Here is a 66,693-nt window from a genome sequence, read left to right on the forward strand (position 1 = left end):
TTTCTAATTCATTTCATAACAACTTTCATGGTTAAATCTAACTTTTGTCAAAGCCCTAGGTTTTGCTCTAACCCTTTGATTTTACCTAAATTCTAGTATTTAATCTACCCAAGACACAAGTATTAAACTAAGAATAGGTGGGATAAACTTACCTCAAGATGCTAGGTGAAAGTCTTCTCTTAAAAGCTCCCAAAATTGCCAATGGAGGAGTGAAAAATGGCAAAAAGGGACTTAGAACCCGTATTAAATGAAGCTCACTGCTTCAGCGGTTTCCGCATCTACGGTATGCGGTCCTGCTTCTGCGAGGAAGAAACCGCATCTGCGGACTTGGCCAAGCGGGTTGGGACCGCTTCTGCGGTCTTGACACCGCTTCTGCGGAGCCGCTTCTGCGATTTCTGGCCAGGCCTGCCTTGGCCACATTTGCGAGAGGCGGACCGCTTCTGCGGTCTCGCACCTGCGGCCGACCAACCGCAGGTGCGGTTATGATAGAAGCAGATGCTACAGTACTTCTCAAAAATTCCAACTTCACTCGAGCCTCATCCGATGGATGCTCGGGGCTCCCGAGCCCCGCCCGAACATACCGACAAGTTTGAAATCATGAAACGGACCTACTCAAACCTTCAAAATGCCCGAAACAATAAATCTAAGAATCACCCCCTAAAACCAATTGAATCAAACTTATGAACTTCAGTTCTTAATTTTCCTCTAACGAGCCGAAACGCTCTTAAACTACTCGGATTGATACCATATTTTGCGGGCAAGTCCTAAATGTTATTTTGGACCTGTATCGGACTCCCGATACCTATGTAATCAATCATTAATTAGTTTCTTTAAATCCTTAGAATTTCAGTTTAATAATTTCTAATAAAAATTCATTACTCGAGCTAGGTACCTCGGAATTCGATTCCGGGCATACGCCCAGGTCCCATATTTTCCCACGGATCCTCAGGGACCGTCAAAATATAAATCTGGGTCCGTTTGATAAAATATTGACCAAGGTCAAACTTAGACTTTTAAGAAAATCTTAAGGAATCAAATGAGCTTATTTCAACCCAAACTCTTCCAAATCCCAAACCAACCATCCCCGCAGGTCGTAAAGTAGTTGAAGCAAGAGCGGGAAGTTTTATTTAGGGGGACGGGGTTCAAAAAGGCAAAATGACCAGTCGGGTCGTTACATTCTCCACCTCTTAAACAAACGTTCATCCTTGAACGGACTTAGAAAAGTACCTGAGCTACCGAATAAATGTGGATATCTGCTCCGCATGTCCTCCTCGAACTCCCATGTCGCCTCCTCGACTGGTTGGCCTCTCCACTGGACCCTCACCGCAGAAATCCTCTTGGACCTCAACTGGATATCCTGTCTATCAATAATAGCAATTGGTTCCTCCTCATAACCTAAACTCTCATCCAGCTGAATAGTACTGAAATCTGACACATGGGACAAGTCGGCATGATACTTCCGAAGCATCGATACATGAAAAACCGGATGAACTCTTGACAGGCTGGGGGATAAAGTAAGCTCGTAAGCAACCTCCCCAACTAGCCTCAACACCTCAAATGGGCCGATAAACCTCGGGCTCAGCTTGCCCTTATTCCCGAATCTCATAATGCCCTTCATTGGCGAGACTTTCAAGAGAACCTTCTCGCCAATTATGAAGGATACATCACGCGCCTTCTGATCCTCGTAACTATTCTGTCTGGACTGAGCTATGCGAAGCCTCTCCTGAATCAACTTTACCTTGTCCAAGGTATCCTGCACCAAATCCGTACCGTATAACTTAGCTTTTCCCGGCTCGAACTACCCGATAGGAGAAAGACACTGCCGACCGTATAAAGCCTAAAATGGGGCCATCTAAATGCTGGACTGATAACTATTGTTGTAAGCAAACTCGGCCAAAGGCAAGACTGATCCCACTATCCTCCAAAGTCAATCACACATGCTCTGAGCATGTCCTCCAAGATCTGAATTGTCCGCTCCGACTGCCCATCGGTCTGAGGATGGAATATTGTGCTAAGCTCTACACGGATCCCTAACTCACTCTAAACAGCTCTCTAGAAATGGGAAGTGAACTGAGGGCCTCTGTCTGATATGATGGAAATAGGCACACCGTGCAACCGGACAATCTCCCGAATGTAAATCTGAGCATACCTCTCTGTTGTATAAGTAGTTGCCACTGGAATAAAGTGGCCGACTTGGTCAACCTATCAACAATGACACACACTGAATCAAGCTTTCTCAAAGTCCGTGGCAACCCAACTACGAAATCCATGGTAATGCGCTCCCACTTCCACTCTAGTATAGGCATCTGCTGAAGAAGGCCACCCGGCCTCTGGTGTTTATACTTGACCTGCTGGCAATTCAAACACCTAGATACATACTCCACTATGTCTTTCTTCATCCTCCGCCACCAATAATGCTGCCTCAAGTCATGATACATCTTCGTACCTCCCGGATGAATGGAATATCGCAAACTGTGTGCCTCCTCTAGAATCCTCTCCCTCAGACCATCAACATTAGGAACACATAGACGACCCTGGAGCCACAAAACACCATCCTTGCCAATAGAAACCTCCTTGGCACCTCTCTAAAGCACCGTCTCTCTGAGAACCGCCGTATGTGGTTATCGAACTGTCGGGCCATTATCTACCGCAATAATGAAGACTGGGCAACCACACACGGCTGGGCTCCAAAATGTCCAACCTCACAAGTCTGTTAGCCAAGGACTGAATGTCCAAAGATATTGGTCTCTCCTCTACTGGAATGAATGCCAAGCTACCCATACTCTCTGCCTTCCTGCTTAAGGCATCCACAACCACATTTGCCTTGCCCGGATGATAAATAATGGTGATGTCATAATCTTTCATTAATTCAACCCACCTGCGCTGCCTCAAATTAAGATCCCTCTGCTTGAACAAATGCTGTAAGCTGCGATGATCAGTATAAACCTCACATGACACCCCATACAGATAATGCCTCCATATCTTAAGAGCATGAACAATCGCGGCCAATTCTAGATCGTGCACTAGATAGTTCTTCTCATGAACCTTTAGCTAACGTGAAACATATACAATAACTCGCCCTTCCTGTATCAATACACATCCCAAGTCAATGCATGAAATGTTGCAATATACCGTATACATCTTTGAGCCGGAAGGAAATACGAGAACTGGTGTCGTGGTCAAAGCTGTCTTGAGCTTCTGAAATCTCTCCTCACAATCATCGGACCAATGGAAAGGAGCACCTTTCTGGGTCAATCTAGTCAGAGGTTATGCAATAGATGAAAAACCTTGTACGAATCGCCTGTAATAACCTGCTAACCCCAGGAAACTCTTGATTTCGGTCACTGAGGTAGGACGTGGCCAATTCTGAACTGCCTCAATCTTCTTAGGATCTACCTTAATATCCTCTCCTGACATAACATGCCCCAAGAATTCCACTGACTCTAGCCAAAACTCACACTTAGAGAACTTAGCATATAGCTTTTGCTCTCGCAAGGTCTGAAGCATTACTCTCAGATGCTGCTCATGCTCCCCTAGGCTACGTGAGTATATCAAGATGTCATCAATGAAGATGATGAATGCTTTTGGAGCATTAGTCAAGCCAAAGGACATCACCAGAAACTCATAATGGCCTTATCTAGTATGGAATGTAGTCTTCGGAACATCCGAGTCCGAATCTTCAACTGATGGTAACCCGACCTCAATTCGATCTTAGAGAACACCCTAGAACCCTGCAACTGGTCAAACAAATAATCGATACGAGGCAATGGATACTTGTTCTTGATGGTGACTTTGTTTAACTGGTGGTAATCAATGTACATCCGCATAGTCCCATCCTTATTCTTCACAAATAACACCGGTGCACCCCAAGGTGATACACTGGGCCTAACAAACCCCTTCGCTAACAACTCCTCAAGCTACTCCTTCAACTCCTTCAACACTTTAGGAGCCATACGGTATGGTGGGATAGATATAGGTTGGGTGCCTGGAGCCAAATCAATATAGAAATCAATATCACGATCTGGTGGCATGCTAGGAAGATCAGAAGGAAACACATCACGAACTCTCGAACTACTGGAACTGAATAAATTGTCGGAGACTCTGTGGTGGTGTCTCAAACATAAACCAAATACGCCAAACACCCCTGCTCGACCATTTGCCGAGCCTTCAGGAAAGAGATAACCCGACTAGATGTATCGGTTATGGAACCATTCCACTCCAACCTCGGTAACCCTAGCATCATTAATGAAACAGTCTTGGCATGGCAATCTAGGATGGCGTGATATGAAGATAACCAATCCATGCCCAGGATGACCTCAAAGTAGATCATATTAAGCAATAGGAGATCCGCTCTAGTCTCGAAACCACAGAATGTGACCACATAGGATCGGTAGATCCAATCCACAACCACAGAATCGCCCACATAGGTGGACACATGAACAGGATTGCCCAAAGGCACAGGAGAAATAACTAGGAAATGAGCAAACAGAGATGATACATATGAATAAGTAGACCCTGGATCAATAATATCAAAGCATCTCTACCGCTGATGGAAATAATACACGTGATGACGGCATCTGAGGCAATGCATCTGGCCTAGCTGGAAGGGCATAGAATATGGATGGAGCGTCGGTTGGCTAGCCTCCACCTAACTAAGTAGTAGCTGGCTGACCTCTCCCTGCCTGGCCTCCACCTCTAGGACGGCCCCTACCAGTCTTCCCTCCACCTCTAGGTGGCGGGGCAACTGGTGCTGAAATTATAGGATGTTGACCCTACTGTACTGCCTTGCCACGAAGCTTGGGGCAGTATCTTCTCATATGACCAAGGTCTCCGCACTCGAAACAACCCCGTGGTGCGGTGACCTGCTGCCCTGTAGACCCACTGGAAGAAGACTAAATAGAAGAAGCCTGAATAGCCGGTAGTTGGTATGAACTCTCCGGTATAGCACTGGAATAAGAATCAGAAGAACCCTGAGGACCTGAATACCCACCGGAGGAACCCTGAATAGCTGGCGGGCGATACGAACTCTCTATCATAGCACTGAAATAGGGGCACGCTGGAGCACCTCGAGCAGGTGGTGGTGCTGAATATAGGGGCCTGCTGGGTTGTCCCCTCCCAAACTAACCTATGCCCCTACCTGGGGCACCTCTAAACTCTTCGGAGAATTTAGCCCTCTTATCCTGCTGCATCTGCTCTCTACCCTTAGACAATAACCCTCAATTCTCTGAGAAATCTCCACTACTAACTGATAAGGAGTCCCCATCTTGACCTCTTGGGCCATATTGGCCCTGATGTCGGAATGCAACCCTGCAACAAACCTCTGCACCCTCTTTGCATCAGTAGGAAGTATCATCAATGCATGTCGGGATAGCTCAGAAAATCTCGCCTCATAATCTGTCACGGATATCTGACCCTGCTCAAGCTGCTCAAATTGATACCGCAACTCTTCCCTCTCAAAAGGTGGAATATACCTGTCCAGAAACAACTGTGTGAACTGACTCCAAGTGATAGGAGGAGAACCCAGAACACATGACTTCCACCATCTGCGGGCCCTGCCCTCTACCTGAAAAGTAGTAAAGTCAACCTCATGCGACTCTAATATCCTCATGTTGTGCAGTCTGTCCCTGCACCAATCAATAAAGTCCTGAGCATCCTCATGGCGCTCACCCCCGAAGACAAGAGGGTAAAGTCTAGTCTATTTATCCAACATATTCTGCGGGTCACCATCCACGGCTGGTCTGGGCTCGGGTATCACTACAGCAACTGGCTGAGCCCCATCTGCGGGTAGTGCACCCGCAGTCTGATACACTGCAGCTGCATGACCATGAGCCTGAGCAGTAGGGGCCTGCGCTCCCCCTCCTGCTTGTGATGTAGCTGGATTTGCTGGAAATAAACTAGCTTGAGTCATGGTATCCATGAATCGTAGCATACGACCCATGACCTCCTGGAATCCCGGTGCTGTCATAAAGTCTGTCGGGGTAGGCTCAGCTGCGGGCACCCAGCCCTGCTCCTCGATGATAGGATATCTCGCAGGATCTGCTGGTGGTACTATTGGGATAACTTTGGGGAGCCCTCGTCCCCTACCTCGGGTCGATGCCCTCCCTCGGCCTCTTGCAACGGGGGGAGTAGCTCCTCCCGGGTCTAGAACATCAGTCGTGCGTGTCCTCACCATCTGTGAGAAAATAGAAGAGGAAAATTTAGTATACCAACCATTTCACGATAGAAATGAAAAAAGAGTAGTTTTCCTAATACCTTATAGCCTCTCGAATATAAATACAGACATTCCTGTACCGATCCGTAAGACTCTATTAGGTTTGCCCATGACTTGTGAGACCTACGTGAACCTAGTGCGCTGATACCATGTTGTCACGACCCATTTCCATAAATGATCGTGATGGCGCCCAACCCCATTGTCAGGCAAGCCAACGCGGAAATATAATTAAGTTCTCATTTTTACGTTTACTAAAATAAGTGAAGCAATTCATTAAGCTAAAGTTAAACCAGGAATGAACAGTAATGTGCCAAAAATAGTTATACAACCCCAAAATAATAGTCTACTAACGTGTGTGCCAAGACCTGGTGTCACAAGTAATGGGCAACTAGTAGAATGTACAAAAGAATAAAACTATCCTACTATCCGAGAAAGAAGAGACAGCGAAAGTAAAGGAAGACTCCATCATGCTGCTGAACGGCATAGGAAGGGAGCAGCTCACCATGGAAGTTTAGAACTATGAATCAGGGGTGCACACCAGACAGATAGCCAGATGTATCTGCCTCAGATCCTATACAATTAAGTACAGAAGCGTAGTATAAGTACATAAACAATATGTACCCAGTAAGTATCCCGTCTAATATCGAAGAAGTACAGACGAGAGGTCGACTTGACACTTACTAGAGTCAAATAATATAATATGGTGTTATGCTAAGTATGGGAGTCACAAATAATCAACAGTTTGTAGCAAGAAATAATAAGTCATGTTCTGAACAATTTTGCAGTTGACCTATTACATTTCAAGTATTTTAGCATGAAAAGTTATGGATAAGATTTCACAAAGACATCATGCGCACATTATGCCGAGGTCGATGGCCTGATCCAGCAGAAAATAAATTGTGCACTGCTAGAGGGTCGAATGGCGCGAACCATAGATGCATTTATTTCTACTAAGGCGATCATCCCGATCCGCAAATATCAACTAATATCAAGAAAACACATGAAGGCGCATATATTTTCAAACAATTTCATACAAGTGTCCACCAAGAGTATACATCCGCTTATATTCCTTTCCAAGTTTCTAGCATATCCTAAGTGATCACATTAGCAAGAAAAATATTGAGACAATCATAATATAGCATGATATGGGTCCTAGACTACCCGGACAATTAACATAATAGTAGCTACTCACGGACTCTCGTCACCTAGTTCATGCGCAACCCCCGCATTTAGTAGCAAATTACTCAATTATTACACCTATGGGGACAATTCCCTCTTACAAGATTAGAAAGGAGACTCACCTCGCTCCAAAGTGCACTTTCAATACCAAGAAAAAGCCCAAACCATCAATTCGGAGCCGAACGATCCCAAACTAGTTAACTGAGATAGGAACTAGTCAATATAAGCTCACAAGATCGAATTCTAGCTATTAAAGCAATTTTCCAACCCTTAACCCAAGTTTCCTAAAATCCGACCCAGGGCCCAGGTGCCCGGATTCCGAAATTTTTCGAAGGAAGTTGTTCTCCATAACCTAGGGATCAATAATATATGATTTCTAATTCATTTCATAATAAATTTCATGATTAAATCTAACCTTTGTCTTTTGCTCTAACCCTTTGATTTTACCTAAATTCTAGTGTTTAATCTACCCAAGACACAAGTATTAAACTAAGAATAGGTGGGATAAACTTACCTCAAGATGGTAGGTGGAAGTATTCTCTCAAAACCCCCAAAGTTGCCAATGGAGGAGTGAAAAATGGCAAAAAGGGACTTAGAACACGTATAAAATGAAGTTCACTGCTTCAGCGGTTTCCACATCTGCAGTCAAGGGACCGCATCTGCGGTCCCGCTTCTGCAAGGAAGAAACCGCATCTGTGGACTTGGCCAAGCGAGCTGGGACCGCTTCTGCGGAGCCGCTTCTGTGGTTTCTGGCCAGGCCTGCCTTGGCTGCATCTGCGAGAGGCGGACCGCTTCTGCGGTCTCGCACCTGCGGCCAGCCAACCGCAGGTGCAGTTATAACAGAAGCAGATACTTCAGCACTTCTCAAAAATTCCAACTTCACTCGATCCTCGTCCGATTAACGCTCGGGGCTTTCAGGCCCCGCCCGAACATACCGACAAGTCTGAATCATAAAATGGACCTACACGAACATTCGGAACGCCCGAAACAACGCTAAATCTAAGAGTCACCTCCTAAAACCAATTGAATCAAACTTATGAACTTTAGTTCTTAATTTTCCTCTAACAAGCCGAAATGCCCTTAAACTACTCTGATTGACACCAAATTATGCAGGCAAGTCCTAAATGTTATTTTGGACCTATACCGGGCTCCGAAACCAACCTACGAGCCCAATACCCATATGATCAATCATTATTTAATTTCTTTAAATCCTTAGAATTTCAGTTTAACAATTTCTAATAAAAATTCATTACTCGGGCTAGGGACCTCGGAATTCGATTCTGGGCATACGCCCAGGTCCCATATTTTCCCACGGACCCTCCGGGACCATCAAAACACGAATTCGGGTCCGTTTGCTAAAAATGTTGACCAAGGTCAAACTTAGCCTTTCAAGAAAATCTTAAGGAATCAGATGAGCATATTTCAACCACAACTCTTCCAAATCTCGAACCAACCATCCTCGCAGTTCGTAAATTAGTTAAAGCAAGCGCGGAAAGTTTTATTTAGGGGGACGGGGTTCAAAAAGGCAAAGCGACCAGTCGGGTCATTACATTTCCGAACCCTAACCAATCAACCCGATCACATATAGAACCATTATACAAAGCAATAAGAAGCAAAATTGGGGGAAACGGAGCGGTAACTCATGAGACGACTGGCTGGGTCGTCACATGAACCAACCATCTCCACAAGTCATAAATCAGTAAAAGCAAGTGCAGGAAGTCTTATTTAGGGAAATGGGGTTCTAGCAAGCAAAACGACCAGTCGGGTCGTTACATAATGCACCTACAAAAGGTTAAAAAGGCGAACGACATTTCGAGAGGGATTTCGTGCTTTTAATATAGTATAGATTGATCCCTTCAAACATAACAATAAGTACTCAATTAGATAGCAAAACATGCTACTTTAACAAAAAGAAACCAAATAGTTTTAGGATTTTCTATTTAAAAAAGAAAGAAAAATCAAATATTCCAATTTAAGGATCGAAGTTAATTTAAGAAAAATTATTGTACATCATTTAAATAAGAAAATGATTTATTAAGTCAAATCTTACTTAATTTGTAATTCCTAGATTTTAGGAGGGAAAAGATTTAATAGTCAATATTTTTAATTATTTCAAAGCTTTAAATATTATAAAAATTATCAAATGACTATTTTGTCTAGTGTGAAATTTAATTTTAAAGGATAAAAAAGACTAAGGACATTTCACTAAGGGTCTTTGTGCTTTTAATATAGTACTAGTTTCTCGACATGTGTGTTGCACGTGTATGCCAGATCGTGTAGCACGCTATTTTGTAGTAATATTAATATTTTTCAAATAAAAATTTGAGTAAATAATTATAAAAGAAAAGCAAAGTATATATTTTTTTTGTAAATGATTAATATGGATCGTCGTGTATTAACATATTTATTGAGGTTAAGAAAATAGGATATTATCTAAATCTACGAAGATGGATAATCAAAGTTTAATTAGATACATACGATTATTGTTTTACTTAATTTGATGTGGTACAAGTGTGAAATGAAGCGTTGCTCATGTAATATTTATAAACAATATTTCTGGAGTATATTCCTTTCATCTATTTTGATAATTTTCTCATGACCAGGGTGGTTATTGTTTGAAAAGAACTACTTTATTAAATAAAAAGAAACTTTTTATCCTAGCGATATAACTGGAGCAATTACATGTAAACTAAGAAGCAAGACTCGTAAAGAAAAGATAACAAATGGAGGAACTTAAATTTACAACACACTTATGATGAAAATTAGATGAGGTGGTCGAACTCCTACAACAGGTAAAATGATCAATATAATAATAATACCAGCAATTTTAGATTCTACCTTTGGATTAAGTGTTGCCTATAAGTATGAATGAATGATACAGTCAACAACCGTTCTTATTGCCAATTTAACAGATAAATGAGCAAAAAAAAAAAACCATCTGTTTTATTTACCTTAAGGACTATGTTCGTACCAGTCGAATGTTAAAAAAAAAAGCACAAAAGTCCAGGATTTTCAACTAAATCTTTGTAGCTTAATAAGCAAATTTTTGAAGCTTGTCCAAACATGCTTCTTAATTAATGCATTAAAATAATTTTACTTAGTAAAAAATATCGAAGTATTACCAATAGTGCGATCGCATAATTCATGAAACATGTTAGAAGAATGCAAAGCAAATTAACATTTGATAAAATATGTCACGATAAGAAGGACAATTTTCAAAAGAAAGTTTGTTCTAAAAATACACTAAACTTTAAAAGTGCGTGTAAAAAGAACATACCAAACTCTGTAAATAGACGATTAACTTAAACCAAAAAATAACTTCATTATAGAATAAAACATCCACATATATAAGATGTTGACAAGGAGGCAAGTCTCTTTAAATTTATGCCAAACATCTCACTTGAAATGATCTATTGCTCATGTACTCACATTAGACACTAAAAATTCTACTTAATTATAATAAAAATTTAATATTCACTGTCTATTGATCAGTTCTTGTTTGGCTTTATTTTTGAATCGTATATGTACAATTTTATTTTTCCCTTAATCATGTGTGATAATCCAAAATGTCATCTTTAAATTAAATAATCATCTCGGTATTTTAAGACCTTGAAAAGCGGTATCAATAATTCCTCGACTTGCGTGAACAGTCCGTATAATTTTTCGAAAGTTGTAGCCCTTGCATTCTAATTTTGATAACGTTAAACCGTTCATCATTTGGACATTTGTACAGAAAGTTATGATCAATTGAATAAGGGCTGGTAAAGTTGTTTCTAGTAGACTTTTAGTGACGACTTTTAGTGACGAAAATGGCTTTTAGTGACAGATGGGCAGAAACATTTAATCACAAAAATCAGTCACTTTGCCATTTCGTTTTGGAATGTTTGGAGCTCGGTTCTTGGGCGATTTTCACGTGAAAACATTGGGGTAAGTGTTCCTTATCATATATTGATTATATTTCATGATTCCATACTCATTTACATCATGAATCCATGAATTTATGGAAGAAAAATTAGATTTTTAGCAAATCTTCCAGAAACGAAAATTTAAGATTTGAGAATCAATCCGATGTCGGATTTTTGTAAAATTTATATGGTTGTATTCCGTGACTTTTGTCGTATTCCGAGACGTGGGCCCCACAGGCGATTTTTGGGTTAATTTCGGATTTTGTTGGAAAATTATTATTTTCATATGGAATTAATTCCTATAATATGTATTGAATGAATCGAGTTAATTGTGACTAGATTCGAGACGTTTGGAGGCCGATTTGAGCGGCAAAGGCATTGCAGAGTAGGATTTTGCTCGGATTGAGGTAAGTAACGGTTATAAATCTGGTCCTGAGGGTATGAAACCCCGGACATTGTGTCGTATGACTATTTTGGAGGTGACGCACATGCTAGGTGACGGGCGCGTGGGTGTACACCGTTGGGGATTGTGACTTGGTCTGTCCCGTAGCAACTATAAAGTTGTGTATTTGAGTGAAACTATATGATACTTATGTGTTTTGGAAAGAGTTTCTATAAATTGGGCTGAATACCAAGTTTGGGCCTTGTGCCAGAACTGTTTAGACCCTTAGGGGCCTTTTACTTATTATCCCCTCACTATTATGATTGAAAATCTATATTCAGTCATGCTATACTTACTGATTTCATAATTCAGTCTTTATTACTCTATTTTTGAAACATATGAAATGTTGTTTTGGCCTGAGCATCTTGTTTTACTGATAGCCCGAGTGGCTTGAGAGGTTTATGACTGAGTGAGGCCGAGGGCCTGATCTGTAAGGATATTTATGGGATCGGGCTGTACGCCGCAGCATGTTGTTACTGATTTATGACTAGGTGAGGCCGAGGGCTTGATCTGTGAGGATATTTATGGGATCGGATTGCACGCCACAGCATGTTGATACTATATTATTATAGCACGTGAGTTGTCCGTACATCACGTGAATTGTCCGTGCAGTTTATAGCGCTTGGGCTGAAGGAGCCCCTCCGGAGTATGTACACACCCCCAGTGAATGCAGGTACCTACTGAGTGCGAGTGCCGAGTGCTGAGCGACTGGGAGGAATGAGTGAATGTGAGGAATGAGTGATTGTGAGGTTGGAGTGATGGGAGGACAGGGTAACTGTTATTCTGAGAAAATACATTTACTTTATTACTGTTACATCGTAGATGTCATATCACTGTTTTGAAAATTATTGAAAGATATTATTTACTGCTTAGTCAAATTTGATATCTGGTTTATTGAGTACGTACTGATGTGACTTAAACTGTTAAATTGAAAGTATGACTACTCTTATTTGAAAGTTATTGAGATAACTTTATTGTATAGCTCGTCACTACTTCTCAGTTCCTTATTTATTTCTGTTACTTACTGAGTTGGTGTACTCACGTTACCCCCTGTACCTCGTGTACAGATCTAGACACTTCTGTTCACGGCGGTTGTTGATTGAGGAGTCAGACTCAGGAGACTATTGAGGTAGATGCATGGCGTTCGCTGACCTTGACTCTCTTTTCCTTTCATGTTGTATTGTTCTATATTTCCAGACAGTGTTTTATCAGTCGGATGTTGTTATCATTTAGATGCTCATGCACTCAGTGATACCGGGTTTTGGGGATGGATTGTTTAGTATTTTTGGAGTTATATTCTGTTCTAAAAGGTTTTATTTAATATTAACTGCTTCCGCCTTTATTTAAAAGTTCTACTTTGTTGAAATGTTGAGTTGAGGCTTGCCTTGTACCACAATAGGCACCATCACGACAGGATTTTGGGTCGTAACACCATGCCATCTTCATTAAAGTTAGTACTTCATTTGTGTGCTATCTATCAACATCTACATGTTGATGGTAGCAAAAAAGTAAACATTCATCTGAAATAAATTCTGAAAATATCTACAAGAACAGAAAATAAAGCATCGATTGTTATTAGTACCTCGTTGGTATATAAACGCGTAGATTGCAAATAAACACAAAATAGACACCCAATAATCCTTCACATATAGCAAATTAAATATACGATTAAAATTTCCTAAACCAATGTCCTATATAGCAGCCTTCCCTAACTATTTTCGTGGTAGATATACCTTGCACCAAATAAGTGAATTCCATCTTCGATGCGACTTTTGATTGCTTTCATTTTGTCTGCTATGATTATTAGTTAGGAGAAATACAATCTAATTGTTATTGAAGATATTTATTGATGAAGTTACAAAAAGACTATTTACTTCTCTGATTATTGTTAATAGCAATCAATAATAATCCATCTATCTATCTATATATAAAAGTGGGAATGGAAAAGGTGACTTGGCACCTCTCATTGGACAAGGATTGTATTTATCTTTCTTCTCCCTATATATATAAGTGGGAATGGAGAAGATGACTTGACACCTCTCGTTGGCCAAGAATTGTATTTATCTTTTTTTGCCTTTTTCACTACTTTTTATTTGTCTAATAATAAGATATATTGTTGCAATTATAAGAACTCATTTATTACAAAACATTAATAATTTAATTATAGCTCCATAATAAATAAGGGAAGAGAGAAAACATCAGTTTCAAAACTGAAAGAATTCGGTTTTTTGACTTCACCTTCTTTATTTCTCAACTGTTACAACTTTCCTCCATAATAAAAAAAAGAATGAAACAATAGTCTTCCTTTCATCCTCCTCCTATTTAATCTTTTCTTGTGATGAATGAAAATTCTGGTGGCGAAGCTTCTATTAAGGTATAATTATCTACTTTCCTAATCAATGTTTTTTTTATTGTACGTTGAGATGAGAATATGTTCGTTTCTCATTTGATATAACCCATCGGTGCCTTTAAAATAGAAAGAAATTGTTGGAGGAGAGTAAGTGACTGTGGAAGCTCCGACGGAAAAACCCATGGATGGTTTGAAGCTTCATGTTTGGTTGGTGTTAGATTTTCAGGTTTTTCTATTTAAGTTTCAATCATTTTTTTTTTAATTTTTCTATCACGGGACATATATTTATTTTTCTCGACTTTTGTCATAGTCGTCGAAGGTAATTATGAGAGCAACATGGTCCAAGGAACAAGAGGACTCGGTCTTTTCACAAGAACTGTGTGGATGCAACTCGATATTCTTCAAGAGACGATAGGATACAGTTGGTACCATTTGATTTTTTTCTATAATATTTGTATCAAGAGACAAGAAGTTCTTGGTATGAAGTTTGAACAGTTGTAATAGGTAAATTATCCATTGTCTTAGTTCATAGAAGAATCACGACAATATATTTATTACTAAAAATATGAATTTTCTTTTACAAAAATTAAGAAATTATAAATTAGTCTTGTCACAATTTACAATTTAAAATTGTAGCATCAGAAGTTTGGAGTGCTTGGTTAGACATCTTTTATTTGCCACTAATTATATGAAGAAAATATCTTGAAATATTGTAAAAAAGAAAGGGGAACAAGAATCCTAAAATATTTGGTTAACGTCTTTACTGCACACTAATTATATAAAAAGGGAAAAAGGTTATCTTTACAATGATCTTGTAGGATAAAAGAAAGAATAAAAAGGAACCTTCCGTGTTTATGATAAATTGTAGATAGGAATGATTTTCTACTTCTCATTTTTCGAACTCAATGCTTCAAAGTTCGGGCTTAGAGCTCTTTTTTTTTTTTTTTGTCCGAAGGATTACTTTCCCGGAAATTTTAGAACGGAGAAGAAAATTTTTTTTTTTTTTTTTTTGCAGAGAATCAGGAGAAGAAAGTAGATATTGTAGGCATTAAAGAGGAGAATAGTTTAATATTATTTTGAGTAACCTAGGAAAAAGGGAGAAAATGGACGGAAAGAGAAGAAAAAAGAAAGGCCAATAGAGGAAGTACCGATAGTAAAGAAGGAGAAAAGGGAAATATTAAGAAAAATTGAGAGGGAAAAAATTACTTTTCGAAAATGAGAGCTTATTTAGGGGATAAAAAATTTAGGGGGATCACAGAGTAGAATATGAATAGAAAGAAAAAGAAGAAAAGAAAAATTTGGAATAGCAAAAGAAAGAAAATCAAATATTCATGTACTATGTATTTAATATATACGGCCATATTTATAGCGAAATGTTGTCATAGAGAATATATGAGAAATCAGGTCCAAAGAAAACTATGACACCTATGTAAAATGATGTTATAAAGGGTGGTTATAGAGAGAATCATGTGTTAAAATAACATATTCACTATATTCCTCCAAAAATTTATTTTCCTTTTTATGAGAAAATAAATAAAGAAAAATGCAGTTCATTCAACTTTGTTTGTATGAGGGTGCATATACAATCAATATATAGAATAAAAAATTTGCCTGCATATGCATGAAAAAATTATTTCTATATTCATTGATATCTTTCACCTATTCTAAAGTGAACAAAATTCCTCAAAAAATATCTCTCTTTTTTTTCATTTCATGAGAAAATACAATTCATGAAAAATGCAGTACATACGTTCATGAGCATATATATGTCAATATATGAAACTAAATTTTTGCCTGCATATACATGACGTATTAATTTCTTCTATTTTGACAAAATTTATATATTATAAATCAATTCCAAATTCATTTATGTCTTTTATAACCGCTTGAAGCGCGAACAAATTTACTAGTTAATGCAGAAGACTAAATACAGTTTGTGGCCTTATCCAACAATCTTTCTGGTAAGATTGCACAATATTTTGTGCCAAGATAGTACTCTCTCTACAACTATTCCTCTCCTGCAAACACCACACCAAAGGCAAAACTATTTTGTACCTTAAGCAAATCAAACTTTGTCGCATAAATGATTCTCTTTTTGTCAATTATTAAAAATCAAAGAGAATAATTTTCTATTCTAACATGACCACCGCTAGATCCGAGAGAAGATAGTGAACAACGAAAATTGTATACGAAGGTTTACGATCACCTGGTTAGGACAAATAGACAAAGCAAAGTGGAACAAATTCAGAATTAACATTCAACTAAAATAAAATTCTCAAACCTGTTTGTAAAAAGACATAAAAGAGAAGGAAAACCAAAAATATTGAATCAACTGATAACCAGTATATATGATGTACGCTCTAACACCCACACATAATACCAGGGGAAACTTTTAGTATCGATAACATGTATATGAAAATTAAACCACTAACATAAGAGTTATCAACAAAAACTTTTAGAGAAGAACTAATTCAATGGATTTACTGTGATAGTAGTTCTATATATTTATATTATCAATATAAATAATAAGTATGAAGAGAGACTAACGAATACATGAAAAAGGAGTAAACCTTGCATAACCAGAAAGAGAACAACATAGCCGTGAAAAATAATTACCTGGCTGTTGATGAAAAAGGTTTGGCCGAGAGAAACGTTAAGGGTGCAAAAGATGTTCATTAACCGTTGCTTTTTTTTTTAAAGAAGTGTTGGCTTTTAGGGGTTTTTTAATAAGTAAGATTTAATTAAGTTTTTGAGAAGTTTTTTTTTTTTTTGATAATTTAACTTTTAAATTAGGGGTTCTTGTTATAATTAGATTTTTTAAATGGGTAAAACAGTAATTTCACTTTTAAATTAAGGGCTTCCCACTTTTAATATAGTATAGATATAGTGTCACGACCCGGATTTCCCATCCTCAGAAGTCGTGATGGCGCCTACTTGTAGAAGCTAGGCAAGCCATGAACTTAGAAATCATTAACTCCTTTATTTTAAAACTTCTTTACCAATTATAATAACAAGGAAATAAACCGTTAAATAACAGAGGAATATAAAATTTAGCGGAAGTCTTAAATAAATAGAAAACAAAAATGTCTCAAAGACCATCACGTGCTTCTAACTAGAACCTGGTGTCACAACATCCACGGACTACTAAGAGTACTAAATACAACCGTTTGAAAGAAATATAGCACTGTTTGTCTCGAATACATGAGATAACAGAATATGAAATAAGATAGAGGAGACGCTGGGCCTGCGGACGCCTGCAAGGCTACCTCGGTGTCTCGGTGGACTGAAGGCTGGCTCCCGAGCTACTGCTGCTGACCAAAGGCTACTCCGGTATCTGCATAGAGTGCAGAGTATAGTATCAGCACAACCGACCCCATGTGATGGTAAGTGTCTGGCCTAACCCCGGCGAGGTAGTGACGAGGCTAGGACTAGACTCCAGATAAACCTGTGCAATTATATAATATATGGTGAAAAAAGTAAACAGGTAATAAGCAATCAAAGCCGGGAAAGAGGAACATGCTTCGGGGGTAGCAGATAAAACAGAATATCAAAAAATATAAGGAAACTACAATTTAACTTCTAACACGGATAAAAGAAATAAGGCAACTTTCACTTTCAGTTTCATCTTGTTCCAGGCGTGCAACCCGATCCCATTTCTTATATCTTATGGTAGGCGTACCACCCGCTCCCATTTTATTATATCTCGTGGTAGGCATACCACCCGCTCCCATTTCATTATATCTCGTGGTAGGCGTACCACCCGCTCCCATTTCATTATATCTTGTGGTAGGCGTACCACCCGCTCCTATTTTATTATATCTTGTGGTAGGCATATCACCCACTCCCATTTCATTATATCTTGTGGTAGGCGTACCACCCGCTCCCATTTACAAGTCATCACAAAATTACAAGAAATCTCAGCAAGGGAACAAAATAATATAATAACTTCCTGGCAAGGGAATAACAATATCGAAACAGTCATCCCGGCAAGGGAGAATCAGCTATAACCAAATCCTAACTCATTTTGTACTCAGCTCAATTAATGACAATACTCAATCATAACTAAGATCTACGAGGATAAAATCAATCTTTACTCAATGTAGGAGATCATTAATTAAAGCACTTGAAGTGTCATCTAAGAGCACAACAACGTTCAAATTTAAGACTCACGGTCAAGCTCGACAGCAACGTATAGATACTCGTCACCATGTCTATACGTCGCACTCAACAAGAAGCAAGTAGCAAATAAGACTCAACTCCTAATCCCTCAAGCTGAGGTTAGACCGAACATTTACCTCGAACTTCCACGGCCAAATCAAGCCTCGAACACCGCTTTTCCTCTCAAATTCGGCTCCAACTCAATCGAATCTATACACAATTGACTCAATATCATCAATAAGTGCTAAACAATCCAATTCCAATGTTCAACTATAACTTTCCAATCATTCTTCCCAAAATCTCAAAAATCAACCCCGGGCCCGCTTGGTCAAAATACGAGGTTCGGACCAAAACCCGATCACCCATTCGCCCACTAGTCCGAATATATAATTTGTTTTCAAATTCGACCCCAAAACGAGGTCTAAATCAAGAAAAATCAAAAAGCCCTAGCTCTACCCAATTCCCTAATTTCTACCCTTAATTACATGGTTTAGGCCTAGAATTTCAATAGATAACAACAACAACAACAACAACAACAACCCAGTATAATCCCACAAGTGGGGTCTGGGGAGGGTAATATGTACGCAGACCTTACCCCTACCCCGAAGGGTAGAGAGGCTGTTTCCAGGAGACCCTCGGCTCAAAAAGCAACAGAAGCCGCTATATTAGTACCATATAAATGCCATATAAATGCATAATAAAATAACAGCAATACAATAGATATGAAATACAGAATACAAAATACGAAAAAGATGGCTGGTATAGTAAAACTAGCAGGTAAAGCCCTGCATCAATAGACGACCAATGACATTCTTAATCTAACTCCTAACTGGCTAGTCTTACTCTATTGTGCTGTAGAAATATTCACAACTCTCCCCTAACCTACAACCTTAATACTCGACCTCCATAATTCCCTGTCAAGGGCCATGTACTTAGTAATCCTAAGTCGCGCCATGTCCTGTCTGATAACCTCTCCCCAATACTTCTTAGGTCGTCCTCTACCTCTCCGCGTGCCCACTACCGCCAGTCGCTCACACCTCCTCACCGGTGCATCAGTGCTCCTCCTCTGAATGTGCCCGAACCATCTGAGTCTTGCTTCCCGCATCTTGTCCTCCATGGGGGCCACGCCCACCTTCTCTTGAATATCTTCATTCTTAATCTTATCCATTCTTGTATGCCCGCACATCCACCTCAACATCCTCATCTCTGCTACTTTCATCTTCTGGATGTGTGAGTTCTTTACCGGCCAACATTCAGTTCCATATAACATGGCAGGCCTAACCACTGCTCTGTTGATGTTGATGGAATTTCAATAGATGTTGATGGAAAATGAAGAAAACGAGTTAAACATTGCTTACCCAAGAAACTTTGATGAAGAAATGCTTCAAAAATCGCCTAGGAGCTTTGGAGAAGAAAGGGTTTATGAAAATGTTATGAAATCCCGTTTTTTATTCTGTTTTGGAACTTTAAAATAACTGGGCAAAATGACTCTACGCATTCGCGATGGGTCAGGCTTTTTTTGGCCTTCGCGTTCGCAGATAGGGGCTCGCGTTCGCGAAGCTGTAGCTCCTCGAGCCCTCGTGTTCACGTGCCATGAGCCGCGTTCGCGTTGAACAAATTTGGTGGCCCTTCCCCCTGTACCCTACGCGTTCGCGAAGGGTCTACCCCCCTCAGCTTCGCGTTCGCGAATAAGAAAATGAACTCCTGGGAATTTTGCCTTACGCGTTTGCGAGTGAGACCATGCGAACGCGAAGAACAAATTCCCTATGCACTCACTGCAGAAAACCTGCAACTTTTACAAGGCTAAAAACATTCTGAAACACCTCTAAAACACTCCCGAGCCCTCGGGGCTCCTAACCAAACACATGTACTAACTCAACAACATCATACGAACTTATCCGTGCGATCAAATCGCCTAAATAACCTCAAAAACAATGAATCAAACCTCAAAATCAAGAATTTTTCCAAAAACTTCATCAAGTTTCAAATTTAGAAATTTAAGACCGAAACACGTCAAACGACGTCCGATTTCAACCAAATTTTACAGGGAGAACTTAAAACATATATAAGACCTGTATCGGGCGCCGGAACCAAAATACGGGACCGATACCATCGCTTTCTAATCAGATTTCATTTCCAATTTTCTTAAACATTTTCAGAAAATAATTTTACTTAAAAATTCATTTCTCGGGCTTGAGACCTTAGAATTCGATTCCGGATATATGCCTACGTCCCATATTTTCCTACGGACCCTCCGGGAGCGTCAAATCACGGGTCCGGATCCGTTTGCCCAAAATGTTGACCAAAGTCAAACTTATTCATTTTAACATCAAAACTTAGCATTTTTCACAGCAATTTCATATTTAAGTTTTCCGGCTACGCGCCCGGATTGCGCACACAAATTGAGGCGACTCTAAATGAGGTTTTTAAGGCTTCGGAAGCACCGAATGGATAAGAAAACAAGTGATAACCCCTTTGGGTCGTCACATATATATATATATATATATATATATATATATATATATATATATATATATATATATATATAGATAGATAGATAGATAGATAGATAGATAGATAGATAGATAGATAGAAATTTACATCAAACATTAACATATTTGTCTAAGATTTGCCAACGTATTACGTTATCACTTTAAATAAAAAATATTTTAAACTCATAAAAATGTCGGTTTTAAAGAGTAAATTAACTTATATTATTCAATTTAAGACCAAAAATGATATGTATGTATTTTGCACAATTATTAAACAAGCAACCACAACGACATACTCAGGGGTCATTTAGGTTGGGAAATAAGTTATCACAGGATTAATTATCAATTATTCTCATATAAGGCTGACAACTGAGCTGGCTCGGGACCAGCCCGGGACCACCGGCTAAGTCGACTTAACGAGCTAAACGGGCTGGGACCGTTTGGCACGCGATTGGTGGGCTCGTGCCGGTCTCGTGGACCGATTTTTTGCTTTGGAACCGTTTGGATCGGGTCTGTTTGGCTCGCCAAGGGACCGGACCTGTCCAGTCCCTTGGTGGGCCAAATAGGCCCAACGGATTTTATTTTTTTTTAAAAAGAGCCATTTGGCTTTTGAAAAAAGTAGCTATTGGGTCTTTAAAAAATAGTCGTTGGGTCTTAAAAAAATAGGCGTTAGGTCTAAAAAAGATGTTGCCATATTTTTTATTTCTATAATAAAATTACAAGGCATTGCTTTGAATGATTTTTTACAATATTTTTTACTTAAAATTGAATTAAAAAATTAGGTCACAATTCTATAATAAAATTACTAGGCATTGTCTTAGATGTTTTTTTAGCATCTTTTTGTCTCTAAGTTTTATTTAATTAAAAAAAAATTACTGCATAGCCATTGGGCCCATTTAGCCCGTTTGACCGTGGGCCCTGCTCGTTTAACCCTGGACCATGAGTTAGTGGCCCCGATCTCGGGCCGGTTCCTACAAAAAGCACGTTAGCCAGGGACTGTGGCCCGTTTGGCTCGCTTGAGGCCGGGCCCGACCCACTTGCCGCCCTTATTCTCACATGTGGACTATGAGTAGGATAGTGTGTACGTTGGCTTTACAATAGACCTTCGGCATAAGAAAAATATTTCAAAGTAGGTTTGTAAAAAAAAAACAGTAGTGAAGAAGTTATGTTAAATATAATATAGACAAAAACAGTAATAAAAGAATAACAAAGCTATAAGATAACCGAAGTAAATGAAAGAACGTATAGCAATAGAAATTCGAAGAATAAGATAATAATAATAATAATAATAATAATAATATGAAACTATTAAACAGAACATTAAATTAATCAATTTGGCCTTAGGTGATAGAGAATCTTTCTGTTGCAAAAGTTAAAGATTAGGAGCGCCATCTGTGTTCGTTAGTATTTGGTAGACAAGTGGTAGAGTTAAAGACAACGACCACTCCGAAATCATACTTTTTCTATAGCTATACTAGACGGGCACGGGCCCAACATTTCACATGTTCAGGTAGCAGACTTGTTTCTCTTTTCAATCATAGTTGGTATAAGCAATGACAACAATTTAGAATATTGATGATTTATATTCTGATAGATTAGTCATTGCTTTCAACCAACACACTCTCATAACAAGAAAGTCAAGTAAATGTACAAAAGGTAATAACTAATTATGACAACTTGGACAGTAAAATAAGCCACAAACGTCAAACATTCTTTATTTAGAAGGTAACGTAAATTCAGAAGTCTCAAATACAAAGACGCAAAAACTGAAACATAAATACCTGCCATGTAAATCAAACCTCCCAAATTTTTAAGATGCAAGAACAAAAGAAGTTCAGTGCTTAGGGTAACAAAAAACGAAATATTTTACGCTGCAATCACAGAAATGAAGCATCCAAGCTATATCACATGTACTTGAAGCTTAGGAAATCAATTTGAAATAGTGACAATAACAAATCATATCTAGCTCAGACAAAAACAAAATGTCCACATACAATGGACAATGACATTGAGTCAAAGTGCACTTAACATTTCCATAATGTTTGAAAAATTGCAAAGCTCGGGAGAAATTGGTCATTTGAATCGGTTAGCGTCCAAGTCGAAAATCTTTCGTTTTCAAAACAAGCCAATCTATTTTAGCATTTGTACCAATCATTGTGTATTCATACAAAGTCCTGCATATCAACAGCGTATTATTATTAAAATCTTGAATATTTTCAAATGATGGAAACTAAATCCTATAAGCCTTCGTTGAAAATTAACTTACAAGCTGCTGAGAAGCATCAAAAATATTACCGTAAAAGAGAAGGTGAAAATACATATTCAAGCCTCAATTGTGATACTGATATGTCCCAATATATATCCAATAAACTGGATTTTATTGGGAAAATTAATAACTAAATTACACACATTTTATACAAGTAGAACACCTCTTAAAATATTAATGACAGATTTCGCGCCATAGAACAAAATTTTTAAGTCCATCATAAGATCTAAGTTAGAGATATTGTAATAAGGTAAGTCAATTAAAGTGGTGAGTTCGTTTGGCTTTGAGCTTCAAGAATGATAATGTGAAGTAATAATTTATCAAAAGAATCTTAATATTCAATCACCATGTACATTACCAATAACATAATCAAAATGACTCGCTACTGGACACTTATTTGAAGATAAACAACAACTAAAACCATACTTTATTGGCTGCATGCAGGGATAACTCTATTCAACATTTAACACATATAAAGTAATGTAATATTTCATGTGAAATTACTCATGAATAAGGTATCATAATATTTTGAGCCAGCACCATAAACTCAAACAGAAATTGCCTTTTAATGTCCATGTTATTTGTCATTGCTCACAATTGGTGCTTCGTCTATGACTATTTAACAGTGTCTCAAGGTGGGACTTGTTTTGAACCATTCAGGAAGCATATCTATCCCCACTGATTCCCAAATCGCTGGACAGATTGAATGTGAAGATCTAGATGATGCAAGTAAACGAAATCATGTAGAAGAGTCTCTGTCAAATAATAATAATAAAAGCACTCGACAAAAATAAAAATGACTCATTGCAATATTTTTCAGATATTCCAGTAGAACAATATATACACCCAACAGACAAAAAATTAAATTAAAATCTCAAAACATATATAAGTAAAAGGGAAGATAAACAGATAAATCTCTTTGATTGGTAAAACAAACGTCTCACATGTGGATCTGGTGCTTTTGGCACTTCTTGCTCTAAATTTGAAGTTGTACCCTTCTTGGTCTCTTCTTGGTGCCTCGACACTGGAAGCAATAAAAACTATTAAGAACAACCCGAAAATAGGAATGTACTTTAGTATCTTGAAAGAAGAAAAATAAAAATGAAAGTTTCAATTGAAAATATCTTATCACCTTTGGTATAAGGACCAGAAGAAGAAGAAATATAATTTTTGGGTTTGACATATCTATGATAGCTGAGTTATCTCTTAGAACCACTAATAGCTTGTGAAACTAATCTATAATTCGTCTACCTAATATAGAAAATAATACACCATACATTAATAGATCTTAATAATAATAATAAAATCTAAATTAAAGTTGTTAGTAGCAAGAACACTTAAAACATTCTAAAGGATGTGACATTAGTAATGGATTGTCTTTGGTTTCTCTAAGAGCTGCAACAAAGGTGTAGAATCTGCTACACACAAGTTTGCATATTTAAAACTACTTTCAAATAGACATATAACTCAAACATTGCTTTGTAGAGAACTATTTGACTTTATATATCCATTACTTGAGCACATTAGTGATGGCCATGTTGTCCCATTTCCTTCTTTATAGCATATTATTGTGCACATAAGGATCATATCAAAGACAACCAAACAACTAACAAAACACCAATTTTCACTTAAACATCAATTTATTATTGAATATCAATGCTGTGTAGGATGACAGAATATAAAAATTAACATAACGAAAAAAAGAAAAGAAACCATCATGCCGCAAATCGGCGAAATCATAATTTCTTCCAAGAGTAGCAAGCTTAAACCAACATCGACAGCTAATTAATAAGCATGAGTTGAGATGAAAAAATATCTAAAGTTGATGGTCTCATTCCAGATTTTTTTGCAACTTCTCAAAAAAGAGAGCTTCCATATTTTTGATAGGCCATGCATTTTAGCTCTTTTGGAAAAAGCTACAGGAGAAAGATGGAAAAATAAATATATCTCTTCAACTTAAATGAACATAGAAAAATAACCTCATGTCAATTATCATACTCTATGTAATAATCTAATATCCAACATCAGAATTGTACCCTGTGACTTTAAACCTTTTTGCTAATCAATCTTTGATAACTCCTACAATTCTCGAGGACCTTATTTTGTTTTATCATGTGTGCTCGTCAAGTTTAGCTCTTGTGGATCTTGCCGCCTAAAACTCTGCCAAGAGAGCGCTGCTTTACGTTTGATCCTTTTCAAGCTCAAAATAAGCACCTGTTAGTTTTGTCTGATACCAAAATTCAATCTGTAACTTCATCATTCTAATCTCAGCTTTCGCCTTTGATATTAATGATATAGAGCATATATGCAATGATACGTAAGAATTCTTTTTATGATCCAATAAATTCATTTTCAAAGAAGACTTCATGAAACTTTGGTGCAGTACATCTTAGCTTCTTCAACCATTTGTCATAATCCGTGCGGTCAGCTAGTTATTGACATATATAAGGATTAGAAGTTCACAACCATTCTATTGTCTTGCTTTTTAGGGAACAAGCACAATATGAAAAATAATAAAAGTGACTTTGCTATATTATTTCAATAATTTAGCTGACCATTCAAGTAATTAATTCCTCCATCCACAGTAAAAAATCAATTCAAAGAGTATAACCTTATTCTTCCATTAAAATAAGAGAGGATTAATTGAACTTTGAAATATTCGAATTAAGAAAAATAAATATCCATTTTAAATTCATATTATTATGTAGTGTGTTAAATTTATCGACCACATATGCCACAAAACGATATAGTCAAAAGTGCCAATCTATACTAAGGAAAACAAAGAAGACATTACCATAAAAAGCAATCAGAATAATTGACAGAACATAAATGAATTACTGACTTTTGAGAGTTTAGTTCACATAGCCTTTTTCTATTCCCATAGTTCCTTTAGTACTACTGATTGCTAACAAATTGACATAAAATGGTCAATGAGCATAAGCATGTGCAAACTCAGTTTAAAAAAAGCCAAACGCTTAAGAAATACCACAATTGTTTTTAATAAATTTTATTTTTTCCATTGAGGCTAGCGGTGATGGAGGACGAAGGATGAAAGGGAAAAATCTCAAGAACAATACCTCATTGTAGACCACTCAGATTTCTAAAATATTACGACCTCTCAAAGAACATCTTTGAGGCCGTCTGGACAGAACCAGGAAATTTAGCACAAGCTATTCAAAATAAAACATGCATAAGTACAGTCAGTTAACAAAAGAGCTAAATGCACAAGTAACTCTAGAATAAACATCGAAAATTTTTATTGCAATTAGCGGTGCAAATATAAACTATGGAATTCGAAGAGAAAAAGGAAAAAAAATTCAAATAGGGAACACTTAGCTGTAAATCATCATAAATATATACAGCATTGCTAACTATAAGGTCAAATAGTTAAATCGAAACTCCTTCCATCACTAAAAAAATTAACAAAGGTGCTGATAGTTTGTTCTGACTCCATAAAACAATAGCAGTCAAGAAAATTCCTCCATAAAATTGGTAACTATTAAGAGATCTCAAAAAATAAAAGAAAGAAAAGAAGATTGCAAAGAGGGAAAAAAAAGAAGAACATTTGAGCAAGAATTGTACCAGTAAATTGAAATCATAACACATAGAAGATGAATAGAGCAAAATTATTTTTGAAAGAGTGATGCTTCTAGACTCGTGTTGAGATAGAAAACCTAGAATGAGCACGTTTAAAATACATGATTGAATAATGTAGACATGTAATTTTTGACTCACGCATTAGAATCATCTCTAATAGTCCTAGTATTTTTAGGATATTTATTTGAGTTTATTTCTATAGGATTTTACTTTATTACTAATTTAATTCTATTTTTAAGGCACAAAAATTGAAAACAATACAAAAATAGTTTCATGTTCTATCTTATTCTATTTAGTTTAGGTTATTAATATTTTTATAGCAATATATCTTGTTTTTACCATGATTCTCACTTTTATTTTGAATATAATAATTTATATAAAAGTGATATATATATATATATATATATATATATATATATAGTTTCATAGTATGATATAGTTTACTTTAAATTAGTTAGAGTTAATTTTAAATCATTTTATAAAGAAAAGGTTTAAGTTTTTAAATTGATGGATTTAAAGGGTTATAATCCCAAATTTTTGTCCCAATTTCGGGCAAGAAGAAGCCCAAATTGGGGCAACCCAATCCCATAATCCCTTCAACCTAGCTGACCCATTACCTTGACCCAACCCAGCAGCCCAAGTCCACCCCAAATACCCACCAACCCGCCCCAATTTTGTTTAATCTCAGTCGTTCAAACACCTAGATCTAATGACCACAATTCCTCCCCACCATAATATAAAAACCAAATATTTATCTAACCCTAAACCTAAACACCCCTAACCAAACAGCGCCACCCCAACACCCCCCCAACTCCCACGCCTTCTGCCCGTCCAAAACTCGCCGGAAAACTCACTGATTCCGGCGAGTTAACTCATGGTCCCCCTTTCCCTTCTCTCTTTTTTCCACGTGGCCTGACAAATAACTGATTTTGGTTCGAATTCATGTTTTGTTTTGCTCTCTCACACGTGAATCTCTTTCAACGGTAGATGATGGACGAAGGGTAGGATATGATTAATGAAAATTGATCATACCCCTCCATTTGCCCAAATTTTTACCAAAAAGAATGAGATTTTCAGAATTTTGGTGGGATATTCGGAATTTTTGAAGGGTTTTTGCGATTTCTTGCCAAGGAAGGAGAGAAGCTTCGGGAGAGAGCATTGCAAACTATAAGGTCAAATAGTTAAATCAAAACTCCTTCCATCATTAAAAAATTAATAGAGGTGCTGATAGTTTGTTCTGACTTCGTAAAACAATAGCAGTCAAGAAAATTCCTCCATAAATTTGGTAACTATTAAGAGATCTCAAAAAATAAAAGAAAGAAAAGAAGATTGCAAAGAGGAAAAAAAAGAAGATTTGAGCAAGAATTGTACCAGTAAATTGAAATCATAACACATAGAAAATGAATAGAGCAAAATAATTTTTGAAAGAGTGATGCTTCTAGACTTGGTGTTGAGATAAAAAACCTAGAATGAGCACGATTAAAATATATGACTGAGCAAAATGATAATTGAGATGTAAAATATCAGTTTTACCCCTGATCGACCATCTTCACTCTTCTATATAAAAAAACTAAATAATAATGTTGCGTAACTTGTCTAAAGCAGGAAGCAAACAATAAATTAAAAAGTAAAAGAAGGAAAGATAATGTAAAAAACAGTGGCGTGTGTTAATGTATAATTGAATCAATGGAACAAGTAATTAAACAAGGATTTGGATGGTATTAATTGTGTCTGGTTAGAATTAAGTTGCACAAGAATATTCCAATGGTATATTACCAACTGTTGGCTTATCTGCCTCATTATTTCATTTTCCAAAAAGAAAATGGGAATCAAAAGGGTATAATTCAGACGCCAACCTAAGCATCTTTATTTATACTCTTTCATTCATTTTCTGTTACCCCCTTCTCTTAGTTGCTATACTTTCTCTACTAAAAAAACCATGTGTTGATGCATATCTCTCCTCTGCTAATTAAAGTTTTCATCTTCGGTAAAGCAAGAAAGGCAAGTCTCTACTTTTCCATTTACGTGCAACTCGACTATTTTATTAGTACCTATTGAGTTAATTACTTCTTTCTCTATTTTTTTTTCTAGTTGTTTATCCCATTTCAAAAATTAAGTTCCAATTCTTTCCTAGTTTATGTTGTGGTTGTTTGTTCCTATTCTACTCTGATTCTTCTACTTGTGAGATTGTTATATATTTACTGCATATTGTTAATGGAAAGGCAAAATAGAAGTGGAGGTTTTGAAGGGATTGAGAGCCATACTTAGAGAATAGAGAGAAATAAAGATAAGTTAAAGTGATTGCTTTTTGTTTTACCATTAATTACTGCAGTTGATGTTGTTATTTGGCTGAAAAACTCCACTTATGGGAGAAAACATGTTGTCTCGCACAGTATATGAGTAATGAGTTCATGTTAACGTTTCATTTTGGTGTTGAGGTAGTCGGTTTTAGGAATCAATAATTGGTTAATTAATTGCCTATAATACATGTTATGGGGTTTTCTCAGCTTTAAATTAAAGGGTCCATGCAAATTTTCTGTCAACCTTTGAAGCCTTGACTATATAAGATGTAGTTTTCTGATCTACCAATATATAAACTTATAAGCTTATATATAAGCGTGTGTGTGGCTTAACGTACAATAATAATAATGATCATTCTCTTTCTACTTAGCAGCTGGATTAATGAATAAAAAGTGGGATTTATTACTCGATGGCAAGGACTAAAGCCTGCAGTAGGATGTTTCCCGGGAGTGATCAAAGAGAAGAGAGAACAGTTTGAAGCAGGGGCGGCCCAAGGGTCAAGCCACTAAAGTAAAGGCTTTAGGCCCTCAAATTTTTAAGGTCCCAAATTTTTCTTTTTGTTTTCTACTCGTATTTGTATTGAGCCCCCGACTAGTCTAGATTCGTATCGCATAAGGCCTAGTAAAAGAAAGAACACATTTTAACAGGATTTATTTCAACCACATGACTCGAACCCAATATAAGGTAAGCTGGATCATATACATCTCACAACAATATTTAGAGGTAGGGTCTAAATATATTGGGTATGTTAAAATTAAAAAAAATTACTTTATAAAAAGTAAATATAACTTTTAATTTAGTATTGATGTAACCGTTTAAGCAAAAATTGGAGAAAGAGAACCACTCCCCCCTAAACCGTCGTCGCGAATATAAAACTTTTCATTATTTAAATTTGACGATTGACATCATTAGTGAGGTACCTATATTATTATTCTTCTTTTACATTTCTCACTAAAAACGTGCAATTCAATAGTCCAAGTCTTATTTTTTATCTTTCTCATCAGAAAACGGGTACTACATTCTTATATTCTCTTCTTGATTTCTACAAAAAAGCTTAAGTTCTCTATAAGTTATATTGTTCTCTGTAGAAAAAAAAAAGAGTTTTATTTTTTCTATAAAAAACAAGAGTTGAAGAGTACCGTTGAATAAAACTATATTGCGCATTCTTTTTTTCCCCTTTTTCCCCCTCAGGTTTCAAGCATTTCAACAAGTATATTAGAACATCAAAAATTATGTTGATATCAAGTTATAAACTTCTTGAATCTAGTTCAATTATCTAAGATCAATAATATTTTAGGAGAGATTAAATTATTTATAAAAGAAACTATTAACAACTTTACATCTTAAAAAAATAAAAAAATAAGACTTCCATTAAAAATATAGATGAATTTCTTTTCCTTTGACAGGCCCAGATTAAAAATTGGCTTTAGGCCACCAATTCTTCTTGGGCCGCTCCTGGTTTGAAGCATTTCAGGTTAGCTTATTTCCTTGTTTTCTTGTTTATTTTACCTTGGTCCTTGTTCCTTTTCTTAAAGATTCTTGTTTGGTAGTTTAAATTTATTGATTTTGCCGGATGAATTACGTGGACATGCTAGTTTTTGGTGGTTAAGTTTGCTGAGACATGGAACAAGAACCCTATCTGATTAGCTGTAACTAGAAAATGAAAATGACATCCTTTACTCGTTTTTACCCTCTTTGTAATACACAAAAAAAAAAAGAAAAAAAAATATTGGAATCTAAGGAGGGTAGTTTGTACGTAGACCTTACCCCCACCTTGAAGGTAGAGGAGGCTATTTCAGATAGATTTTACCCTCTTTGTAATAATAAAAGTTGAAACAATCTGGTCAGAAAGTATGTTGCTGTTTAAAAATTGTGTGATATTGCATACTGATTGCTGAGAATCATTGCCTCGTTGAAGATTTTGAGACTTGGGTCTTGGATCTTCACTAACTTTTTGCTTGAAGTCTGCAGTTTCTTGGGTGATTCATTGAAAAAGGATAATTATCATTAATAAAAGGAATCATGATTTGCAGTTGTCAATACAACAAAATTCAGAAAATGCTCTATGCCCTAACCAACTACAAAATTAAAGGTGGCAAGGGCTGTAATTCCTTTTGCTGATCCTTTTGTCAGCACAGTGTAGTTTCGCTTCTTTATCCTTCCTCCTGTGATGTGATTCTAGTATGTGAGACACTGTACAGTTAATTCGTCGTCATCTTGAAACACAGATTAAGATTAATTAATCCCATCCTTTTGGTTCACCGGTTAAGTCACCAGTGGACAGAGTTTGCCACCATGGCTTCATGTGAGGGCTGCGCTTACTCTTACTGGTTTTAGACGACTTACACCTCTTCGCATAAACTCAAATGCCAACATAAACAAGCCAAAAAAGAACACCAAGAAGATCTGGAGCCTTGCTACAATGTCGACCATGACAGACACATTGCTTCCCTCGGGAGAACTTTTTCTTGTAAGTGGGGTTATACTCCATCCTGATACAGACAATCAACTATTAGAGGGATGCAACTTAACCAATAAGCTTAAAACAAATAATGGGACTTGTGATTCATGGAAGTATGTTGTGTCATTCACGCTCGTTACCATATTACATTGTTGTTACCATTGTTTGCTACTTGGTTGTTTTATCCTATCTCCATTGTTCTTTGAGCCGAGCATCTATCGGAAACAACCTCTCTATCTTTATAAGATCGGGGTAACGTCTCTCCCCAGGCCTCATTTATGGGATTGCATTGGGTGGTTGTTGTTGTTGTTGTTGTTGTTAGTGATTCATGGAAGTTTATACATTCTACAAAGACATTTTCCCTCTATCTCCCCCTATTCCAAATAGTCTAGTTTCATTATGCAGCCTTTTTCTTGGAAGAGTAGGTAAAAAAAAACAGATATAAGTACTTACCGGTGCTTTTCTTGGGCAAATTTGTCCAGTCATACGGGCTAATCTTACTTGAAGATGCCTTGATCAACTCAAGAAGTGCGTCATTGACCTAAAATTTTTAATAATCGACATATACTTCCATTAACAATTAGCATACATATGACTACAGCCACAAAAATGCCAATAGATTGGACATATCTAAAATTATGTATGCTGATTGACTCATAAATATAAAAGTGCAATATAATGTTTTCATTTGATCATGATATCCATGTGAATGTTTGATTCTCCTATTTATTTTATCTTTTTCAAGAACCGACAAGTTGTCTGCTGTCAAAACATTCATTGATGTTCTGCATGACACTACAAGGCCCTAGCTCTGAAAACAAAAATGAAAAGAGAAAGACCTGCTAGATCTAAACAGTCTGCATTGTATAAAATACCCTCTCACTTGCTAAAAAACCAAACTCAATAAAAATACTCAGGTACCTGAACACTTATAATAATTGTCAGATTATAATGTCCAGTGTGCTTGAAAAGATTCTAGAATGCGTTGACCCATTTTCAACCCGTTTAAAAACGGGTAGGTCGAGTAAGGTTTTGCTACGGGCGGGTTGGGTGGGTTAAAGAAATTTGGGTGAAGTTTGGTATTTATGTGGTGTTCACAGATATATTGCACAGTCAAATCATTTAAAGCCACAGAGAGTACAAAAACTTTGAGAATCTCATAAGTTATTATGTATTTCAAAATGTCCCATAGTGACTCCACCAAAAGGTTGATTTTGGCCTATTAGTGACTCCGCCAAGTGCCAAGTAATTGATTTTCTACATCTGCCAAATGATCCTGAGAATCACTAAAAAGCTGCAGATCAATAGTTCTAATAAGAGTAACCCAGCCCGACGGCTTTTTGGAGCAAATTCACATAATCTTATATAGAATCAGATGCTTTCTTGGCCTACACCTTAGCACATAACTTTAACATGATGTGCAGAGCACCTATGGTTCTGTATTAAAGTAATAAATACATAAAAATAATACCTCTTCTGTCCTTTCATGACTAACAAGATGTCCTCCAGGAAGCTCTACCATTCTAGCATACGGATATAATTTCTTTGCAAGACTCTTCGCATGGCATAATTGAGCAATGACGTCGTCCCTACGCAGAAGAAATACTGATTTATATCTAGATAATATTTCAGAAAAAAAAATTACTGATTTACATCTAAATAATATCTCTAGCTGTTTGAGATTGTATCTGTTGCAGATAATGCCTTCGAATTACAGATAAATATACCTGCCATGAATAACAGATATGAGGAAACCAGCAGAGCAGATAGATTCAAGATCAGCCCGCGATATCTTATGAGTCCAGCAAGCATTTATCTGCCCATCAAATCCACAATTTGACTGCATCCCCGATGCTGATATGCCTTTGACGTATTCCTACCACACCCAAAAAAGACCCTAGTAAGCACCTTATTATTGTTTCTTGTAGATTACTTTACAAGATAAAAGACGCCCGAAGAAACATCTAGAACATAGTGTGTTTACGTCACTCACTTGATACAATATTGCTCTTCGGGTTTTAGTTCCCACATATTCCTCGAGGTATTCCTGTAAAGTAAAAAACATACGTTATTTACAAATCATTCCCTGGCCATGAGAAATGACACCTCATTACATTTTTATATCTAGTCATAATCAACGAATTCAATCAGCAATTTTATAAAAAATAATGCACATGAAACCATTGTGTTTACACATGGCATGTTCATGCAACTTTTGAGAAGGAAGTGAAGTCTCTTATTTGTCAGCAGTATTAATTAAATGAATAATTAATCAACCTTTGAGTAATGGGTGTCTAAATCAACAGCAGCCCTCTGCTCAGGAGTTTTTGCCTTCAAAAAGCGGACAGCAATAGATAGAGTTTGACGATCGAGCTGCAGCAAAAAAGACCATATGAGCACGAGAACAAACACAAAAATGAGCACGAGAACAAACACAAAAATCTTTCTTTGATTCAAGTATATGTGCTACTGATTGTGACCATAAAAACCAGCATAGCATTTCCTCCTTTCTCAGACACATTAGCATCTCTCTCTCTCCCACACGCACATGCACACACGAACATACACGATTGGACAAGATAAGAATATTCCGCAGAAAGTGAAATCTGTGTTTTTTCCTGTTGAATCATACAAAATGCCAATGTTCCACTATGCCACATGCTCTTTTCTCATGATAGTGGTGTCTGGGGAAGCTTAGGCGTATTTCGACTATTCCACTGGGTACCTGCTGCCTCCCACAAGCACAGATACCAGGTAACTCTGCCCACCAAGCCTTGGGCAGATGAAGAAATCACGTAGTGTTTTTTGCCTCCGTTGGGATTTGAACCTGAGACCGCATGATTCTCCTCTGACTTCATTAACCACTAAGCCACACCTTTAGATGCATGATTCTCCTCTGACTTCATTAACCACTAAGCCACACCTTTAGATGCCCTCTATGCCACATGTTGATGGATACAATCTTTAAGATTTATGTACCACACCTTATTCTTATCATTATGTATAATTTTTGGATAAGTATGTACAGGAGCCACCTTTTAAGCACCAAAATAACTGGGTATCGTGACATAAGCATCATCTAGCAGTAAATCATGAGACTATTGGTGACGACATCATGCACTTACAGCTAGTTTGTAACTGTTAGGAGCAAATGTTATCTAAGAAGTTCGGGTCTGTGCCTTACAATTCATGCTAGTAAAGATCAGCTCTTGGTTAAGAACTTATTCACTCTGCACAAAAGTTGCAAATTTTGAATGTTGCATCTGAGGGTTCAAGCCTACATGATGATTTGCCTAGTGCAAACGGGACTTCAGGAAAGTGCAGGTGTTATAGGATTTCCATTTTCAATTTGATCATGTTTCTTATTTCAGGGATAAACAAGTATTATTCCGAGAAAAAGAATCAAACAAGGATAAAATTGCATTAGGAGCTCCAAGTTCTTGTTTAAGCAGGCTTAGAGCATCACTGCACCAGAAGTCCAACCAGAAAGTATCTTGTTGAGTACACACAAGTAACATAGAAATGTATTCCCCCAGAAAGAGAAAATTCTTTCTGTGGTTTGTTCAAGATCCACATACCAGTGTTATTAAAAGCCAGCACTTGGCCGCCCTAAACCAATTAAGCCGTGTGAAGCGAGAGGTTATTGCTTCCTGGGTTAAGTCATGCGTTTCAAAGAAGTTTTGCGCGCCAAACATTGACGCGCCAAGTGAGCCTAATGAGAAGTAGCAGGCTTTTGGATCTCTTAGAGAGCTGGATTTATATTGACATTATTGTATATTTGGATGCTGAAATGTTATTTAGTAGCAATTCAATTATTATAGTAATAAATTCATACCATATGTTTATATTTTTAATTTTTTCTTAAATTGTGCGTTTCATTTTTAAAAAGTGCGTGCTTCAATTCTCGCTTTTTGCTTCAAATGGACCTGCCACATTCTATTCCTGGAATTATCTTGACGACCACCATAGGCAAGGTTAGCACTTCTCTACTTTATCGTCACTACGCTGCTGTGATTGAAATGAAAGTGATCGAGAAATGAATTAAGAGAGAAAATGGATATACTCTGTCATCTCTGATCAGAATAACATAAGGGTTCTTCACTCAGATAGAGGGGAATCAATGATGTCAACTGTAGCAACCAAGGAAAAAGAAGGTTTTGTTTTGATGAAGCGATGTGTCCCTGACTAGTTTGCACTGCGCAAATTCCACCTTGCTACTTTAAAAGAACAACATTTGGAATGGTATAGTGGAAAATTTTGAAAATGCAAGAATGGCCTCAATTCTTCTCAATTAACAGAATGCATCTATTCTTTTTTTTTAGTAAGCTGATTTTTATAATGTCTTGCATGGAAGGAGCTGGCGATGCTAAAGAAGACCAAAAAGGATGTTCTTTATTTCTATATTCAGGTATATCCATACCATTTAACTCTTGAACAATATGCTTAATGACAGATAGTTGAAGAGAAGATCTTACCCTGGGTATACATTCATAGCCTCCCCCTGTTACATTCAGTAAAGCCAAAGATAAAACTCTCTTAGGCACCAATGCAGCCAATTTGCAAGCTATCATCGCTCCTGAATGATTGAGAAAAAAGTACAAGCAAGCATAAAAGTTAGCACATTGATCACATAAGCATATTAAAGAAATTGCATCTTTTGCCATATACTGCACACTTAAGATCGAAAGTATCTATCTCAAAATCAAATTCAATTAAAGATGTCCCAAGTCAATAATAGAGATTGACAGTCAATAATGCCAACCAAAGAGGATAGAGTCAGAAACTTACCCATGGAATGCCCAAAGACGTGTGCTTTTTCCCACCCCAAGTGATCCATTATAGCAATTGCGTCTTTTGCCATAATCCTCGTGCTGCACCAAACATTAATTTAACGTGTTAACTATTTAACTTTAGTTTTCAGCAAAGAAATAGAAAAGTAGTTGAAGGTCTTCTCATATCTAATTGGAACCCCACAAGAACTTAACTCATTCTTGGACTGCTCCTATTAGCTGCAAATATTCGATAATAATAAAAAAGTTGCCATTTTTCCTATTTTATTGGTAAAAATAGCTGAATAAAGGTAATTAAAAATTGTGGTTAATTGGGGACTTACGTGTACTCTGATTTTTTAGTGGGGACGGAGCTTAAGCCCATTCCACGATTGTCAAAAGCACAGACCTCTATACCGGAGCCTTCGCCGGAGCTCCGATCAGCGTCCGCCGGCGATTCATCATCATTCGGAGTAATCGTCCCTGTGAGTGCCTTGATCTGTGGGACCCACGAACTGTGTGTCCCAGCCAATCCTTTTATCATTCAAAAAGAAAAGAAATTTCAGAAACAAAGCGAATTATGAAAAACATCAAAAAACAAAGAGGAAAACGAAGAATACCAATAATTAAGAGAACTTTGACCGGGCCTTGACCATAAGTTCTATAAAAAATCTTGGTTCCATTGTTGCCAGTTGCATCCACACCGTTCTGGTATTTGCTGATTTCACAGAAAGGCATTTTTGGCCAATTCAACAATTTTCAGCTTTCCAAAAAAAAATCAAGTCTTTATAATTTATAGAGCCTTTACAGAAAAAACGAAGGGAGAAATAATAAAATATGAGAAGAAAGTTATGTTGGAATTATTATGAATGAGAAATCCAGAATGAAGAATTAGGAAATGGGAACAAGATTTTGTTTTTGTATAATGTGGCTTTTTCCTTTAAATAAACTTCCATTGACAATCCTTAGGCTACTCATTTTTGGGTTTTTACTTTTTTTTTTTTTTTGTTTCATTTTTGCTTATAATTATTTGGAGGTTAAGTGGGGCCGAGTGAATACGTGGCAGATAAGAAGCGGTGGATCAAGAAGCAGCATGGACGGTCGGCTTTGAGTAGCTCGGCTTGCGTTAGAAAAAGTCAAAAGTCAAAGAAATCGCTTTGGCGAAGCATAGTATGAAATTCTGGAAGAAATGGTCTTGATTTTGAGGCAGAGTAACCCAATAACATTAAGCAAAATTAAATAAATAATACGAAAAATAATTCTTCTGCGCCTAATATTTATATCAAACAAATAAGCATATCGTATATGTTAGCACATAAGTTTATATCATTTAATTACGATTAATAAGTGTATATTTTCATCTTATTTGTCACTTAAGTCATAATAAGTTAATTTGCTTTAACGAAAACACAAAATGTAAATAAATATTTTATAGACTTTCTAGATGGTTAGTGATTTATCTTTTTTCTTTTCTTCTCCTTTTCCTTTTTCTTTTTGTGGCATTTTTGAAGGAGTAGTTGAGCTGTACTTATATTTTGGTGACCTTCATTTCCTTTTAATCTTTGACAATCTTTTTCTTTTTAATTAAATACTTGAGAATGCACGTTGCAATTCTTAACAGCCCCTTCTTTAACAATTGAATTTTTCACCCTTTTTTCCTCGCGTTCAAGTTGCAGCACAAATTTAACGTTTTTCACATTTTTTGAAGGATAAAGGAATTTCTTAGATATTTAAGTTTAAAGGACATATTTTTTCCAACACAACAGATAAGTTAGTGGCTGAGAGGAAATTTGATGTTTATAGAGCTGATTCAGCACACACACGATTGCATCTAGACAAAATAAGAACCTTTATCCACTCAGTTTCCTCTTCCATTTATAAGCCAAAAAAGAAGAAGCTGCCTTAGTAATAACAAAAGGCATGAAGTTACCAATTTCAACACATACACATTGAATAAAACAACTTATGGGACTAGAAAATGAATATATACGTAGGATGACTTCACAAACTTTCAAAGATATTCTTTTCCGTTCACTTTTACTTGGCACGTTTTGACTTTTCACGCCTCTTAAGAAATAATAAATGAAGTACATAATTTACCATGATATCCATATTAATTGATGCATATTTTATTGGACTAGTTTCTTTGTACGTGCATTGCACGTGTACCTCGCGCTCATCAATAAATTAATATTATTACATTAACATAGTAATTGTATTCAATATATCCAAAATATACAAACACGATAAAAACATATAATAAAAAAAAAAAGAATTCTCATATTTATCATGATTGAAGAGAAATCTAGTGAGTGTTAACGGTCAAGATCACAAAAAAGAAAAGAAAACCTCTAACAACAATTCAAAAAATATAGGGAACTGTTATTTGTTGTAACAAATGCAAAATGAGAGGAAAAAAAATTAATGACAACTCAAATAAATTATCTTCTATTATTTCATCCTTATTGCTTCAAGTTTGAATTATTTTAATTAACTCTTAATACTATATCATCACCGATTATATTTTATTTTCTGATTGCTTTTACCACGAATGCTCTTTTTATTGAACCAGGTTTATATATCCTAAGAGTTTTTTCACTCGAATTATTTTTTAACGAATATGATGAATTTAGAAAGGAATTGGATAGAATTATTTTGTTAATTAGTTAATTCAAATTATTTGCTCTCAACATTAACGAAAATAATTTATTTTTATTGATTCAAATTCTTAATATTAGCTCACCCAAATTTTAAATATTTAACTATAATTATAATTTTACTTACTATAAATTCTGTATTAAGGGATAAAAAATCGATGTGATAGTTTACTTTTCGATATTTGTGTTTGCAGAATTATTAGTGTTACCAAATACTTTTCTAGTCTCTCCCTCTCTCTTTTTATATTTTTAAATAGTATCTTAGTATTTTAATTTAATTATTAAGCATAATTTTTAAAGATATTATACAAAAAAATTACTAAATAGAAAAATATTGTTTGGAGAGAAAAGTAGTTCAAATATTAGTTCATATATAATAGTTCACATATAATAGCATGAAAGGAATTATAACTATGCTACATTATTCAAATAAAATAAATTTATGTAAGATAATTAAAATATTAATTGGCTTTCAAGTCCAAGATAAAGATTTAACAAAAATAATTAGGTGCAAGAAAGTGATATCTTTTAAAGTATTAACCTTTTATTTTACATGTATATTTGCACATTTTATTCATGATAAAGCTTTCTTGGTATTATTTCAAAATGTTGTTATATTTTTACAACTTATACGAAAACTAAACGTGGGAAAGTTATATTACTTATTTAAAATCCTAAGTAAAAATAGCACGGTGTAGCCAATTTTCGGACTGGTTATTCAAAAATAGCAAGCGTTTACGAAGTCAATGAAAAATAGCCACTATTTTACTGCAACAGAGACCGATCCAGCATAATATACTGGAGTTCGGTGCACTTGTGTATGAACTCCAGCATATTATGCTGGACCGATATACTTTGCTGACTCCAGTATAATATACTAGAGACTAGAGCACCGGTGCTCCAAACTCCAGTATATTATACTGGACAATTATACTTGTTGGAACTCCAATATATTATGTTGGAGTTCTAGTGTACTTATGCTGGAGCTCCAGCATACTTATTCTGGAACTCCAGTATAATATGCTGGAGTTCAAACATACTTATGCTGGAACTCCAGTATAATATACTGGCGTATTTTCCGGGTTTTGAACAGTATTTTCGCTCAGATTTATCTTTACATGAAAATTGGCTAAATTTCGATTACTTTTGAAACTGCGCTTTGAACGACCAGTTGTAAATCTAACTATTTTTGAATTTCTCCCAAATCCTAAAGGTCTTTTAAATATTAGGCATAACGTTGCATGATCTATTAATTACTTTAATTTCATTAAAACACACGTTAGTTTACTTTTTTTTTCTATAGAATCTATATCCACTAAAAGTAATATGAAAATAATTATAGTTACGTTATATATGGAGTTTAAACAAGGAAAAAATATATGTATGGTAAAATACTAATTAATATTAAAGTCCTAAAATTTAGGGCTACTACGTATCACAAATAAGGAAAGGTTTAATAATAAAAAATTTAGCCAATTTTAGAGTTCTAAATATTAGAAAATTAATTAAATGACTATTTTATCCAATGTGAAATCTATTTTTAAAGGGTAAAAAAGGCGAACGATATTTCGCTAAGAGCCTTCGTGCTTTTAATATAGTATAGATATAGATATAGATTTGAGAAAATAATTTTAAATGAGTAATAAATACTGTGGATATAACAGGAAAAAAATTGTCTTCTCTTGATATGCGTAAAGTGACAAGTAAAAATGAACATCTATTTTTAGACATGCCAATAAAAGTGAACGGAGGGAGTACTATTTAAAGCTAGCCCAAATATAAAGGGCAACCTAGTGCAATAAGCTCATGCTACGTGCGGGGTCAAAGGACTAGATCACATTGGATCTTATTATCTTATGTAGGGAGTCTTACCTTATGCAAGAGGTTATTTTCACAACTTGAACCCGTAACCTCCTAATCACAAGGCGGCAACTTTTACGATTACTCTAAGGCTCCCCTCCAAAGCTAAGCCCAAATATATTTACACAAAACTGCAGAATCCTACCCACTAGAATAACCTCCAAAGATTCTGATATGAAACACACAGAACATGTATACAAGAAACTAGCACAACTATATTTACAAAATGCCTTAGGGATTGAGGCTTAGTTGTTGTATACTTGCATATATAATGTACAATGCTACCTACTAGAATAATATATCTCCGACGTAATTTGATATGAAAAGACATGGAATATACATATATGAATTTAGTGAACCCGTGGAACAGAGTGATTGTTGTGATGAATGTTATATTGTAAGATGGTTTAGAGAGCAGGAAATAACCATCCCATGGTCCAACCAAGTAGCAAACCTGCACCTGCAAGACTCAAACCCAAGGCAAAAGCTACAGCAGACATGTTTATCTTGCATTTATCCTTTGCTGGCTTCCTCTTGATAGGCTTACATCTACACTTCTTCAGTTTCCTACCTTTGATTGGGACCAAGGGTAAGAAAGGCGAAAAGTTGGTGGAATTTTGCTCGTCTTTGTTCCGAAGCTGGAGACATAGAGCTTCAAGCTGCAAAATTTGAAGCCACTGCCTGTAAGCAAAGAGGTGAGAAGCCTGTCTGAAGAATAGCTTGATCACGTGTTCCTTCTCGTTGTAGGCTTGCTGTGCCAATTGTTCAGCCTCTCTTGCACGGGTTTGAGAATGGCATAGTGCTTCTAACAGCTGAGCTTTGTTGAGATCGCTTGATCTTGGTTGAGTTTCGTCCGAGGGGACTTTGGCAGTACTTAAATTGTCATCACTGCTGGAATTAAAATGATACACATTAGTGTTGTTAATAATTGGAAAATGAGAATGAGAAGGAAGCGAGGTGAATAACAATTTTCTTAGCATTTACTAACAATATTGTCGGTTCAGGCATACATATGAACATGATGTTTCAAACATTCAAAATGTAGGGTTGGTGTTATAACTTTAACTAGAACACTTGAGTTTTGTGAAATAATATGTCAAGGAGAGACTTCATAGATATGATAGAATGCTAAGAAATTGTTTATGGAGTTCCACGATATTGCAGAAAACTCAGAACATACGAAGAATTTCAAAAACCCAAGGACATCCTTTATCCATTAACTCGAAACGAAGAGATTCTGCAATACTAGATCTAGGTTCTTGAAAGGAAATATAAGAGAGATCTGTCATAAACTCTCCAGGATTCATCATTGCACAACACCTGCCAAGCCCAAACCAGCATATCAAAGTGGGTGGAAAGTGCAGAAAAGAATGGAAAGGATAGCCAACTCTAATTTTTTTTCCTTTTCCTTGTCCCATTTGTACAGACAAGACGAAAGAAAAGAGAATCAGTAACTTCTTATTAGGTCTTCTCTAAGATAAAACTTGATGAGAACAGAATGATACAAGAGCACTAATATACAGGTAGAAGGCGATGAATACAGTCGTTGATATTTCGAGAAAACTAGCAAAGATAGACCTAAATTAACAGAACTGAGAGAAGACTCCTAAGAGGAAAAGAGTTAGGGATTCGACTTCACCTGCACTTATGTCGATGAAATTTCAATAAGTTGAGTTTCATGTTTTGAAATCTAAAATATTAAATTATCCAAATTTTGACTCTAATTTAGTACATTACATCCTTTAACTTTGAATATCCATATTTCAGGTTTATTCTAGGTTAAAACAGAAAGGAGGAAAATATTTTTCCTTCCCTCTCTTCCATACATCGGAATTAAACTTGCTTTCTTCCACTTCCTTTTTTGCGTGCCACATCTTGTTACAAATTTGATGCATTAAATTTACTCGACCATATACCCCCTCCATCGTAGTTTGTTTGATCCATTTCTATGTTGATCCGTCCTAAAACTACGATCTCTTTGCTTAAATAATAAAGACCACCAATTCCAAAAGGTCTAATTAATATCTAATAATACTTTTTCATATTATTTTGAATTTGATGTGACACCTTAACACTTTTCACAACCATCACAACTCACACATAAAAACTCCTCCTAACATTTTTTCTTCAACCTCTGTGGAAGTCTTCCCAAGTCATACAAAATGGGATAAGGTATACATATGTTAGAAAGAACACTATGGGGAAGAAAGATAGTAGCTAGCTATAGTTGGATAAATACCTTTCTGTCTGTCTTGAACCATGTGTTGAGCACCCTTTGCCAACACACAACCTCTTGTATTGGCTTTGTGAAGGACGTTGTCCCGAATAACAGTCACGAGCATCCAGAAATTCCTTCTCTGTCACACTAACCTGGCCACAACACTGAGAACAATTATATGACTCACCTTCCAAAAATTGAGGCCATGAAAGAACAGAATTCCCAATACACCCAGCTGACTCGAGAGAACCTGAGGCAGCTAACTCCTTATCAGCTGCGCGCCACCATGGTTCAGCCTTCTCAATTCCGGTCCATTGAGAATCCAGTTCAGAACAGGCCTTCTCAGTGTGTCCAGGATCAAAGCAGCGGTTGTAATAATTGAAGTCCATAAATCCTACGGTATCTGTTTTAACAGGCGTTTTCTGCGAACCATCACCAACTACACTTTGGAACATGTCTAATGGTCTATCTTTGTAACTATATGAAGAAGAATTGTAGCCTTTGAGCTGTTGATCTAGCTTTGCAGCATCATCAGAATATGTTTGAGAATAGAACTCCTCGATCAATTGGTTTTCTCCGCATAATTTTAGAATATCAACACTCTCTGAGCTCAACACTTTAAGCTCCGACTCTAACACGCTTATAAATTCATGTGAATTATACTTCTCACACTCATGAAGTTCAGAATCCATGCAGCTTGAAACATCGTGTGACTCTTTTTTTGCATTTCTAGAATTGTGGCCAGACCCTAATTTTGTAGAAGACATCAGGAATAGAGAGAATGTTTGCAGCTATCTTTTAATCTCTAGAGAAGGAACAGTTGGCAGTTCATCCTCATATCGCCCAAATATAGCAGCTTTTACCTTATCATCCCTTCCTTGTGACCCTGAATAAGCAATAGAAGAACATAATTATGAAAGCAAAGAAATGGATAGATATCAAAAACCTGAGCATTTATAGGTCATGGGATATAGTTTGGTTAGAAAACAAAAATCTGAATTGAGAACCAGAAGACGCTTCACTTATCAATTGAAACTTTTTGGCTTTTTCCAACTGCAGAAACTACTCTTTCTAAGCAGAGATATTCAAATGATTTATGTACAAACTATACAAAAAATTGGATGTTTACTTCCCAAAACACCATTGCTAGAAAAGAATCTCATGTGTAAAGCACTAATGCTTCATTTGTCTAATCGTACTGCCAAGGTAAGTTTAGTTAGACAAAAATTCAATTCAACATACCACCAGATGAGGGAAAGAATTCTCCTAATCCTTCTACAAAGTGAAGCACATCTAAAAAAACATTCAGAAATCACTTTGTGATAGTGAAACATTCCTTTGGTCAAGCCTCTATGAGGACCATGATATAAAAACTGACAGGAAAAACACAGAGAGGAAAATATTATACCCAGATATCGAATTTAGCCAGCTAAAGTATTCAAATAAGATAACAACAGAGCAGTGGCAAAGCCAGGAATTTACAGAAGTAAACACACATATAATATATATACATAAAAATAAAATTTTAACCTAGCTACACAGTATAATTTTCTGATAACTGATACCCCTTAGCCTAAGGTGGCTCCACCACTGTGGTCAAGGTAAACGACAAGCCATATGAACTTCATACTGCTTAATTACCCAGTCAACGCATAACAAACTTTGATCTGCTCCATTTCTTTACCCCTTGAAAGTGTCTAATAAACATGTCAGATCAAATCTTAAATCTTAAAGAATACACCTATAATCAACTAACTTCATATAATCTTCACAAAATCATATCATCTCTTTACACCTCAAAACTACCATACATGATCGCTAATCCAAAAAACACAAAGAAAGATTCAATTTTTATATGTTAAAGCGAAAATTCCCAAACAGCCTTTATCTAGTTATACATAAATAACCGTCAGTTTTGAACGGATCAGAGAAAAGTGAATACAAGAAGTTAAATTATATTCATGATTACTCTATGAACAATTAAGATTAGACCTTCTAATAAATCAGAAAAGAAGACAGTGGAACAGAGTATGAAACACAGTTGAAGAAATAGTGAAGAGAAAGTACCTGCTTGGAGTTGGAGATGCTTCCAAGGAAAGAAAAATAGTCATTCTATTTCTTTGATCTTAATTATAAGATTTTTATGTTCAACTTCTTACAAGGAATTTATTATATTTCCATGTCACTATTAACCACCAATTAATATTTCGCATTAAAGGCATGTTAGATATTATTCCACCTTAATCTCCGGATGTTTATCCATTTGTATATCTTAAATAAACATATGTAATAAAATCCAATTTCTCAGAGTAAATAACACTTCTATTTCATCAAATCAAGTAACCATCTTTGGCCTTTCATATTAACTTCTGAGTTTAAATTCCCTCTATTGTCTATGTAAAAATTATTTTACACATTCAAAGGAAACTTACTCCATTCACTTTTACTTGTCTACTATACCAAAAATATATTATCACTTTTACTTGTTTATTTTAGCAAATTAAGAGAAAGACAATCTTTTTTCTTATTTTATATTTATCATTTCCCAAGACTTTTTGAAATGCTATAAATATTATAGGTAAAATTGTAAAATATATACTTTATTTAATTTTTTTTCTTAAAGAAAATACAAAGTCAAAAGTGAACAACATAAATTAAACAGAGCGATTAATTGATAAGCATTAATTTGATAACTTGATAAAAGTAAGCATCCTAACTTTTTAACTACTCAATCCCTTTGTTACATACAAAATTCTATTTTATGATATTCTTAAAAATCCTATTTTTAGAATCTACATCTAAAGTAAAAACCAAATGATCTTCTAAAAATATGTACATGCATCGAGTGTGGCACAAGTGTAGTCTCTATTATAATTAAATAAATAAAATTAAATAAAGCACCAACCACCTTAGTTTCTAGTAAATGCATATACCCCAAATTTTCTCCATTGTCCCGACCTACTAGCTTTTAAATTAAGAGTGCTCCTTCATTGGTCCCGCCCTACTTAGACTTTTCTCCGCTAAATAGTTACTCTCACCGGATATTTATACCAAACTATATTAACTCACCATGGTTAATTAATTTAATTAGATGAGAATGCATACAATTTACCATGGTTAAATAATTGAAGTCCATATGCAAGATACATGTCATGTATTTATTGGTTTGCTATAAACACCCTTTTCACACTTTTCTCTAAAATCCCCACTCTCTGCATGAGAATTTTCAACCCCTGCGTTTTAAACGTTGTCAATTACGCTTTCTAGTAGTAGTAAACTAAGTTGGATAACTTTTCGTTTGAGCATAATAGGTTAAAGGATCCAATATACTAAAATAGGAGTATCTAAAAACTACTTAAAAGGATACTAAAAGATTAATATTCTTGTGTTCTAATACTCTAAAAAGAAAAGCATAAAGTGAGAATTTTTTGGGCACTTAAATGAACTTCTGACAGAAAATGTATATATTTTGCCATTCTTGGCTTATGAAAACCCCTACAGATAAAATTGTGATCCCATTAAACAGAAGATTAACAAATGTATAAAGAAGAGACAATTTTACCAAACCATTGTTTGATAAGATCATTACATCATTGATAGTTATTTGGGCTAAGGGCATTTGAATTGATTTTAAATGTTTGAATAGATCTGATCAAGAAGTTGTCATGAATCCAAACTTTGAAAGGTGAGAGATCTCCACTCAAAAAATAAAAATAAAAAAGTTGAAAGGTGAGAGATCTCCATAATAGTTGAAAACCTTGCGAAAGTTGGAATATTCCAAATATAATGATATAATTTACACCACCATGGTAATTTAATATGATTCGCTATATTTATGTAACAATTATTAATCTTTTCACATGAATAATACCATTCCAAAAGAAGAATAACTCAAAAAACGGGCATTGTAATTATTTCAAGAATCTGGATACTGAGTAGCGTAATATTGCTGTCTTTGTCACCTGAAATCATTGCCTAAAATGTAGGTAAAATTATGTCATTTGGCTACTCTTACAACATTCACATTGAAGAGAAAGATCGTATACTATATACGTATATGCTTCTTCAACCTTCAGATAAGCCAGTTATGCTGCAGACTTGCAGCTGGAGTATGTCTATGAAGCTTCTCTATGCAAGCACCATTTCATGTACTCCCGTTCCACGTTGAAAAGAGCTGTGCTTCTTTAACCTTCAGATTACCCAGATATGTTACAGACCTGCAGCTGGACTGTGTCTATCTTTTCCACATACCACCAATTGTACTTCCAGTAAGTTACTCAATGGGGATGTCTCGTGTAAAGGGACTTAGGGAGTCGGCAGTAACATTTTTCATCAACAGACGACCAGGCTACATGAAAATGCAGTAATGTTTATCATCTAAACCAAGTGAATTAGCACCAGGCTGAAACCTGATACCACTTGCATATGAACAAGGACTAACCTTCCAGGTAAGCATGCTATCATATTCCAGTGTTCAATCCCATTGCACATTGCTTTTGGTAGTATTCATTTGTCGACAACACTGTCCCCTAAACTTTCATATCAAACTGCTTCGTCATGTTCTCTGAAACTGCACTTGCACTCTTGGACAGAAATAGCTAAGGAGAATTTCTTTCATCTGCCTGTCATTTTGTCTTTGTTATTTTTGACTGCCTACCTTGTTCACCATGGCAACAAGAAAAACCGATCTTGTGCTATTCTCCAGTAATCTCTTTTCCTACTGATACACTCGAACTTCCAATAGAAAGAAAAGTTTCTTGCTGCAGAACAGCTAGCGATTTGACACCATTAATGGCATGAAAGCAGGTACACATCCGACATGTGGCTTTGCACGATCCTTAATATTGAACCTTTTGCTTATATTTACTTCTGAGCTTTGATAATCTTCTTTGCAGAGGGAGTTTGTCTAGTCTCCTCCCCATCTTCTCCAAGTAATATACAATCTTTTTAAGTGTTTCCATGACTTCCTCGCTGTCGGCACCAAAAGCTTTCTCTTGAATTTTCAGTACTCTCTTGAGCAACTCTAGCAATTCACCATCATCCTTTCCCAGCTGGGTCTGAATGGAGACCAAACAGTCAAGAGCCTCCCCTGCATATAGAAACTCTTTAACCAAAATGGGAGAAAAGAAAGAGAAGAAGCGAGAAAGCTTAAACACGTACCGAGCTACTACTTTCATATACATGGATAAAGAGGGCAAGCAGATATAACATGAATGAAATTTTTTGCAAAACATCAGGAAATAGCAGATAGAAACATAGTGGTTAACGTTAAATATTAGGAAAAGGGATAAGCTCACCAACTGGTAGAGAATCTTTCCCAAATGCCTTCTCACGGATTCGCAGAACCTCTAATGCATATTTTTCGGCTTCCTCGTTACGGTTTAGATTGTAGAGAATAACTGCAAGATGCAGCATTGGGAAAGTAACGGATTGATCATCAGGTGAAACATTCTTCAACATAATCTGCAAGCTCATCCTTAGCATGCGCTCAGCTTCTGCAAATCTTTTGGACTGTGAATAAGAAGTGGCCAGATTCACTAAATGGGAGACTGAACCGGGATGCCCTTCTCCCTTGAACCTCTCAGTTATCAACAAGCATTCCTCCAGTAGCAGGCGGCCTTCTTCACCTCTGAAAGATTAATGAGTGTTAAAGCAGTTCTCCAAAAGGATATACTTAAATCCTCACTGTGGAGAGTGAGTTTTTGAAGACAAAAGGGACAGTGTTATTAATCTTAAACATAAGTGTCTATTTTTGCTTAGATTTTGGTGCAAAAGGGTAGTGCCAACTGGATGCCTGTGTTTTTTATTTTTTATTTTTTTTTGGGGGGGGGGGGGGGGGGGGGGGGGGGGGTTTGGGGCATTCCCTTAATGCCGTGTTTTACATCTGTAAAATCAATACGTTACTCATCAAAAATAAAATAAAATTAGTGGCAAGAAAAATCTCAACCTCCGTAATAAACCGTACTTAATTTCTGTCAAAAGCGCATATTGTCTATCCCGATTCCAAAGGCCACTTCACGGAAATACTGAGTTGTATATAGGAAAACAACTTTACTAAATGCAAATAAGAAAATGAATTTATTAAAAAATAGATGGTAAGTTAGAATAAAAAAGAAGCCAAAATTTGATACTTGCTGAAGAGGAAATTGGCGGGATAAAAAGCTTTTATCAAACAATTTAAAAATTGGGGTGATTCCATAATTTTGGAAACCACAGGAAAATTGTGTGCCTTTGGAGCAAAATTCAAGGAAGTTTATGTGAGAAAAAAGTTTTCATTAAGCTTGTTTACGTAAGTAACCCTATGTTCAATTAAAATATGATCCTCACCTTCCAACCACATGAAGCAATTCAGCCAAGTCTACTCTCATCTTCTCCATTATTTGATCATCTATGGCTATATAATCAGAATCTTTCAGCCTACGAAGAGCCTCTTTATACAGATCAATGGCTTCATTCACGTCTCCTGTAAAACACCAGATGTATGAACACGGCTCTTTTTGGGAATAAATGTCAAAATAGGAATAATATAATGACCAGAGAGCCTAGAAAGCATAATAATTTGTAATTCTCCTAATTTGGAATGAAACCAGTGCATTATGCTCTAGCACTTGCAGGAAGCTGAATCGGAAACAGCCTCTCTGCCTTTATAGGATAGGATCATAGGGGTAAGGCTACGTACACACTACCCTCCCCAGACCTCATGTATGTGATTAAACTGAGTTTGTTGTTGTACTTGCAGGAAGCTGAAAGTTACAAGAAACTGGAATCTCCAGAACACAAGAATGCCAAGCCACCAATAGGTATTCAAATTTAGTTAGCTGTTCAAGTATTGGCCCTATCTCATACTTGCTATTGAGCAAGTCACCAATAGGTATTCAAATTAGTTAGCTGTTCAAGCATTGGCCCTATCTCATACTTGCTATTGAGCAAGTTACTTCATTGTTCGGCCTTTTCGTTGATTTCTTCATTTACTTAAGTAATGACAACCATAGATAAGGAAAACATTATGTGACACACCAGGAACAGCAAACTAAAAGAGACATTAATCACGAGAAGTAGGAAATCATTAAATTCACCTTTTGCACATTTTGCACGTGCAAGATAACTCATAGACAGTCCAACTCTGCCATCATTTTCTCCATATAACTTCATGTATGTGGTCAAAATTCTATATCATATGAAAATAAAAGGGAGAACAAGTTAGTATGGTGATTATAGAAACACAATGGTCAAGAACCAAGATACATGTAGGATCAGTGATCACCTATTAAAGGCATTTTCTGCATCAGCCACTCTCCCTTCCTTCAGAAGAAGATTGCCCATCGCAAATAAAGGAACTACCAATTCTTCACTTTCTTCACCCCTGCTAGATTCGAGTATTTTAACCACACGATGGTATGCCTCTATTGCTTTTGTGGTCTTTCGATGAGAACCCAGGACTTTTGCCATCCCTAACAATGGAGTGACGATAAAAGAACTGGTATTTCCTGTAATGTAAAATAAAAGCGCCGCGAACTGCTTTCAGCCACATATCAGCCATCTAGAAGAAGCACTAGCTTGATAACAGTAACTAAAGCTACAAACTTAAAACTTTTATCAACCTGGACCTTTTATTTCTATACAGTTGTATGGCAAACAAAATCCAACCCCATAGTAGATGAATAGAATTCATATTTTAGAAGCATGAGCAGCACAACCATCTAACACAAATATATCCATACGTAAAATAAGCAACACAAGAAAAGTGGAAAAGAAAACCGACTTACCATAGAGTCTCTCAATAACTTTGACAGCTCTTCCATAGAGACAAATGGACATCTCAAAAGTTTCCAACTTTTCATGCATATTACCCATATGTGTGAGTATCGAGTCCAGAAGAGGCTCCTCATCTTTCAAGTCATCAACAATCTCGCCCAACTGCCAGTACATCATCCCAACCACCCACATACAGAAAAGGGTGGCCAAAATGAGGACAAGTATGAATTCTAAAACAATAAGGACGTTATAGTATTGCATGAAAAGCGAAAGTTCTTTATGTCAATAAAAGATTTGTCTTTCTCAGAGATACTTGTAATTGAAACTTCCAAGGAAGATGTTTGAGATCATATCTCCATGCTCTGGTTCTCCAACGAATATTTACACCGTACATCTGCCCCTTGAAAGGTCACTTGATCCTTTCATGATGATGATAGAAAAACAAGAATCAGGAATTAGCATATATGGAAAGAGAAAGAATTACCACATCCAACAGGGGTTTGACAGAACTTGTGTCCCCAAGGGCCATGTATCCCAAGGCTGTTACATCAAGAATAGCAGCTTCTTCTATACCCTTGTTACCTGCATCTATCTGTTCTTTGACCGCTTCATAATTCGCTAGAAGCAGATCTCTGGCCTCATTTTCCTTCCCTATTCTTATCATGGCATGGACTTCATTAAATAAATCCCTCAGCTGCTCCTCGAGAATATTCAGACTGCTAGGCACGTTGTCCTTTAAATCCGTGTAACTGATGAAAACACATGCTGTCACAGTAGTTCTCAATGGATATAAAAAAGAACTCAAGTCTCTAAATTTCTATACTTTGAAACTGTTGGAAAGTTTAGAATTCATCAGGATTTCTAATCTATTCACCTACTAAAGGGTTTAGCCAGTAGCATCAAACTTATAGATAGTGCTGGTAGATTATCGCCCATTTGACGGAAATCATTACACCTCTTCACAAGTGAATTTTTGCAGAAGCAATGGTGGAGCCAAGGAGATGTCAAATAGGTGCTAAAGTTGCACTGTACAAACAGATGCTCGTTAGTTCTTTTTTCTAAAGACAGATGCTTCATTAGTTAATAAATATAACAGCTTATAAAACGCTTCAGCTTTCAGAACTCTGGTTCTTCCTCCCAAACTTGGTATTTTGTACTTTCTCATACTTGATGTTTTCCATGATTCAAATAGAATAATTTGCATTATCCTCTTAAAATCTACTCCCTCCGTTTCAATTTATATGAACCTATTTCCTTTTTAGTCCGTGCCAAAAAGAATGACCTCTTTCCCTATTTGGAAACAATTTACTTTTATGCAATAATTTATAGCCACACAAAATATATGTGCTTTATTTTACACCACAAGTTCAAAAGTCTTCTCTCTTTTCTTAAACGCCGTGCCCAGTCAAATGGGTTCACATAAATTGAAACGGAGGGAGTATAATTAAGACAAGAATATGGAAATGATTGTATGGGTGGAGGGGTGGTAGGTGGCTTGTAGGTCTGCCAAGGCAAATAGTTGTATGCTCTACTGATAATATTGTCAACCAGATAAGCAACTGGATTGTAACATTAACTTAAAGTACTAGACCCAGCACAACCAGTGCATGAAAAGGCGTTTTTGGAATTTGTCTCACCTTAAAACATTATGAGTCAGTAGTGAGGTGCTTGCCTGAGTTCCATCATGAGATGTGTGCCTCAATTACCTAGGCATGAGCTTGGTGCGGCGTCCCAAGCTCGCCTAACAGCTTTTGCGTCAATGGCGTGCAATAAGGACAATTAGCTCTATTGACCCTCGAAATTCCTTGACTATTATAACCCTTAACTCCTCAAAATCCTCCTCGTGATTTCAAAAACCTAGATGAAGTTCTTTGCAACTCAAACTGGAGCCATTAAAGTTCTAAGTGAAATTCTAATAACAATTAACAATGTTGTCCTATCTACATTGAGGGGTAATGTAACCGTTAGTTTTAGATTTTTTTTTTCCTACAGTAAGTGTAAGTAACAAATAAAAACCACTTCTTTACACAAGAAAAGTAACGAAATTGTCAAAGATTTGACACAATAATGTGAACAAATCTGCATTTGATCAGAAGAAAGCTAAGTCCATACCTCTGAGAACCAAGACTTGAATTAAGTTGATATCCTTTGTAAAATTTGGGTGAGGCAGCTGACACAACACAACCCCTTTTACTAAAAGGGGAAAACAGCCCACCAGTAGGAAAGCAAAGCTTAAAATTACAACTTTGAGACGGACGGTGATAAAAGGTGACAGACAATATGCCTTTCTGTAGTCGGTCAATATTATGGGTATTTAAAAATACAAGACTCGTCCTGAAAAATGCAACCCGGAAAAAAAAATACTCATTGAATTGACAAAGATAAGCAAATACAAAGAAATTGAAGTACGAAATGGGGTTTGAGATACCTGCAGGAGTTGGTGAGTGAGAAAAAGGTGCAAGGAGCAGGAGAGGTTAGGGAAGTAGACATTTTGCTGCTGCAGAAAGCACAAGAGAAACCGAGGGAAACAGATAGAAGGAGAGATTATCCACAACTATGCAAATCTGCTTGGGTTTTTTCTAATTAATTAGTATATATTAAAGTGCACCCGTTTTTTTTTTTTTTTTTTTTTTGTTCAAAAGTGCACCCGTTTTAATAGCAGGTTTTGGCCGTGCTTCTAAATTTAATTTATTTTGAAAAATATTTTTCTTAAAAATATATTTTTCATGAGAAACAATTTGTATTTAGCTAATAAATTTTAATAACAAATAATATTTAATCAAGTTTTTAAAAAGTATTTCTAAATATTTTTTTGTTAAAGTAATTGTTTAAAAAGTGCTTCCGAATAGAAACCACTTTTCTCGGCTTCTCAAAAACAGCTTATGTTTCCGCTCAAAAATATTCTTTGTTTCCTTCTAATTACTTTTGGCTAAAAAAGTACGACCAAACAGGCTATAATTTAGCTTCTATCTTTCCCTTAGTTCTTTTTCTTTTTATTCTTTAAAAAAATTCTATAATTCGTCTCTAAATTCTTGGAACCACGGCTTTTGCGCAATTGCTATATCTTTTACATTTCGCCTAACTTAGTGGAAAAACATTTCGCATTAAAGATCACTTTTTTTGGGGCATTCCTAAAATAAAATGTTTGGAAGAATAAAGACTCATAATCTTATTTCAATCAAAAAAAGTCGCCGAGACCTCGGGACATAGCTTCCGCCAATAGTGACCTATTATAGGTTGCAATATTCTACATTTTCGCCTGCAACGATTCAGCTTCCAATTCTGAAACATCAAATAGAGCTAGCAGGTAATTGTGTGTATATTGGATTGTAACGATATATAAAGAAGCATAATAAAGACTTTGTAACTTCTATCCAATCCAAATAAAGATTGCTCCGTTCAACTGACGATATCTATTAAAATTCTGAAGCATATCAAAATTTGCTTTTGCATATGGTAGTAACTAGTTTCGGGGTAGAGCTACAACAGAGCACTCTGGTGCTTCAGTAATGTGCTAAAAAAATCTCCTAATATACCTTCTATGCATTTAAAAAATAAGAAGGGAAGAGAACAAAGTCCGTTGCAAGACCCAACGCTGCATTTCGCAACCTGTTTACTAGCATGGCACTCCAGCAGTGGATGATAAGAAATAAAAGGACTTGAAAAATTAAAATAGCTAGAGAGAGCACAAAACTTCTCCAATAGTCCAGGTTTAACATGTCAAATTTATATCTGTCCAATTGACTTGGCTAACGTAGCCCCTTATCTAACAAAACTATGGCCTCCCCATCAGGACCAATCTCTAGAGGAAAATGTTCCATATGACAAGAATCATGAAAAACATAAAAAAATGAGTCACATCACACAAACACACCCGTGTTCTTCGGCTGCCAAGTACCATGTACCTCAACCAATCCACTCAAATATGGCGTGTAATTTTACATGTCGAAAACAAATGCATTCTTCATCCTTCCAGACTGGCATACTACATATGCAGAAATTCTTAGGAAGGACGGGTGGAAAAGAAAGTGTCAAGTGGCAAAAGAGGGTTCAGATAGGGAGGAAGAGTTAGCAAACCTGGCCAGAAGAGCCACCCCCACAAAAACCATTGTATTAACTATACACGGAACAGGGATGTCAACATAAAGGTTGTTTTACTCCCCCACCTCCTGGGCATCATATATCCATTTACAGGTACAAAATAAAAAGAAAAAAACCCCAAATAAAGGTATTCCCTTTTAGCGGAAAAATAAGCACCAGCATGAACCCAATTTTGCACAAAATGCGTAACTCCGTTCCTGTACATTGCAAGAGTGTTGATAGTACATTCCAAACTACAAGACGACAACTTGAGGGAAAATTAAGCACCAGCATTTGAACCTGATTTTGCACAAAACACTTCATTCCTGTACAGTGCAGGAGTGTTGATAGTACATTCCAAAATACAACACGACAACTTGAGGGAGTAAAGCATTACAAATTACATTAGCACTGAGTTCTAATATTGTACATTCTTACTTGTCAGTGCCTCGCGCTGGCCTAGGATACCCTACTATAACGGACTACAGAGGAAAATTTGCAAGGCACCTACAGGCTTGGAGCATTATTTGCCACATATGTCACAGTTCTTCAGGGGCCATCTTCTAGGGCTGAATAATAAAGCAAAGAATTAGATTACATAAGGAACATTGCCATGCTAGTCATTATTTTTCTCTTTTCTTCCCCCCCCCCCCCTTTTTGGGAGGGGGTTGGGGTTTACTGGCACACACTTCTCTCTAACTCCCAGTTTAAGGTTGAGATGAAGAGAGAAGAAAGATACTTACTACTTAAAATAAACCCTTGAAGCAGGCTTTGAGCTCTCTCCGCTTGCTCCGGAGTGCCTGATATTTGTATGATTTTCTCTGTTTCCTCAGGTCTATCCTCAATCAATTTAACATTTGCTCCTGACAACTGTCAGCAATAAAAATAATGTTATAATGATACTTGCTGTAGGCAAACGTGATTCTTAAGGAAAGTGGTTGCAATGAAGAAGCCAAACTGACCTCACTAATCTGAGCAAGCTTATTTCTTGATTTTGTTATCAGTTTGGGCACTGCGTGTGGAGGTATGACAACTTCCAATGTACTTCTTGTGACCAATGGTACATGCATTCTGGAAAAGAGAAATTTAGGTTCAAAGACAGCAAACTACCATGGTTTAAGATAAAACAGAGAATTGTTACCTATTCAATCCGCTTGGAATATCTTCACGACGCTCATTTTCATTTTGCTTGGCTATTTCACTGGCAGATGCCCCAGTTTCCTACAGAGAAAACACCTTTTAATGGAATATAATAGGGGGATCCAACACCTATGAATCCAGCTATTAGACATTTCCTTTTTTTGATAAGGAGCTATTAGACATTTCTTGAGACAACTAAGGCTATTTGACAAACTATTAAGTATTATCCAAGCTCATTAGGATGTAACGGCAAAGGCTGGGGTAAGAAAAATTAGATTCATCCGGAAACAAGAAGGAATGGCAATTAACTCACTTTTACTGGCTGTGTCATCAGTTTGGCTGGTGCATTTTGATAGATTGAAGTTTGAACATCGTTCACATTGTAGTTTTGTTGAGAAGGAGATGTGTTGTTGACGGAACATTTGTCTGCTCCAATATTACTCCTAGCTGGGCTTGATGCAGGTACTGCTGGTGAGGGTATATCCTTTTGAAAGAACTCCCGATAAGTGTAACTCCGAAGCCTCGATGTCACTTCAACAAGTGCTTCTCTAGCTGCTTTTATCTCTCCAACAATCTGGAGATTTGAAGAATTACAGACCACGTCCAGAAAAAACAATGAGTCCAACAACCGGACACTAGTACTGCTCTAACCAACAACAACAACAACAATAAACCTAGTGAAATCCCACAAGTGGGGCCTGGGGAGGATAGTATGTACGCAGACCTAGACCTTGCCCCTACCCTGGGGAGATAGATTACAGCTCTAACCAATAATCTGAATTCTCTTAAAATCTCTTCTACACAACAGCAACCTATGCTACACTAAGACATTTAGGAAAATTAATGGCAGCTGATAAAACTGCAGATACAAGATTCCTTCGTTGCACAACCCATGTATCTTGCAAAAGGAATGCATTGCCCAATTATGCACCATCTCTGGTGCATATATCAACTAAACAACGTGAGAATCAAATTAGCTACATTGGTACCATCATATTAGAAGATTAAAAGAAGATTGGCATTACCTGTATAATTTCGTCAGACCCTGACACACATGGTGGAAGTTCTTCCTTTGGTAGAATCTGGACAGTAGCACCAGTTATTTTCTGCATGTCAGATAATGGTCCATCTCTTCCTCCTAAGCATTCAACTTCATCTGTTTGCACAACTAAACGAGTTGTAATAACATTTTCCTTCTCTGGAACAAGATCAACAATGCGGGTTTGTATATGCAAAAGAGCTTCCTGAGCAGGAAACAGCTCATCATCTGGACCCTAAAAGACAAATATAAACCAGAGATCTTTCATAAAGTTTTAAACATAATTCTATGAGGTCTATGCTTGATAAAGTTAACAAATTCAGAAACAAGGCTAAGGGGGAAAAAAACTAGTGGAATCCTCTTCTCCCATACAGCAAACTAAAAATTAAAACTCTAACAGCCAAAAGCAGCAATGACTTACTGTGATGTGAAAAAGAAAAAGGAGGAGTACCTCATCAGACATAATGATTATGACCTGTTCGTTTGAGCTGGCAACAGGATTCAAAATCTTGACATCCACGCCAATCTCATTCTGAAGCAACTCTATAATTCCATCTGATTCTCCAGCAACAGTATCAACCTTGTCAACTGGACATAGAATTCGGAACACAAGATCTTCGACATACATGACCTGCCCATTCTCATTGCCAGGAGCGTTTCCAGATTCAATGGCATATCCAGACGAGGATGAGGGATAGTTGTTGCTTCGACCACTACTCATACCAGCAGGTAGCCTTGATCCAAAACTAGACCCATTTTCAGACGCCCTGCGGGTTGTATTGTTCATGTGAGGAATAAATTCGTCATCAGGAGGAACGAACCGCTCAGGAGAATGTAGCCGACCAGGAAAGTGACTACGATCACGATGCTGGCTCTCCCTCAAGCGTGAGGAGATAATTTCTATGGCCTTTTTCACAGCATTCATTTCCCCAACTACCTGCACACAAACAGGTTTCAGACATACACAATGCATAATGCTACGCTGCACTACTAATGATACTTTTCAGACATGCATTAGCTATCTAATAAAATCCACCACATTATTACAATTGCCACAACGTCCGGATAACGTCATACATAAATATCATGATCTATATGAAAAGCTCAGAATCATCAGGCACAAGAGATTATAAATCAGTAGCAGCAGTATTTTACCACTCTTTAATTAGAAATCTCCTCTTTGTAATCACAAAGGTAACTTTAAGAGCATTGTCTAAGAATTACTTTAATGTAAGTAATTATATCAAATCAACTATAAGCCAAAAATAATTGCAAGTGAAATGATCCCTTTAGGTCATATGAAGGCAATGAACTGCATTAATGTATCCATGTTCTTTGAAATATCTTTTTCAAAATCATTTGAAATATGCAAATGTTTTGATGGCTTCGGGAGGAAAAGTAAGCAGGATATGGTCCAATATAGAAATGTTTAGCCATCAAAACATAAAGTGCTATGCTTAAACATATGACCCAAGAGTTTCAGCAGATATCTGCATGATTACCTGGACCAACAAGTTCCTGAAGGAAATCAACAGTAAATTTGCTCTAATGGCTTTTAAAGCAAAACCCACTAGTGACAAATCAAAGTTAATTGACACCTTGTGGGTCTCTCAACTGAATCATTGAATAAAAGCTCATTTTGCCATGCACATTGACCTCCGAAAAATAGGTAAATACCAGACATCAAACACTTCATCTGAAATACCCATTCAAGGCATTTTCAGATTAGACTACTCAGCAATATTGTACTGAGATGAGCTTAAGAGTGACATGGATAGTGAGGGTCATATAGCCGACCCCGACTTGCTTGGGATTGAGGCGTCATAGTGGTAGTTGTACTTGTTCTTTGTAGATACACTAGTCAGCATATAGCAGAAAGCAATTTGGGTTGTCACATGTAATATCAGTCTTGCCCCAATATTAGCCGAACTCAGGAAAATAAATATAGGTGCTCAAAAAGTATGGCATAAAACATTAGCCATTCATTAAAATATCACTAGCTATTAGTTATCTGATCCATTTCAATTCAGAACATCTTCATTCTTGTATCCTATCTGAACTCAGGTATCATCGAGTCTCATTGTCAACTGAACTAGTGTTCATTTCTACTTAAGATACATGTTCGCTCTCCAACTTCCTGAGTGACAAGTGACCTAGTGTTCATTTCTACTTAAGATGCATGTTCGTTCTCCAACTTCTTATGCAGTATCAGCTAACCTTTTTCAGTTCCAACAAACAATCATACAAATCAGTTCTAGTTCCCAATGGTAAGAGTATTTTTTTTAAATTATCTTTGTCATTAGTTTTTTCTTTGTTTCAGCAACTATATCACTGCTTCAATTAATGGTATGGTTCTGATCACTTTATCGACAACAATGCACAAAGTCACTGTCCAATTCAAATTAACCAAGACAAATCCATATGGGGACTTTAGAAAACTCCAGGAGCAGTGCATGAAACTGAGGTATTTGGTATTCTAACCTGAACAATCTCCTCTGACATTGAAACGCAACGAGGCAAAGTGTGATCTCTGGGCAAAATTCTAATATGAGTCTTAGTCTCCATCCTCATTTGCTCAATAATTTTTCCTCCTTTCCCAAGCAAACACCCCACATGCATTCTTGACACCACAAGCCTCGTCACGGCACGATTATTCCCACTAAGGCCCCTCATCCTAAACTCCTCTTCCACTTCAACCCCACCACCACCACTGTAGCCTCCATCACTATCCAAAATCCTCTCATGTATCAACAGCAACGCTTCCTGAGCTGGCGAAAATGCCGGCATTCTACCGTCCGGGTCCCGCCTCCGAGTATCCGAAATCTCAATGATCCGTTCATCGTCTCCCGGTATCAGTTCATGCACATTCACCCACGCCCCAGTATGTTGCCTAATCGCCTTAATAATGCTACCTGATTTCCCAATAACACCACCCGCCTTAACATCGTGGCACAAAATCCGATAACTAGTAGTAACCATTAACGAAGGGTCCTGCATTTTCCGGCCTCCTCCTCCGCCGCCTCCGGTGAGGGAACGGCGGTGGTGAGTAGGAGCATAATGGTGATTATTAGCATGAGGATTGTTGTTGTACCTCTGTTTAGTCCTGGGTAAGTTGTTCTCGGGATCGTAGTCTTGGTCGTAATAGTATCTCTTAGATCTTGATCTGTCCATGTCCTTTTAGGGTTTCAAATCAAATCTGGAAGTGAAATTCCACTGAGCTGCTGCCAGTTTTAGGGTTTTAAGAGAATCGTGTACTGTTTTGCTGTAATTTGTTCAAAAACCCTAGAGAAGGGAAGAAAGGGAAACTGAGTTCAGTAGAGCCAGTGATGATGAGGAAAATGTACATAATAACGAAGCTTCAGCTTATGCTCCTCCATCTGCTGTTCATCATTTTTAACTTTAATGCTTTTGTAGATTCAATTTTTGTTTGCTTTACTTTCTCTATTTGTGTGAGGGTGAGCAGCTGCTGCTTTTGCTTTTTATAATCGTGATTTCTTCCTTTTGGTGGTGCGTAGTGGGTAAATACCTCAGCAACGATGGGCGTGTAACTCACGTTCCCCACTTTTAACGTCGTCGTTTAAGGGTAGAGATATTGAAGTTTTTAAGGAAAGACCCAAGCTTCGTTCTTTTGGACTTCTAGTCGTACCATGTTACTTGCTTCTCTGAGCAGTCTGTATTTTGCTATTATGGGGTTGTTTCTTTTTTCCTCCGCTCGTCTTGTGTACTCTTCCTCCTAAGATTTTAGCTCGCGCTATTTCACTTTGTTTAGCAGTATTTGTTTTAGAAACTCCTACATAATATTTAATTTTACTTTTACCGTTATCCTACGTAATATTTAATCTTTCAGGAGCTGTAATAATTATTTGTGTGTATCGTGTAGGAATATTTTTTATTTGCTTACACATTAAACTTATGTGTCAAGAAGTGTTGTTCACTTAAATAGTGTATGGATCAAAATCTGACCAGAATGGTTGTCCTTAAGAGGAATGATAAGGGATCGACCAAGCTGTAATCATACTCATGAGGCGAGATGGCAAAGAGCACCTCGGCCATCGCCGGGGTCAAGTCGTCGGAAAATGTACATTCCAGAACGAACGTTGTGTTCGAGCAGACGACGAAAGGTATAGTCGTAAGAAAGTACGCCGCCCAAAGACCATTGGATAAAGGGAAAAGGAACTATATATATGAGGGGAAAGCCCAGATAAAAGGAGGGAGATTCTGGGAGATAGCGGGGACAACAGAGAAAACAAGAGAAATCTCTTCATCATCAACAGTTACCTCTCTTCCTCTTTCTTGTTCCCATGATTATGATGCATATCAACCTTAGATATAAGCTCATCTCTCATGTTCGATGTACGATTATTACATTAAGAAATCTTAAGTGTTCGTATTCTTCTTCTATTTCGTACTCTATATGTTTGGATCTGGAATTAATTATGTTTGGCTAAGATTTACCTTCATTATTATCAATAATTAGTTCGACAAAAGGGTTTTACACTTTTTTGGTCAAACAATTTAGCGCCGTCTGTGGGAATTTCTTAGTTCCCTTCAGATCTAGAACCAGTGAAATGTCACCACCCGCTCGAAAGAGCGGTAAATAAACCTTCGAGACAATCGTACTAATCTAGGTCAGGCTGCTACACAAAAGTAGAAGTTATAATCAATATCTATGCAAAACCCACATCTCGCCAGTAGCGATAGGGTTAGCACGACGTACGCACATTCAAAATAGGATCAGGGTCATCTAGCATGGCCACACCCCCATTAGACGCATTTACCTTATATATTAACCTGTATTTCCACCCTTCATGAGGGGACGACAGCTTGCTGCGCAGTCCTTTGAAAGAATGGGCATATCCTGCCCTACTTTCACATTTCCCCACGCATTGGATGGTCCATGAACGAATGATGATATGTTTCCCTTGTTGTTGGTACAAATCGAACGAGATCAGACCGGGACTCGATTTCAACACTTCAGCAAGTGAGGTAGGCCCAACCCGCGCGAAGCCTAGATGCTGTTAAAAACGGAGCTGAACACGGCCGCCAAATCTAGAACCATCATTCAAACACCAAGCACAGCGAGTGACGCTACAACGTTGCTCTTTTCGCTGACCCGTTGGATCGAGGTGCGGAAAATTTCATTTTGATTTATCCTCTGTTGTTGGTTTAAACAGGAACGCGAGCACTCGCACGGGCAAGCGAGAAAAGGAGCATTCCAACTAGAAACAATGGAAGGAAAACTACTACAAAACAGTTGGAATATTGCCCATATCAAATACTTCAACTTCCGGAAAAGGACACCCCTCAAGTCGCACTCTTTTTCTCTTGCCTGGGTTCCGTCCCAATTGGATTTTCTTGGGGAGGTTTTTAACGAGGCGACGAGGGGGACGTCTCGAAGTTCAAATGTGATTCATTACCCCGCATGTTGACTACTTCCCCAGACCGGGCAATGAAGGGACTAGATACATGGAAACTTCTCCAATATATATATGAAACGAACATGTATGGCATTCTCCAGTGAGTGAAACAGCAACATTCTGTACTCTCTGTCATTGTATTCTCTAATCAAGCAAAATTAAGCAAACTGGAACTCACCCAGGAAATGCAGAAGCTAAGCAAAACTGGGATTCCTCCAAGGAACACCGAATATTCTCTAGTAAAAACAAAATCGAGTACGCTAGGATTCACCCCGACGTATGCACAAACAGTAAGGCGACCTGCGATTCTCCAAAATCTGACAGTGAAACAACGAGTTAACATTTCGAGCTTAGCTTGAAATAACACCCCTACGGCCAAAGGTCATTGACAAAAGAAGGATTCGACCTCGCTCGAATCACAGCGGGTTAACATTCCGACCCTAGTGGAATGACACCCCTACGGCCAAAGACCATCGCCAAAAGGAAGATTCGACCTCGCTCGAATCACAGCGGGTTAACGTTTCAACTTTAGTTCGAAATGACACCTTTACGGCCAAAGTCCATCGCCAAAAGAAGGATTCGACCTCGCTCGAATCACAGCAGGTTAACATTCCGACCCTAGTTCGGAATGACACCCCTACGGCCAAAGGCCATCGCCAAAAGGAAGATTCGACCTCGCTCGAATCACAGCGAGTTAACATTTCGACTTTAGTTCGAAATGACACCTCTACGGCCAAAGGCCATCGCCAAAAGGAAGATTCGACCTCGCTCGAATCATAGCGGGTTAACATTCCGACCCTAGTTCGGAATGACACCCCTACGGCCAAAGGCCATCGCCAAAAGGAAGATTCGACCTCGCTCGAATCACAGCGAGTTAACATTTCGACTTTAGTTCGAAATGACACCTCTACGGCCAAAGGCCATCGCCAAAAGAAGGATTCGACCTCGCTCGAATCACAGCGGGTTAATATTCTAACCCTAGTTTGAAATGACACCCCTACGGCCAAAGGCCATTACCAAAAGGAAGATTCGACCTTGCTCGAATCACAATGGGTTAACATTTCGACTTTAGTTCGAAATGACACCTCTATAGCCAAAGGTCATCGCCAAAAGAAGGATTCGACCTCGCTCAAATCACAGCAGGTTAACATTCCGACGCTAGTTCGAAATGACACCCCCATGGACAAAGGCCATTGACAAAAGAAGGATTCGACCTCGTTCGAATCATGATGGATTAACATTTCAACCCTATTTCGAAATAACTCCCTCGTGGCCAATGACCATCGCCAACCGAATAGGTTACTATTTTGATCTTACGCGAAATAACACCTTTATGGCTCCCAGCCATCGGCAAAAAAAGGTTCTTTCGAACTCGTTCAAATAGGTCAGAAAATTGACTCCGCTCTAAGTTCGTCCCCGCTCGAACATATATGAGAAATTCGACTTTACCTAAATCGGTAAGCCGACTCAATCCCACTCGGATGTTCATATCGAAACTGGCTTCGCCCGAAATGATGAATCTGAATTCGACCTCGGTCGAATAAAAAATGATTCTGCCTAAGGCGAAAAATCAAAAGACTATCTCGCCCGAATGAGTAAGTTCAAAGTGGATCCATTCACACTCGCACGACGAGTCCCTACTCGATCCGGTCAAGTTCGGATTCCCAAAGTTTAACAAACCAGGGACTCGCCATACAAAAATCCCAAGGTCTACGCCAAAATAAAAAGATGCAACGAGCAAAGGGAAGGGAAAGAAAATCAAAGGATATACAAAGGCAAAATAATTCTTTTATTTATATATATATGCGTGCGCAACGGCCACACCTTACACAAGGCCAATACTGGCCCCCAAAAAATGAAAATGAACAAAAAAAAAATAATAATAAATATACTAAAGCAGCAGCAGCTTTTCACTTGGCGTCATCTCCATCCTTCTCTCCATCATGGTCTCCAGGAAATTCCTCCTTAGCATCAACATCTTCGCCGGCCTTCGGTGTCGTAGGGTCGTAGCAGCAGTTGGCACAAGCCTCTCGTGCCTTTGCCCGGTCTCCTTCATAAGCAGCCTCAGAATCATTGCCCGCCTCCCACAAACTTTTGTATATGTCTCGTTGGGCCTCGGCATGAACCCAAAGCTCATGCAAGTGGCGAGGAACAGCGGTAGAGGCAGATTCAACTTGGGCCAACAATTGCGCCTTTTCATCCTCGAGGACAGCGACCCGATCTCCCAAGTTCGAAGCTTCGCGGTCAATTTCGCCAATACGGTCTTCGAGCCTCGCCTCCCTTAGCATGACTGTTGCCCTCTCAGACTCTTGCTAGGATTAGAGGACACATATAGTGTCCTCCAACGCCGCCGCCCTTGCCGCAGTCGACGCCTGAACATTCTCGGGATTCTCCAACTCGGACACTTTCCTCTTCAGCTCGGCCAACTTCCCCATCCACTCATCACTCAAAGCTTCCACTCTGGCGGCATTTTGATCAAGTTCTGATTGCAACGACAACACCTTCACCTGAAGATGCTCGCACTCTGCAGCGACCCCCTTTCCCAACTCAAGTTCTTCATCCTTTGCACGAAGTAGCTCCTCGAGCTCACTATTCCTACGAATAGACTACATCATCTCCTGATCTTTTCTCTCCAACTCCTCCTCGATAGATTGATTGCATGTGATCACCCTGAGCCACTCATGCATCTCACTGCATTTGTTACGGTAGTGCCGATACTTTTCCAACATCATCAGAAAAATCTTGGCCTGAGTTTCGGCCCTACGAGCATTTTCGATCTCCAAAATATAAGACTGAAAGCAAAGAAAAAAGTCGGTGAAGGTCAAGGTAGCCAAAAACAAAAGGAGGATAAAAAAACACAAAGAGGAGAAACTTACCCTCAGGCCCATAGCGGCCACTTCATGCATTAACTCGATGTCGCTAACGTCCTGAAGAGCCTCACACTCTGCGGTGGAGCATAAAAGGTCGAACCGCGGCACCAAACACTCCGTGTCCTGTAGAAGATTGAGCTCTGATAGAATATCAAGTATACGAGAAGGACCTCCCACTCTTACCACAGTACGGGTAAAGCCCTCCTCAAACATCCTGACATCATCAGGATCAAGGTCGGAGTCAGACTCGTAGCCATCGACCACGACACCCTTTCCCATCTCTGCGGCTGAAGAAGAAGCGCGATTCGGTCCGGATGATGAAGAGCCGCCCAAAACGGCAACAGCAGCCTCGAGATCCCATTTGTCTGTCGCAATATCCTGTTGATCATTCACAACGGTCAAAGCCTCTGCAACTGAGTTAGCACAATCGCCAATTTCAGATATCGCCAAGGGAAGGTCGCCCCCCAAGATGCTTCGGCTGAAGGAGTTGCTTCAGACTCCACTCGCCGTCTCTTCGACGGACCCTCTCCGCTATCAGCACGAGAAGATTCGCCCGTTGAGTGGGCAGCAGGAGCCAGAGTCTCAGGTTGATGAGTAATTTCCATGCATACAGCCCTGACCGCAGGTGCAGATTGAGTAACTATCGATGTAGGCTGGGTTGCAGACCTCAGTGCGGGCGGGGCAGAAGGCGTCGGTTGACGGAATACGAGCAAGGGAGCCCTTGCCCTTCGCACTCTCTTTTTCAATAGAGAAAAACGATCATATAAGCGACACGATCAAATTACAAGGCAAAGAACAAGGAAACTGCAACAGGCAGATTTACTAGTGAGAGGCTTGCGCACGTATCTCTCATAGAAGGACGCCCACTCGCAGACCCCCACTGTATGGGGAAGAATAACATTCACCCACTTGCGGTGTCGTCAATTGGTTGGGGAGTCAATCTCTCAGCTACGAATGCAGAAAATGGATTAGCAATGCCACCTAAAGAGGATCGGTCGGCTACCACCTCGAGAGGAGTCACAAAATAAACAAAAGAAAACTTACGGGCGAAGTTCCACATCTTGGGAAACCCTGCCGGGTCCTCCACAAGGTGCTCGGTCCGTACGAAGAAATAGCTCTCCCAGAAACGATGATTAGCCTTGTCGTCCATCTTCACCACCAAACTCTTTGTTCCTCGGTGGCGCATTGGATCATCGAGCCTCGAATAAGTTGGGGGGCAAAAATATTAAGCATATGCCCCAAAGTGACCTCTCGACCGGCAAGCTTTGCGTACTTGATCAGCATGAGAAAGAATTTGTACATGTACGGTGAAAGCTGCGCCGGGCACACTTCGTAGAAGCAACAGAAGTTTATCACTAGGGAGGGGAGATGAAGCGTATACCCGACAACAAAAGGGTATGCTAGAATGCGCAGTACCCTGGGCGGTGCAAATATACAATATCCGTCCCCGTCGCCAACACCATTTCAATGTGATTCGAAATTCCCCACTAGGTCTTGAGCGCCGCAATCACCGCTTCATCCATGGT

At 37.5% G+C, this 66,693-nt stretch overlaps 4 protein-coding genes and 2 long non-coding RNA genes across 14 annotated transcripts; 2 read left to right on the forward strand and 4 right to left on the reverse strand.

Moving 5' to 3' along the window:
• The first annotated feature begins 13,915 nt into the window (after positions 1–13,915).
• On the forward strand, positions 13,916–14,596 carry LOC107793946 (uncharacterized). The gene is made up of 3 exons (XR_001649841.2): positions 13,916–14,111; positions 14,215–14,313; positions 14,398–14,596. It is a non-coding gene; the product is annotated as an uncharacterized LOC107793946 (long non-coding RNA).
• Positions 14,597–28,399: 13,803 nt separating this feature from the next.
• Positions 28,400–35,216, forward strand: LOC107760367 (uncharacterized). 4 transcript variants are annotated; one of them, XR_012710800.1, is made up of 5 exons: positions 28,400–28,601; positions 29,275–29,441; positions 30,308–30,375; positions 33,060–33,262; positions 34,734–35,216. It is a non-coding gene; the product is annotated as an uncharacterized LOC107760367 (long non-coding RNA). The 4 variants fall into 4 exon arrangements; XR_001642372.2 differs by having other exon boundaries at positions 28,404–28,601; positions 33,080–33,262; XR_001642371.2 differs by having other exon boundaries at positions 28,406–28,601; positions 33,106–33,262.
• LOC107760366 (uncharacterized) lies at positions 30,885–37,093 on the reverse strand. Its single transcript, XM_016578404.2, has 10 exons — positions 36,752–37,093; positions 36,476–36,665; positions 36,151–36,233; positions 35,838–35,938; positions 33,640–33,735; positions 33,356–33,409; positions 33,090–33,238; positions 32,834–32,951; positions 31,816–31,903; positions 30,885–31,393 (listed from the first exon to the last, which is right to left on the reverse strand). The coding sequence occupies exons 1-10, from the start codon at positions 36,867–36,869 to the stop codon at positions 31,203–31,205; spliced, it is 1,188 nt and encodes a 395-aa protein (XP_016433890.2). The 5' UTR covers positions 36,870–37,093; the 3' UTR covers positions 30,885–31,202.
• A 3,771-nt stretch (positions 37,094–40,864) lies between these two features.
• Positions 40,865–45,091, reverse strand: LOC107760365 (uncharacterized). Of its 4 annotated transcripts, none has more exons than XM_016578403.2 (3): positions 44,934–45,091; positions 42,888–43,752; positions 40,865–41,536 (listed from the first exon to the last, which is right to left on the reverse strand). In XM_016578403.2, the coding sequence occupies exons 2-3, from the start codon at positions 43,631–43,633 to the stop codon at positions 41,056–41,058; spliced, it is 1,227 nt and encodes a 408-aa protein (XP_016433889.1). In that variant the 5' UTR covers positions 43,634–43,752; positions 44,934–45,091; the 3' UTR covers positions 40,865–41,055. The 4 variants fall into 4 exon arrangements, with proteins under 4 accessions (XP_016433889.1, XP_016433887.1, XP_016433888.1 ...); XM_016578401.2 differs by having other exon boundaries at positions 40,865–41,539; XM_016578402.2 differs by lacking the exon at positions 44,934–45,091 and adding an exon at positions 44,859–44,881 and having other exon boundaries at positions 40,865–41,539.
• Positions 45,092–46,753: 1,662 nt separating this feature from the next.
• LOC107760364 (uncharacterized) lies at positions 46,754–53,208 on the reverse strand. 3 transcript variants are annotated; one of them, XR_001642370.2, is made up of 10 exons: positions 53,050–53,208; positions 52,734–52,955; positions 51,106–51,370; positions 50,633–50,783; positions 50,131–50,353; positions 49,943–50,034; positions 49,194–49,329; positions 48,164–48,495; positions 47,308–47,955; positions 46,754–47,214 (listed from the first exon to the last, which is right to left on the reverse strand). XR_001642370.2 is itself a non-coding variant. In XM_016578400.2 (9 exons), exons 1-9 carry the CDS (start codon positions 53,109–53,111, stop codon positions 47,705–47,707), a joined length of 1,734 nt encoding a protein of 577 aa, XP_016433886.2. In that variant the 5' UTR covers positions 53,112–53,208; the 3' UTR covers positions 46,754–47,704. The 3 variants fall into 3 exon arrangements, 2 of the variants coding, with proteins under 2 accessions (XP_016433886.2, XP_075111669.1); XM_016578400.2 differs by having other exon boundaries at positions 46,754–47,955; XM_075255568.1 differs by lacking the exons at positions 52,734–52,955; positions 53,050–53,208 and adding an exon at positions 51,496–51,848 and having other exon boundaries at positions 46,754–47,955.
• A 1,684-nt stretch (positions 53,209–54,892) lies between these two features.
• On the reverse strand, positions 54,893–60,653 carry LOC107760363 (RNA-binding KH domain-containing protein RCF3). Its single transcript, XM_075255567.1, has 8 exons — positions 59,362–60,653; positions 57,332–57,817; positions 56,867–57,115; positions 56,155–56,415; positions 55,843–55,922; positions 55,664–55,772; positions 55,445–55,571; positions 54,893–55,270 (listed from the first exon to the last, which is right to left on the reverse strand). Exons 1-8 carry the CDS (start codon positions 60,049–60,051, stop codon positions 55,251–55,253), a joined length of 2,022 nt encoding a protein of 673 aa, XP_075111668.1. The 5' UTR covers positions 60,052–60,653; the 3' UTR covers positions 54,893–55,250.
• Between the last annotated feature and the right edge of the window lie 6,040 nt (positions 60,654–66,693).

The sequence above is a fragment of the Nicotiana tabacum genome, chromosome 6 (genome assembly GCF_000715075.1).
Source record: "Nicotiana tabacum cultivar K326 chromosome 6, ASM71507v2, whole genome shotgun sequence".
In the NCBI taxonomy this organism is placed as follows: Eukaryota; Viridiplantae; Streptophyta; class Magnoliopsida; order Solanales; family Solanaceae; genus Nicotiana; species Nicotiana tabacum.

Excerpts from the sequence above, each read along its gene's own strand:
- LOC107760366 (XM_016578404.2), bottom strand. The coding sequence starts at position 36,869 with ATGCCTTTCTGTGAAATCAGCAAATACCAGAACGGTGTGGATGCAACT. Across the intron at positions 36,666-36,751 it reads CAAAGTTCTCTTAATTATTG|GATTGGCTGGGACACACAGT; the intron begins GTATTCTTCGTT and ends GAATGATAAAAG. Across the intron at positions 32,952-33,089 it reads ATATCTGTTATTCATGGCAG|GGACGACGTCATTGCTCAAT; the intron begins GTATATTTATCT and ends TCTTCTGCGTAG.
- LOC107760365 (XM_016578401.2), bottom strand. The coding sequence starts at position 43,633 with ATGTCTTCTACAAAATTAGGGTCTGGCCACAATTCTAGAAATGCAAAA. Across the intron at positions 41,540-42,887 it reads GGTTCAAGACAGACAGAAAG|CAGTGATGACAATTTAAGTA; the intron begins GTATTTATCCAA and ends TTTTAATTCCAG.
- LOC107760364 (XM_016578400.2), bottom strand. The coding sequence starts at position 53,111 with ATGTCTACTTCCCTAACCTCTCCTGCTCCTTGCACCTTTTTCTCACTC. Across the intron at positions 49,330-49,942 it reads ACGTGCAAAATGTGCAAAAG|GAGACGTGAATGAAGCCATT; the intron begins GTGAATTTAATG and ends GGTGTTTTACAG. Across the intron at positions 48,496-49,193 it reads TTGCTTCATGTGGTTGGAAG|AGGTGAAGAAGGCCGCCTGC; the intron begins GTGAGGATCATA and ends TTAATCTTTCAG.
- LOC107760363 (XM_075255567.1), bottom strand. The coding sequence starts at position 60,051 with ATGGACAGATCAAGATCTAAGAGATACTATTACGACCAAGACTACGAT. Across the intron at positions 55,923-56,154 it reads TGATGACACAGCCAGTAAAA|GAAACTGGGGCATCTGCCAG; the intron begins GTGAGTTAATTG and ends TTTTCTCTGTAG. Across the intron at positions 55,572-55,663 it reads AGCTTGCTCAGATTAGTGAG|TTGTCAGGAGCAAATGTTAA; the intron begins GTCAGTTTGGCT and ends TATTGCTGACAG.